The 60,948-nt window shown below is 36.9% G+C and overlaps 1 protein-coding gene, 1 long non-coding RNA gene and 1 other non-coding gene across 5 annotated transcripts; 1 reads left to right on the top strand and 2 right to left on the bottom strand.

The window, feature by feature from the left end:
• Positions 1–224: 224 nt before the first annotated feature.
• On the bottom strand, positions 225–40,866 carry GTF2A1 (general transcription factor IIA subunit 1). Of its 3 annotated transcripts, none has more exons than XM_032344782.1 (9): positions 40,373–40,866; positions 36,425–36,526; positions 27,846–28,050; positions 25,991–26,055; positions 21,069–21,144; positions 19,795–19,928; positions 17,217–17,537; positions 11,921–12,010; positions 225–1,872 (listed from the first exon to the last, which is right to left on the bottom strand). In XM_032344782.1, exons 1-9 carry the CDS (start codon positions 40,400–40,402, stop codon positions 1,765–1,767), a joined length of 1,131 nt encoding a protein of 376 aa, XP_032200673.1. In that variant the 5' UTR covers positions 40,403–40,866; the 3' UTR covers positions 225–1,764. The 3 variants fall into 3 exon arrangements, with proteins under 3 accessions (XP_032200673.1, XP_032200674.1, XP_032200675.1); XM_032344783.1 differs by lacking the exon at positions 40,373–40,866 and adding an exon at positions 39,885–40,057; XM_032344784.1 differs by lacking the exon at positions 40,373–40,866 and adding an exon at positions 37,088–37,990.
• Positions 26,648–26,791, bottom strand: LOC116592261. The gene has a single exon (XR_004286424.1). It is a non-coding gene; the product is annotated as a small nucleolar RNA SNORA79 (small nucleolar RNA).
• Positions 39,275–43,954, top strand: LOC116591670. Its single transcript, XR_004286103.1, has 2 exons — positions 39,275–39,421; positions 41,949–43,954. It is a non-coding gene; the product is annotated as an uncharacterized LOC116591670 (long non-coding RNA).
• Positions 43,955–60,948: the final 16,994 nt, after the last annotated feature.

Genomic DNA, 60,948 nt, shown 5'->3' with positions numbered 1-60,948 from the left:
ATTACACCAGTTAATGGTATCTAAATAAAACCTAACTACTAGCATGCTAGAAACCATCATTTACACCAAAGTTCAGAACATAAGTTAAAGGGACCAAGTTGCTATGTGGGGTGGGAAGTAGGCAAAAAAAAAAAAAAAAAAAAAAAAAAATAGCCTTTTTAAGAAGTTTAAAGATTTCTGTTTAAAAAAAAAAAAAACATATAACAGCTCACAGTTTTTCTTTGCAATGTAAAGTGTTTCTGTTATTTCTGGAAACACCAAAGGCAAATAAAAGGAAGACAAAAATGGAAGACTTTAAAAAAAAAAAAGCAATGTACAAGTATCTTAAACACACGTTAATTTGTCAAGATAGACCATGAAAAAGAATCAGTTATAAGAAAACACAGATGAAGTGTTCCTACAGTTCTCCCAGGCAACTAGTTCATACAGAACACAGCACTGCCATATTGTTCTTTAGAGGCTCTTACAGAATACAGAGCTGTGCATTCTTAATATACATATTACATTTCTATTATTCTTAATATACAAGTCAAATTTCTATGCTTTCTTCTCGATGTGCAAACTGGAGCCCATGCCTACATTACCAATGGCCTGGAAGGGCCACCAAATGAAAGAGAGGTAAATATGTACTTAGTGGCCCACCCCCTTTAACCCCAAAATTTCTCCCTCAAATTACCAAGTTGCAATTAAAAAAATTTGTTCAATTAGAATAGTTTTTAAATTCTTCACTAGTAAACACAAGAAACTTTTATAATTACTAAACTGTTTTTAAAAAAATCCAGGTCCTCACTACCCACTGCTTCAGTCAATGCACAGAATGTTATCTGAATGTCTGTTTAGCTTAAAGATTAAACACATATATAAGCATATACTTCAGCCCAACAGGAAAAAATCTGTATCTATTCTTATGTATGTAATTTCAGCTAGATGGTACCTCTGTGAAATAAAACTGTATTCCTGAGGAGCCATCCTGGGGTTTCTTCATAAGGAATGGGACTAAAAGAAACAAGCATTTTTGGTAAGGAAACCAAAGTTGTCATTTTAATTCTGTTTAACTCAATGAGGCCCAAGTCTTTAAAAGTTATATTTAATGAGTACAAAAACCTAATTAAAATAAATAACCATTCCTGGGTCAAATTTTGTCTCCAAACTGTGATTACTGATTACTTCCTTTAACTCTTAAAGAGATGTTTCATAAAGCAGGGAAGAAGAGGTATATATTACTGAGGGAGAATAGCTAGTAAAAATATTTAAGACCTATAATGAGAGTTCTAAAGTGTTTCCTTATACAAGTGATAAAATTCAACACCATAATTCTTACCCTTTTGTAAAAAGATCACACGCAATTTTTACCAAATATAACCACATACGATACGCAGTTTCAGTTCAATCTATCAAAAGGGAATTTTCTTCAGTTCGTTCCAAGTTTCTTCTGATTGAACCCAAGTTGAAGGAAGGAATATAGACAAAGCTTTACATGCTAATTACTGGTGGCAGGTACCTGTATTTAAAATCAACAGTTATGGTTTTCCAAAACCCCAACCTCCCCCACCCCAACAACCCCAGGTGCTACAGTTCCATGGCTTGCCAGTTAGTAGTGTCTATGTTGTCAAGGTCTCTTTGTTCCAGTAGCTTTGATTCTACTGCACTTTTCTGACATGCAGAAGTTAAGTTTTGGTTGGTGTATGTCCCAAGTTTCAAACTGTCCACTTTAAATTTTTTTAAGTTTCTTTGTTTTATTTATAAAAGAAAAGAACCAACTCTTCACCATTCTGCATCTCCAATGGCTTTGGAAAATATATAATCTCTTCCATTAAGATTCATAATGCCATCCTTGAGATGAAATTTCCACTTGTTTTTACTTCTGTGTATCTAAATAAATAAAAAAAAGAATGTAAAAGATACATTCAAAAGACAAAGCAAACAAAAAACCCATTAATACACCAAAAAAATCTTATACATTACTACATTTATATTCTTTTAATTGATAATTGACATGTAACATTAGTTATAGCAGCACGATTCAATATTTATATATATTACAAAATGATCATAAGTCCAGTTAATACCTATCACCATAACACAGTTACAAATTTTTTTCTTGTGATGAGAATTTCCAGTATATAACATGTCATTAACTACAGTCATTATGCTGTGTATCACATCCCTGTAACTTATTTTATAACTTCCAAGTTTGTACCTTTGACCCCCTTCACACATTTGCCCCAATCTACCCTCTGGCCTCTAATAACCACCAATCTGTTCTCTGTGTCTATGAGTTTGGTTTTTGCTTCGTTGTTTTTGGTTTTTTTGGCCTGGTTTGTTGTAGAATTCACATACAAAAGTAAGATCATATGATATTTGTCTTTCTTTCTCCTGTTCCACTTAGAATAATGCCTCAAGGTCCACCCATGTTGTCACAGATGACAAGCTTGCTTTCCTTTTTATGGCTGAATATTACATCATGTGTATATAAATATATATCACATTTTCCTTATCATTCATCCACTGATGGACCTGAGGTTGCCTCCATGTCTTGGCTATGGTAAATAACGCTGCAATGAACATGGGAGGGCAGAAATCTTTCAGAGTTAGTGTTCTCCTTTGAATAACCATTAAGAAAGCAGAATTACTGAATTATACGGTAGTTCTACTTTGGATTTTCAAGGAAACTCCACACAGGTTTCCACAGTGGCTATACAAATTTACATTCCTACCAAAAGTGTCTAAGGGCTTCCACTTCTCTACAACCATATGTGACACTTGTTAACTTCTTATTTTTTGGGGAACAGTCATTCTGACAGGTATGAGCTGATATTTTATTGTGGCTCTAATTTGTATTTTCCTAACAAACAGTAATGTTGAGTACCTTTTCATGTACCTGTTGGCCATTTTATGTCTTCTTTGGAAAATGTTCAGTTCTGCCCATTTTTTAAACTGAATTGCTTATTTGCTATTGTGTTGTATGAGTTCTCCATACATTTTGGCTATTTACTCCTTATCAGATATGTGATTTGCAAATATTTTCTATTCCGTAGGTTGCCTTTTCATTTTGTTGATGGTCCCCTTTGCTGCGCAGCAGCTTTATAGTTTAATGTAGTCCTGTTTATTTTTGCTTGTGTTGCCTTTGCTTTTGGTGCCAAATCTAAAAAAAATTATAACCAAGACCCATGCCAAGGAGCTTAATCCCTGTTTTCTTCTACTTTTATGGTTTCAGATTTTTTTTTAAGGTTTTATTTATTTGACAGAGAAACGAGAGAGGGAACGTAAACTGGGGGGTGGGATAGGGAGAAGGAGGTCCCCCCCGAGCAGGGAGCCCAATGCAGGACTAAATCCCAGGACCCTGGCATCACAACCTGAGCCCAAGGCAGACACCTAACAACTGAGCCACCCGGGAGCCCCATGGTTTCAGATCTTACATTAAAGTCTTTAATCCAGGCGGCACCTGGGTGGCTCAGTGGGTCCTCTGCCTTCTGCTCAGGTCATGATCCCAGGATCCTGGGATGGAGCCCTGCATCAGGCTCTCTGCTCAGCAGGAAGCCTGCTTCCCCGCCTCCCCCCCCTTTGTCTGCCTCTTTGACTACTTGTGATCTCTGTCAAATAAATAAATAAAATCTTTTAAAAAAAAGTCTTTACTCCATCTTGAGTTGACTTTTTTGTATGTCGTAAGATAGTGGTCTAGTTTCATTGCTTTGCATGTGATTGTCCAGTTTTCCCAAAACCACTTATTGAAATGATTGTTGTTTCCATTGTATGTTCTTAGCTCCTTTGTTGTAAATCAATTGAATACATATGTCTGGGAACATTTCTGGGTTCTTTTCTGTTCCATGGATCTGCATGTCTGACATTATGCCAATACATACTGTTTTGATTCTGACAACTTTGTAATGTAGTATAAAATCAGAAAGCATGATGCCTCTCTCTCTTAAGATTGCTTTGGCTATTCAGGGTCTTTTGAATTTTGGAATTATTTGTTCCAGTTCTGTGAAAAATGCCACTGACATTTTGATAGGGATTGCACTGAAACTGCTGAATCTGTTTAACACTTTAAGTAGTATGGACACTTTAACAATATTAATTCTTTCAATCAATGAACACAAAATATTTTTCCATTTGTTTCTTCTTTAATTTCCTTCATCAATACCTTAAGTTTTCATTGCACACATGTTTCATCTGCTTGGTTAAATTTATTCCAAGGCATTTTATTCTTTTTGATACAATAAATGGAATTAACTTCCCCTTCTGATTGTTTATCAGCATACAGAAATGCAACATATTTTGTATACTGATTTTGTATCCTCCAATTTTATTGTATTTGTTTATTACTTAACAGTTTTTTGGTAGTCTTCAGGATCTTCTGTATGTAATACTTGGTCTTCCATAAATAGTGACAGTTTTACTTCTTCCTTTATAATTTAATTTGGATGCTTTTTATTTCTTTTTCTTGCATAACTGTTCTGGCTAGAATTTCTAATACCATTACACAATGGAATACTATGCAGCCGTCAAAAGAAATGAAATCTTGCCATTTGCGATGACGTGGATGGAACTAGAGGGTATCATGCTTAGTGAAATAAGTTAAGCGGAGAAAGACAACTATCATATGATCTCCCTGATATGAGGAAGTGGAGATGCTACAGTGGGGTTAAGGGGGTAGAAGAATAAATGAAACAAGATGGGATTGGGAGGGAAACAAACCATAAGTGACTCTTAATCTCACAAAACAAACTGAGGGTTGCTGGGGGGAGGGGGGTTGGGGGAAGGGGGGGAGGGTTATGGACATTGGGGAGGGTATGTGCTTTGGTGAGTGCTGTGAAGTATGTAAACCTGGTGATTCACATACCTGTACCCTGGGGGATAAAAATATATTATATGTTTATAAAAAATTTAATTAAAAAAAAAAAGAATTTTTAATACCATGTTGAAAATGGCAAGAATAAGCATTCTTGTTCCTGATCTCAGAGAAAAAGCTTTCAGCTTTTCTTCTTTGACTGTGTTACTTGTAGCTTTGTCATGTATGTCCTTTATTATGTCGAGGTATATACATTCCTTCTGATACTTTTTTGAGTTTTTATCATAAACGGATGCTGAATTCTGCCATATGCTTTTTGGCATCTACTGAGATTATCATAAGATTTTTATCCTTCATTTTGTTAATGGGGTCAGTTGCCACATTGATTTGTGTATGCGGAATCATCCTTAGATCCCCTGAAACAAATTCCACTTCGTCATGGTCATGGTGTATGATCATCTTAACATATTTAAAGCTGAATTCAGTTTGCTAATATTTTGTTGAGGATTTTGGCAACTGTGTTCATCAGGAATATTGGCCTTTTAATTTTCTTTCCTTGTGGTGTCTTTCTCTGGTTTAGGTGTCAGGGTTAATACCGACCTTATAAAAGGAGTTTAGAAGTGTTCCCACCTCTTCTAGTTTTTGGAAAAGTTTGAGAAGGACTAGTATTAATTCTTCTTGAAGAAATTCTTCTTTATCCTGTTAGAGTTCACTAAAAACTATCTGGTTTCATGATGGTTTGCTGGAAGGCTTTTATTAGGAATTTATCCATTTCTTCTAGGTTGTCCAATTTCTTGGTGTATAACTGTTCACAGTTGTCTTGTGATTCTTTGTATTTTTGTGATATGTTATAACAACTCCTTTTCACCTCTGATTTTGAGTCTTAACCTTTTTTTTTCTTGGTGAGTCTAACTAGAGGTATGTCAATTTTCTTTTTCTTTTCAAAGAACCAGCTCTTAGTTTCACTGATCTTCTCTAGTATCTTTTTAGTCTCTATTTCATTTATCTCCACTCTGATCTTTATGTCCTCTCTTCTACTAACTTTGGACTTCATTTGTTCTTTTTCTAGTTCTCTGAGATATAAAATTAGGCTGATATTTCTTGTTTCTTGACATAGGCATTTATCTCTATTCCCTCCTAAGAGCGCTTTTACTACATCTTATGAGTTTTGGTATGCTATATTTCCATTTTCATTTGTCTCAAGATTTGTTTTCTCTTTTGATTTCTTCTTTCACTCAATGATTGTAGAGTAGCATGCTGTTTAATCTCCAAATATCTGTGAATGTCCCAATTTTTTTCTTGTAATAGATTTCTAGTTTCATACCATTGTGGCTGGCCAAACTGATGTGACCTTTTTTTTCTTCCCCAAGATTGACTGATTGATAGAGAGAGACAGAGAGAGAGCGCGCGCACACACAACCAAGGAGAGCAGCAGGCAGAGGGAGAGAGAGAAGAAGCAGGATCGCCATTTAACAGGGAGCCTGATTCGGGGCTCAATCCTAGGACTTTGGGATCATGACCTGAACCGAAAGGAAGAAACAACCAACTGAGCCACCAAGGTGCCCCCAAACTGGTTTCTTAATAAAGTTAAATCTGAAAAAAACAAAAAACACCAAACCAAACAAACAAAAACAACAAACAAAACAGCCTATTCACTCATTAGGTGAGTTTTTAAAGAAACAAATGTATCTACAATTAATATTATTTTACAGCTCTTAATACTTGTATTCATTAATAACAAATTTCTCTGCAAATTATCTTATCTTTGCCAGTTTTATATATACATGTGTCCCTTTTTCCACAGGAAATTTTCTACTAGCAAACTTTTAAAATAGGATAACCTTTGTTTTCTCTGATGCTTCTAGACCACGGTTTTGCCTTTTCTCTGTAACTCCTTTTATATCTACACCATTTAACCTTAGGCTTTTCTTCATTCTTATCTAGACTACTGGGACACTATCCTCAATACTGGAATCATGTTTACAACCATTCTCTTCCTCACACAGAGTAACAATGTCCATATTGCTAAGTCTTCTGAAACTATGGTCAAACAGTATTAATATCCATACTAATATTAGTATTTCTAACCTCTAATTACTTTATCTCTAATTCTACTTTAGTTGTCTACAGGACACCTGGCAACTGTTTTCTCATGGCCACCAAATTATCTTCTAGTTTACCACATCAATAGCCTCTTGTTACCTGATTTATTACAGTAACTTTCCAACTCCAGGCTTCACGTTCAACTTTCTTCCAATCTGCTTATAAATATTGTTGCCACAAGCACAGTTCTAACCAATCATCTCCACTTAACTATTTCTGTTTCTAAATGACCTGGTAATAACTCACCTTCCAATCTTATTTCCTACTTCCACATTCCTCAAAGACTGTATTTCAATCAAAAGAAGTATCCCATTTCTACAAATTCAATTCCTACTTCAGGATCCACTTCAAAAACACTGCTGTGTTCTCCTCAAAGCGTTCCTTAATCACATCAGCTAAAAGTAGTCTCCCCTAATAATTTTCAGTGTCATTCCCAAACACATTTCTAGTATCATTTCTAAGTATATACAATTATGAAGAATTTCTTCTATCAAAGTAAAACCGCTTATAGTTTCCTCAAGACCTAACATGGAACATTATACATGGCAGTATTTAACAAATACATCTGAGGGAATGCTGATCATCTGGTCACTTACAGATTTCAAAAACTATGTCCATCTGCAATTATGCCAAAGGGGTAAGGGCAGTGTTCAAATAGCACCAGATCCTGGGCACTCCCCTCCTTACCTTCATTTATAGTTTTTAGTTGTTTGCAATTCATAGACTGAAGGAGAAAAGGAGTTATAAAAGTTAATCAACTGGGGCGCCTGGGTGCCTCAGTGGGTTAAAGCCTCTGCTTTCGGCTCAGGTCATGATCCCAGGGTCCTGGGATCGAGCCCCACATCGGGCTCTCTGCTCAGCAGGGAGCCTGCTTCCTCTCTCTCTCTCTGTCTGCCTCTCTGCCTACTTGTGATCTCTGTCTGTCAAATAAATAAATAAATCTTAAAAAAAAAAAAAAAGTTAATCAACTGAAATGACCTTTCTTCCCTTTCCCGATAAATCCCTTGCATCATTCAATTTTCAGCTTAAGCTCCCTGTTTTCCAAGAAGGACCCATGGTTCTCCCTCTTCTCTGATCTAAAGGGACTTCAAAATCAAGCAGTTAAGGCTTTTATTTTCAAAAAAGATAATCATAGCTTAGAGAGGTTCAATGAACTGACCAGGAATATTTTGCTAGTAAGTAAGTGGCAAACATGATTCTCAAACACAAGACACTTTTGACTAAATCAGGCCATTTCATATAATAATCCAAAAATGCTCACTAAGATAGATATTGTCTGAACATCCTTGCATAAAATTCCATGGTCTACCCTCCCAATACAAACATCTCCATGGCATATTCTTGGCAAGCTGTCATTCAATTTCTGCTTCAGTATGACTAGACACGGGGGACAAAGAATTGCAAATTAAGTTATTCCACTCTGGGCCTATTCTAAGTCTTTCATACTTTACCCCTTATTGAAATCTGCTTCCTCCAAGCTTCCACTCACTGATCCTAGCTCTATCTTCTGGGACTTACTTTAAAAAAAAAAAAGAAGAAGAAGAAGAAGAAAGGAAGAAAATCAAACACTTAATGTATTTGAAAACTACTCCCAAACTTTTCCTCTACATCACTGAATTAAGCTATATACACATTTAATATTTATCACATTTGTCTTTTTATTACAAGAAAATAGAACAAAATAAAGTTAAAATAGCAGTTACGGCAGAAACTCTCATGTTAAGTGGTCTTGTATTTCTGGTCTAAGAATACACTATGTAGATGTTAAACCAAACATCTTAAGATGAATGATTTGAATATCCAACAGACATACCGAGACTTATCATGCTCAGAACTAATCACTCTCCTCACCCAAACATGCTCCATCTTCAGCCTTTCCCATCTGAGTTGATGGCATCTCCATTCTTCCTCCTGATTCCTCATCAAAAAATCCTGGAATCATTCTTGATTCCTCTTTTTCTTTTCTACCACTTGTCAAGAAGAGTCAGAAAATCCTGCTCACTCTTCCTTCAAAACACATCCAAGATTCAGCGCTTCTCACCACTTTGAGTACTATCCCCCTAGCCTCAGTCACCATTATCTCTCATTTGGACTACCACAGTATCTTAGTCTTCTTGTCTCAACTCTGCTTCCTCGGCACAGTCCACTCTCACCAAAGAAGGCAAGGTAATCTTTTTAGAATTAAAATGTAAGTGACACTACATCTATTTGAAACCCTCCAATTCGCTCATAAGAGGCCATGTCCTCACAAACTTCCATACACCTGCCCCACTTACCTCTGACTTAATCTACTAACTATACCCCTTCCCCTGCAACCCCAGTCCAACCACTCTCACCTCCATGCCACTGCTCACACACAACAGCTAGGCTTTGTTACCAGATAATGACAAGGCTAACTCTCCTCAAGGCTTTGTTCAAATGTCATCCATTCTAAAGATTTAACAAGACTAACCTTCTAACCTTTTAAAAACTCTAACCTGAATCCTTTCCTACCAATTATCAGCTTCTAACATACCATAATAATTTATTTAATTATTACATTTTAGCATCTATCTCCCTTAACTAAACTTCCCAATGGCAAGGATTACTTTAATTTGTTTACTAGTGTTTCTCAACCTCCTAGCACAGCATCCTGGTACACCAAAGACATTCTATTTATTGAATGAAAAGACTTCTGTCTCCTTTTTTTTCTCTGACTCCCTAGGAAGAAAGTAGTAACTATCCAAAAGTGGGCAAATTTATTTCCAGCATGAACTGAGTGACTGCAACTTGAAAGACAACAAGATTATATAAGCAAGAAAGTGATGAGAAGCCAGGAAAAAGAAATTCCCAAGACAAGTAAAGAAACTGATCACATTCTTCTGTACTGACAACTTGCTAAAAGCAACAAGCTAAAAGCTTCAGGATCAAACAGTCTGTATACTCAGCACTTCAAAAGAAAAGGCCCTTAAATTTCCTAATGACAAACATATTAAGTAAAATTGCCAATAAATAAGACTGAAGCCTCAACACTTCATGCCATCAGTACTTATCTATCATAGTAAGGGAGAACTCTGCTTCATTATTAGGTTTAACTATAATTTTTATTTGATTGGGAACATAAACTTCATTATTCTTTCTACAAGTTTCTTAAATTGACTCATTGAAATTCTAAAGTTTAGTCTTCAAAAATAAAATCCTAAAATTCAAGTTGGCTCAAACCACTTCCAACCCCATTTTAATCATTCATAGAACACTAGCATTCTTTATTATTGACTAAAACATCAGGCCAAGCCCTCAAGAACTCATTTGATTCTAAAAATTAGATCTTTGTAAACTTTAAAATTATTTATTGCTCAACACACTACTTAAAGCTATTTTCAATTTCTGTCTCAAACATTAAATTGTCTCTAGGAGCAAAACCAACCAATTTTAACATTTAAAATATTGTATGTACAATTTGTACCAGAGAATACAACCATTCTTACATTATGAAAATACTTAGAAGTATATTCTTCAGTCTAGCTAAGGTAAAGGACTCTACTGCCTGATAAATCTGACATCTTCTCATCACGAAACTGTGTTCTGACTAATTTGGTTAAATGAGGTCTCTTTGAGATTTCCTGACAATATAAGGTACTTTCCTAACTATTTTAACACCAATACTCTTCCACTACACAATAACAAAAAACTACATTTATTGGGGAGCCTGGGTGGCTCAGTGGGTTAAAGCCTCTGTCCTCAGCTCAAGTCCTGATCCCAGGGTCCTGGGATCGAGCCCCGCATTGGGCTCTCTACTCAGCAGGGAGCCTGCTTCCCCTTTTCTCTCTCTGCCTGCCTCTGCCTACTTGTGATCTCTGTCAAATAAATAAAAATCTTTAAAAAAAATTACATTTATTATAATGTCCCTGGTGTAAGGTTTTAAGAATGTTCACCCAAAAGTCACACAGTACAAAAGCAAATGCCCTGATAATTCTGTTTATGAATGACTTCACTGCTTTATTCTGTAATCTCACTGCAAGTAACTGGCTTGACTTCTCCTTTTCATTTCAAAATGATAAAACTGTTTTGACATTTCCCTCCATATATGTTTCCAGTAAGTATGGCTATTCATATGCAGTAAGGATGACTACTTATAAGATTCATTTCTATAAAAGCAACACAAATGTAAAATTTTCATTACTTATAAAGGAAACTCATGCAAGGCACAATTTTGCATGATCATGACTACAGCTCCAGTGCCTGGCGTATGCAGACACTTAGTAAGTATTTGTTTAGTGAATGAGTATGCTTATAAACAAAAGCTTCTATTAAGGTTTTCCTCATTTGGTAAAAACCACTGATGAAATTAAATTATAAATGCAATATAATTTGTGGACTTATTAGAAATTTAATGAGCATAAACCATTTTATTCAAAATTAATGTTTCAATAATTAACAAAATCTCAACAATAATGCTAATAACTGTAACAAAAAAAACGCTTGGCAAGTAGCAACCTTTTGAAGAATTAGGAAAACAAGAATTCAACAGTTAATTCTCACAGACCTAGTTTAAAAATACCTAAGGCTATAACAAATACAGCAAAGCTAAACAATTTTTAAAATATTTTTAGTAAAAACATATTTGTTAGTTAGCAGTCCTGTTTACTGCCCTAGTTTTCTCCTTAGTAATAAAAAAGTGACAGGATTCAATTAAAGCCGTTTAGTTTTGAGACAGTTGAAACTAAAGGAAAAACTGGTTATTCTACTGGGTTATTAATGTGAAAGGACAACCCTAAAGTGACTGTTAACTTTGCTAGCGAGTTAGGAGAAGGTATAAATTCAAAAAAGCCTACTTCTCCTCACGATATTTTCCAAATGTAAAGCCACATAATTTCTCATTTTATTAAAATAATCTACTAAATTTTAACAATGTCTACATTCACCCTGTTTATACTGAATCTAAGAGGCATCTGTTAACTGCCCAAATTTTTGAACAAGGTAGAGAAGATACTGAGGGAAGAAATTACAACGGAAAAAATGTCAGTAACCTGATATAATCCTTACCTTATCATATTGGCATACAACAACATTTTCTGTATCAAAGAGCTCCTGTCCTTCCTCATCACTCACATCATCTTCACTGTTGAGGGGCTCCTACAAATAAGAAATAAAGAGTATTTATTTATACTTCATGTATTATTAGAAAAAGGCCCTTCTAATATTCAAGGAAAATACAATGACCTTGATGTTCTTGGAGAATGAAGGTTCAGACAGAAGCATATACATACATATATTTATATCAAACTTACTATTAATCAGCTGTGTTAAGATTTTGCCAATTTTACTGAAATTCCAACAAGAAATCAAAAAATAAAAAGTTAAGCTACATTAACTTTAAAGTCTGAAAAGATGTTTATCTCCTTCATTCTTTCAGAATAGCACAAGACTACTCTCTGTTTAAGAGACCTAGAAGGGGACCTAAGAAAATGTGAAGGTTTAATGAGATAATGGTACTATGTACCAACAGCAGCAGCAGAGCAAAAGGGAAAACAGTGGTAAAGTTGGAGGGGGGAAGAAAGGGTTATAAAAGAGGCTAGGAATCTGGCTTTTCTCTATGTGGAGAACTAAGATTCTATTTATAATATTAGCATGTCTACCGTTATGATGGAGATTGTGGGAGGCTTATTGTCTAACTAAGGCATTTAGATTAAAAGGATACATGTCGGAGAGGTAAGATGGAAGGGGGTCTCAATCCCAAAAAGAATTAAAGGCCAAGACCTAACTAAAGCATAAAATGACCAACTATGTTAAATCTGACCTCAGTTATTTGAGAAGACAAAAGATGTAACTCAGATTTCTAGTTAACAGAAAAAGAGAAGTAAGACAAAATGAAAAAAGAGAAAATGGAAAGGAAAATAATCAAGTAGATATTAAGTCTAGGCTTATACCTCACACACATGTATATTTAATTTAAAATAGGTATCACCAATGTAAATGTAAAAACAATTTATTGAAGCAAAATTCACATAATATAAAATTCACCATTTTTTCCATTTTAGAGCATACAACCAGTACATAATGTAATTATCATCACTATCTAATTCCAGAACAATTTTATCACCTTTACCATTAAGCAGTTGCTCAACCCCCATCCCCACCTCTCCCCAGCCCCCCACTAATCTGCTTTCCATCACTATATATTTACCTCTGGCTAGTTCATATAAATGCAAACATACAATATACACATAAAACAACATGAGGTATGTATGGTTTCTTTAATTTATAATGTGTGAGGTTCATCCATGTTGTAGCATAAACTGGTACTTTGTTCCTTTTCACGGCTAAATAATACTCCATTAAAAATCACATTTTAATTTATCCATCCATCAACTGATAGACATTTGGGTTATTTACATCTTTTGGATTTTGTAAACAGTTTTGAACATTCATGTACAAGCTTTTGTTTGAATAACAGTTTTCAGTTCTCTTATACATATACTTAGGAGAATTGCTGGGTCATATGATAATTTTACACTTAACATTTTGAGAAAACACCAAACCATTTTCCACAACAGCTACACTATTTTCCATTTCCACCAGCAACGCAAAAGAGTTCCAATTTCTCCACATGCTCACCAACATCTGTTTCTTTTTTTTATCTCTTTTGATTACAGCCATCGTGGTTAAATGTGAAGTGGTATCTCTTTGTGGCTTTGATATATGCATTCCTGTAATAACTAATGATGCTGAACATCCATTCACATGCTTATTGTCTACCTGTATATTCTCCTTGGATAAATGTCTATTAAAGTCCTTTACCCACTTTGGAATAGAGTTATTATTGAATTTAAAAGTTTTCTAGTCTGGATATTGAGCCCATGTTAGATAGAGGATTTGAAATATCTTCTCCTATTTTATAGTCTGTCTTTTAACTTTCTGCATATTGTCCTTGAATATACAAAAGCTTTTAATCTACTAAGTCTTGTTATTTTTTTTAATCACCTGTGCTTTGGTGTCATATTTAAGAAACTATTCCCAAACCCAGTGTTATGAAGCTTCTACCCTATTTTCTTCTAAGAATTTTATAGTTTTAGGTCTTTAAGATCTTTGATCCATTTTGAGTTAATTCTATGTAAGGTGTAAGGCAGGGGTCTAATTTCACGGTTTTGCATGTGGATATTCAGTTGTCCAAGCTACGTTTATTTAATAAGATCATTCTTTTCCTATTGAATAGTCTTGGCCCATGTAAAAATTTTTTAAGATGATAGCATACATAGCAGTATTCCACATTAAAAAAGACAACTTCTAAAGCTTAGGGATCCAAAAATTTGAAGGTTAAAGAATGAAAAGAGCTATTCTAACAGAAATAAAGTTGGTATGATTCTATTAATATAACACAAAACAAACTATATGGGCAAAAAAAGAGAAATTACTAGATATAAATAGCATATAATCATAAATGGCTCAATTCACTGCAAAGTGTTTAAGTTTAAGCTAATATGCATCCACTTTTAGGTTCAAAATATAAAAAGCATCATGACCACAAAACAAAGAAATACACCATCATAGTAGGAGATGTGAACATATCTCCCTCACTAATCGATAATGGTGTAAGCACACAAAAAATATCAGTAAGGGTATAGATTATCCAAAGAATCTAATTCTAGTAATACATATAGAAGACAACCAACAGCTACAAAAAAGGTCTTTTCAAATATACAGGAAGCATATGCAAACACTGACCACATAAAGCAAGTTCTAATCAATTTCAAAGGATGCATACGTTACACAGATCATAACTCTACAAACAAAAGTTAAGTCAGAATAAGAATGAACTACAAAAAAATATACTAAAGCTAAAAGTTGATTCTTAAAAAACATTAATAATCAACATAACCTCTGCCTAGACTGAACAAGAAAAGAAGAGCAGGATGGCACAAGATCAGAAATGAGAATATAAAAATGAAAACGACTACAAAGGATTCTGGTACCAAAACATAATTATCATTAACTTTATGCTAACTTAAAAATTTGCAGACATAGCTCCAGAAAAATATAACTTATCCAAACTGTCTCAAAAAGAAACAATACCTGAACACAGTAAGGACATTACTAGAATCAAATAATTTTAGCAGTATGCTTTAACAAATATTCACAGAATTAAGTACATCTCTTAAAAAAAAAGAAATCCAAGTGTGACAGAACACTCACCAGAACTCATTTTATAATGCTATCACAAACCTGAAAACCTAGCAAGAAGGGTATGAGAACAGAGAATCATAAACAGTACATGAATGTCCATGAAAAAGTCCTGAACAAAGTGAATTCAGCAATTCATAAAAAGGGTAAGAATAACCAAGTTGTGCTATCCAACGAATACTAAACTGGTTATAAGTAGAAAACCAATTAGTGCAATTAGTTATTAGATAACAGATTAAGGATAAGAAATTGTATGATTAACAGTTGCAGAAAAACTATTTAACAAAATTCAACATTCACTTAGAATTTAAAAAAGCAAAGCTCTTAGTTAATGTGAATAGAAGATAAAAGATGTCCATAAAAAGCCTATAATAAACATTATACTTAATAGTGAACCACAGAAAGGGTTCCTTTTAAAATTAAGAACAAGATAAGGCTGCCTGCTATTTCTAATCAATATTGTGCTAGAGGGCTAAGCCAATGAGGCAAGAAAAACTGCCATTTTTAGTTATTTGATTGTCTACAGAGAAAACATGAAAGAATCAAAGATGCTAAATCTCATTAGTAATCAAATTAAAACCAAAAGGAAACACATTTTCTACATATTAGACTGGCAAAAATTAAGAAGCCTGACAATATCAAGTATCAGTGAAGACATATTAGTACAACAATTTGGCATTTTATTGTAAAGTTAAAAACATGCATGCCTTAGAATCCAGTAATTCAATGGTTAGGTGTAACACTTAAAAAAAAGTCATGACTTCAAAATATTTTATAACTGTAAGAGGAAACAAATAGAATCAACCCTAATGCCCATCACATCAGAAAAGAAATGGACAAATCAACTATGGTATATTCAATAGTGAAAATAATTACCAGTATATACAACAACTTAGATGAACCTCAGAAATACCACCCTGGGGGGGGGGGGGGAGCAATCAACTTGTAGAAGAATAGACAGAATTACTCCATTTACGTTATAAATGGGCATTCAAAACTAAACACTATGCTCTTTAGAAATATAAATAGATGGTAAACAAAAAAAGTTAATGATAAAAATCCATGAGCCTGGTTACTCTGATAACAGAAAGAAGAGGATGGAGGTTAGAGAGAGGTACTCAGGAGACTTTAATAATGGATATATTTTTTTTAAAGATTTATTTATTTATTTATTTATTTAGCACTGGTGAGCAGGCGGAAGGGGCAGAGGGAGATGGAGAGAGAGAGAATCTCAAGCAGACTGTGCTGAGCGTGGAGCTTGATGTGGGGCATGACCCTGAGATCATGACCTGAGCTGAAATCAAGAGTAGGACCTTAACTGACTAAGCCACTAAATGTATTTTTAACTAAAATTTATTTTTAACTAAATGTGGACATAAGGGTATTTTTATGTTAAAATATTTTTTACTCATTGGTATCTATTCAACATTTAATAATATTTTTTAAAAAAACATTAGATATAAAGAATTTTGTCCTAAAATAAAACTACATCTTAAGTTGCAGAAAGCAATGAACAATGAAAACTGTGGTTAAGACAAACATCTTGAACACAAGTAACCAAGCAGGAACACTGTGGACAACAAAGATATATTTATAAGCTTCTAGAAATATGTAACTAAAGATGTGTAAGAATGGTTTATTTAACTCACAGATAGACACTAAGAGTAGGTAAAGTGATGTACAGAACTAGTATAGAATACAGACCAAAAGGAAGTTATGAATAAGTCTGTGACATTCAGTTTTTTCTTCAAGTCTCCTCACTTCCCAGATGTGCCATACCTTTTTAATTATTGAAGCAGAAGATTAAGCTCATTTTATCTGCTCTGCCAAGGTCTTATGTTTCAATCACATCATGAATGCATAAGCCAGAAAATTAGAATTACTTACACTCTTCTCTCCACCCCCTTTATAAATACAACTCAGTATGATATATTTATATTTTATTACTGGCTATAAGAAACAGTACTTTATGATGATAAATACAACCAGAACCATCTAAAAACCTTATTAGGTTAGAACAATCTAACTTTATATTTAAAATCCTATTTATATAACACCTTAACTAGTCTCTGAAAAAATAGGATATAATTCATCAGTTTGGCACCAAGTAAAAGAAATGATTGAGTAGTTTCTCATTTCAAGTCTTTTACTATAAACTTACTTCTTCTACCTGCCCATCCTCAGCTCCATCTTTCTCTTTGTCTTCCTCCTCATCATCATCATAGTCTTCTTCTTCATCTTCATCTTCTTCAGATGATGTATCCCCAGTGCCATCAACCTGTAACACCAATGGGGCTTGTGCTTGAGCAGGCTGGGCCTGTGGTTGCTGTTGGCCAGTTGCAGTTATCTGTGCTTGTGCCGGTGTAGGTGCAGCTACCGTTGTAGGTATAACTTGAGTCTTATTTCCTGTAAATAAGATTTGTTGTGGCTGAATGATGACACCTGTCTGTGGTGAAATCCCTCCAGGAAGAGGGGCCAGTACCTAAGGCAAAAGAAAACCATAGTAAAACTAGTAAGAGGACCAAGTAGCTCAGTTTCATTTTGTGGCACACAGAACTAGGCGTAAATGCTAAAAAATCATCCAAAATGGCCTTATCTCATACAGTTAAAACCAAGCACAAAAGGGAGTTTAACGAGTATAATGATCCCACTTCCACTTTACCATTCTAAATTCTGAAAGAAAAAAGATTTTCTGAAAATAAGTATTTATTGAGCACTGGCTATGTACCTGGAAAATTCCAAGCCAATAGTTACACATATGATTAATTTATTCCTTTGATGTATGGACAAGTTTAGTAACTTGCCAAGTTCATAGTCACCGAGACACAAAATTTTAACCCAAGTTTTCTGATTCTGTGCTAATTATTATGTTACACTGCCTCCCTGTGGAGAACACTGCACTGAAAATGTGGTCCTAGGCCCCCGTGTTGTCTAGGATCCCAGGTCAAGATATAGCAAAGGCATGTCATTTAACCTCCTCTGGCTTTTGTCACTTCACTGTTAAATTAGGATCAATGGTTCTCACCCTGGCTACAAATTACAACCACCTGGTAGCTTAAAAATACTGAACTTGGGCCCCACTCCAACTATTCTGATTTAATTGCTATGAAATGAAATCTAATCATTCAAAGATCTCCAACTGATTCTAACTATACAACCACACCAGATCAGATGATTTCTAAAGTTCCTTTTTGCTTCTGCATCTAGAATTCTAAAGTAAACTATAACTCAAAAAGAACACATTAACAAATATTAACTGTATCTTTTATAATAAATATAATCATAGGTATTAACAAATTAATTAATTATTAGTGATAAATAAAAAACAGTAAATGGCAATTACTTGCCTTTAGGTTCAAGGAGTGCAAAATAAGACAGTACTTCCCTCAAGAAGGTTACAAATTAATGGTGCAATAGACAAAGCAGTAATACAACTCAAAAGGTAGAAGGTATAATAGAAAAATGATATGGTGTTATGAGAACACAGGAGACTGGACTAAATTCAGCTTGAGGGCTAAGGTATGGGCAGGAAAGCCTTCTTAACAGGTAATACTTGAGTTCTTTTGTGCTTGGAAGATTAGCCAGGCTTTTCCATTTGATTGCTTTGTTTGATGCAGAGAGTAAAGAGAGTTGCTAGAAGGAAGGTCAAAGGGCTTTCTAAGCAAAATAACATCAAGTGAAAATCTGGAAAGCTGTAAATCGACTAGATTAATGCTATCATCACACTATAATAGGGACATTATGTTTTCATGTGTCTCTTTTTTAAAGTACCTAAATTCTTTAAGAAAATAAACTATTTCTCTTTCCTCTTTGTCCTCATAGTACAAGAGTTTAACACCCAGCACAGAAGTAGATACAAAGATTTAACTTTGATCTAAACAGCAGCTGAAGAAGATAATTGGAAGCATGGCAAGAAATAAACCTGAAGAAATCAATAAAATCAGATCCATAAATAAACAAAGATCCTATGAATCATGCTGAGTTTTAGACTTGGAAAAAGCCTAAGAGAAATTTTCAAAATGAGAACTAGAAAATACAGAGTATCAAGTTAGGAAGGAAGCTTAAGAGTCAGGGAAATCAATTAAGAGGATAATATACACACAAGCACATGCACACACAAACATTACATATAGTATATATACTACTGAGGGAATAAGAAAAGTATTTTAAGTGGGAAATCATGAAAGCTTGAACTAAGAACATGATGAGAGAGACGGAGAAAAGAAAACTAGTTTCAAACATCAAGGAACTGCAAATATGTTAAAACTGCAGTGTGAAAAAAAGGAATATTAAGAATTGGTAGGACTTCATGATACTTTGCACATTAAAAACGCGTAAGTTTCATGAAACTGGATTCATGTCTGCCTTGTTCACTCCTAAATCTCCAATCCCTTGCAAAGACTCTGATACACAGCCACATAGTAAATGCTTGTTGAATGAATGCTAGATAACTTGGAGGCTTAGGAGGCTGGATGGAGGGTGGTGTCACTGATAAAAAAGCATGTCCCGGGGAATGATGAAAGATAAGCAGGGGTAACAACAATTTAGTCTTAAGTATATTGAATGTAAGTTAAGCTGTGAGGTATATAGGAGGAATTTGCAATGACAGGACATACAGCGTTGGGAGAACAGTCTAAGAATTCGTATAGATAAAGCCATGGGAAAGGGGAAGAGAACCACCAGAATTCATACAGAAGAAAAAAGAGCCCCATCGTAATCACAACTTACTATTCTATTACCTGTTGTATAACAGGAGCTTGTACTCCACCAGGCTGCATTTGTGGTATAACTTGTTGTTGGAGAACCACTGACTGCTGCGGCTGAAAGATATACTGGGCACCATTGGCTGCTCTTACTACTTGAAGAAGCTGGCCTAAAGCAGAAGGTAAGTATTACAAGTTATCATTTTAGCAGTGACCATCTGAAAACAAATGAATTCATAATGAATGTCAAACCACCAAAATGCCATAGAAATGGCTGGGCAAGAAGTCTAACAACTAAGGGCTGCCATACACAGTAAACTATAATCCTCACCTTCTCTAGGTTCCCTCAATGTTCAAGTATGCTACTTAAAATCTTTTTCCTTACTTACCATCCTTATAAAGCTCTTTTCCAATAAAGTTTTAACAGATTATGGAAGTTGATTAGAAGTTTAAATTATCTTTACTAACATGTTAAGAGTCGTGTAAAAGCAGTAAGATCAGATGTTTCAAGGGCTGTTTCTTTTTAAAGCTCTAAAGACATGAAAGTATAATAGTTCATTAACATCTTGAGCCAAAGCATCAGGATACTTAGCTTCAAAATGCTTAAAATAAGTAAGTTTGCTGAACCAATTATCATTGTCACATAATACTGAGTATATGCCTGGCTTAAACACAGAGACATGAATCCCTCTCTTTTGTTGTTTGAGATGATACAGAATCATCAATTAACTAAAAGGCAACAATTATACATTGATAAAATACATAGCAGGATAAATCTCTAGTTAGTTCTTTACAAATTTAGAATCTTATTAACAAAATACCAAGAAATTCTGTAATTCAGATTACAGAGAAAATACTTAAAATCCATGTAAATAAATTCTTCCAACATTAATACACCAAAAATCACAAGTAAATTTTGTCAGTCTATGCAGATACTATGTAAAACAGAATGCAGTAAAATATTATAGGATTTAGTTTGATCTCACAAATTCATTCAAATGAGTCAAGTTTACCTGTCAGGTTAAACGTGTTTAACAAAAATCTGTGCAAATAAACATTTCTATATAATCATACTTCAATAGGATTCTCATTCACAGATCAAAAGCTCAAGTGCAATTTTCATCTTCTCTACTGCATCCTCAGTAGTAATTATCATTTAATGTGCTATAGTACTCAATCTTTTTTAACAACCTAAGCCAAATGGTAAAAGAAATATTGATTTTGTCTTTCAATGAGGCCAAAAATGAAGACTAGATGTTACAATTTTCTCAATTATACATATAAATAATGGTACCATTACTCCTCATTACCTGAATTTGTTAGTATCTGCTGAACAGGAGTCACACCCGCAGGGAGTGCCAAGGTAGCAGCTGTAGCAGCAGCACTCTGAAAAAAAAAAAGGAAAAAAAAAAAATCAAAACCATATATGTGCATAACAGTATCTCAATTTATCTCTGGCACATTTTCATAGTGTTTGAAGTTTATCATTTAGTATACACTAAAATGAAAAGTTTTAACAAGACTAAATCCCATTTTATAGAATGATACAATGAAGACCACCCAGCTTAAAGGCCTTACTTAAATACTTCAAACAACAAAGTAGAGTAATATAATTGGGGTTTTTTTCCCCCTGAAGAATGTGTTCTAAAGAAACCTCACACATACTAACAGTTCTATTCAACATATAAAATATCCATTCCATTATTTCATTTCCTACTCTATTTCTTATTCCCAATTCCTTGTTGTCAATTACAGCTGACCCTTAAACAATGCAGGGGCTAAGGGCATCAACTCCTCACACAAGTGAAAATCCACATGTGACTTGTGACTTCCCAAAAGTTAAATAGCCTACTGTTGACCAGAAGCCTTACCAATAACATAAATGGTCAATTAAAACCTATTCTGCATGATATATATACATATTATATACTGTATTCTATAATAAAGTAAGCTAGAAGAAAATATATACCTTATTTATTGAAAATAACCATATTTATAAAAAAAAAAACCTGCATATATATGGACCATACAGTTCAAACCAAACTGTTCAAGTTCGTACTTGAAGCAAAATGTTAAGTATCTTCGTTTTAGAAATCTTAATATTTTTAATTTATACTAGAATGAACAGGCCTAAAAGAAACCTTGTATCAGAAGGATAAGCTTATATAGCTAGCAATTCTATGATGCCCTAAGATGACAATATTGGTACTCTACCTAGGTGAAACATATTAGTAATAGTTTAATTAACACTTAAAATACCTAAAAATCTTAAGAAAAGTCATCAACTTTAATTTCTACATTCTAAAATGAAGGTAGTATCTGACATTTAAGTTAAAAAAATATATATACATGGGTGTACTCTGAATCTCTTTAAATCCAGGATAAATTTTTCATTTATTGCTTCTGGAGACTTCTCCTCTCCCCTTTCCTCCAAGAGTTACACCACATTTTCTTTTACTGTTTTGTTTTGTTTTGTTTTAATTCTGTACTCAAAAGTATTTCCATGCATCTCAATATAACTACATATGGAGGTAATTTTTCTCCCTCATCCTTCAATCTTTTTACAGGTACCAAGTCTTCACATACCAATCTAACATATACATTTCTAGAAACATCTCTATTTGGCAAGCTCTGAGAAATAAATTTAACTGTGCTTTGAAGATACTAATGCCAGAGAATCTCAACAATACTTGGAAAATTATATGCAAGTAGGTTCATGACACTATCTAGTATAGACTTCACGTATGATATTCCAAGAAAATGTGCATCTTGTTGCCATTTGATAGGCCTATCTAGTTTCTACATCTAAAGCCTCCAATTCCCACTACATCCCAGAATCCAGCTATAGCCCCACCAGGTTTCTTCATGAAATCCTAGTTCTGCATTTCATTTATTTTAAATAAATCTTGTCCATATAGGCAAATGTAAGATAATCTAAGTCTAAGGACCACATTAACAACCACTTACTACTGAGAAATACTATTCAGAAATATTAATATTCAGATTTTATGAGATTAACAGAGCTCCCTCTACTGGCAAAGTGAGAAATGTAGTTTCTACAAAGCATACATGACACAATAACCACCTGCACACCTCTGCACATTCAAGACACTATCAGTAAGTATTTGTTGAGTGACACACCATACACAAAACACCTTTTATCAATGCCTACTGGGGCATCTGGGTGGCTCAGTGGGTTAAGCCTCTGCCTTCAGCTCAGGTCATGATCTCAGGGTCCTGGGATAGAGCTCCACATCGGGCGCTCTGCTCAGTGGGGAGCCTGCTTCCCTCTCTTTCTCTGCCTGCCTACTTGTGATCTCTCTATCAAATAAATAAAATCTTTAAAAACAAACAAACAAAAATGCCTACTAAAAATTTCTTCTTGTATTTTATGAAATAGCCCTAAAATGAATAATGAATTAGCAATTATTTCATTAAGAGAACCTGTAAAACTGGTTTGACGTCAGGTCCTATTTGTTTTGTAGGTTCCCTGAAATAGCTGTCTACCTAATATATCACTATCCTACATTCTTATTAAATTACGTAACTTTTCAATGTTCATTTCCAAAGCATGCATAGCTTTAAAAAAAAAAATCAAAACCAGAATAAAATCTTGCCTTCTGCAATGACATGGATGGAGCTAAAGTGTATTACATTAAGTGAAATAAGTCAGAGAAAGAAAAATACTCTGTGATCTCACTCATATGTGGAATCTAAAAAAGAGAACAGATGAACATATGGAAGAGGGAAAAGACAAAAAGGAGAGAAACAGGCCATCAGAGACTCTTAACAAAAGAGAACAGACTGAAGGCTGATAGAGGGAGGTGAGCAGGGAATGGGCTAAATGGGTGATGGGTATTAAGGAGGGCAACTGTTCTGAAGAGCACTGTGTATTGTATATAAGTGATGAATCACTGAATTCTGCTCAAGAAACCACTACTGCACTGTATGTTAACTAACTAGAATTTAAATTATTCTTAAAAAAAAGGAACTCATTCAATCAAATGGTTATCTTTGAATCAGGAATAATTCGAACAAACAAAACAAAAAAAACCCTTTTATTTGTAAAGAGCCTACAGTGATTATATTTCAGAACATATAAAATACATGGATAAACACTGATACACCAACTAAAATACACATAAATGCTACTAACACCTTTTACTGACAGATGTTTCTGATGTATGATCTATTTAAATACATGCTCTTTAGAATCAAGACATAACAAACAACTAAGAGACATGCCACTAATTTTGACTTAGTCTCTTTAAACACTATGTTAATTCAAAATTTTCTTCCAAACACTAAAAATTCTTAGAAATCAGAGGGGCCTACTCCAAGTAATTCTACAAAATTTTCTGTTTTAAAAAGGACAAAAGTCAGGGCGCCTGGGTGGCTCACTGGATTAAGTGGCCAATTCTTGATTTCAGCTCAGGTCATGATCTCAAGGTCCTGGGATCAAATTCCGCGTCTGCCTCTGCACTCAGCAGGGAGCCTGCCCCCTCTCCCTCTGCCCTGCCACCTGCTTTGCATGTGCACACGCTCTCTCTTTCCTTCTCTCTTAGATGAATAACTAAATCTTAAAAAATAAAATAAACTAAAATAAAAGGACACAAGTTATTCCTTAGGAAACAGTCTCAATAGTACCAACTGCAATACAGATCCTACAGTGAGACTTGCATTTTAAAGAGTGGAGGTTAAAAAGAAATTTGGGCCTGAGACTTGAAATAGAATTTTCTGAATGATAATAATTCTTGTGATGCCATGACAGACTGGAATTTTGTGATTTATGAAGAACTGATTCCAGCAATTTGAACTAGAAGGACAAATAGATACCCTTGATTCTTTTGTGAATTTAAAAACTGCAACTTCTATTATCATGCAGAAATTTGCAAAAACTGCAACTTCTACTATCATGCAGAAATCTGTAATTCTGTCAAGCTATAAATTTGTAAGGCTGGTATATTTAAAAAGGAGTCATCTGTCTGGTAGGTGAGCCCTGTTTCATATCTGCTTATCAATCACAGATAAGCTCTGAGGTTAACTATTCATTACTCACCAAACAGAAGTGATTTTTTAAAATACTGCTTTTTCAGGGCACCTGGGTGGTACATTTGGTTAAGCATCCAACTTTTGGTTTTGGGTCAGGTCATGATCTCAGGGTTGTGAGATCAATGGAGCCCTGCATCAGGCTCTGCATTCTCTGCATTCTTTCCCTCTCACCTCCTCCCAACCCGCCACCCCTCCACACATACGTACACACAGGCATGCTATCAAATCAATAAATTTTTGAAAAATACATATTTTTGCTTTTTTCATTTTAAAAAAAGAACTATCTGAAAAAAAAATCTCACTGCTAGCATTAGAATGAGATTTTTTTAAAAAAGTGATTCTTGCCTTTAAGTAAAAAATATGTCTGAATTTAAGAATGAAATGTCAGAGATGAGATTCCACTAACATTCTATTTATTGTAAAAAGAACAAAAAGCCATTTATGAGAATGCACTGGAATAACTATTCTAATAAGACTTCATTTTAATGTCTTATTAAAAAAAAAAACTTTAAGCATATAGGTAAAGACTCTCTAAGAATCTGAAGTAGTTTTTCTCATTTTAGTTATATGGTACTATATTCGATGGGAAATATCACATGCCCTAAATGAAATTTGAAAATTTAGTTATGTTCAGTGAATATACCAAAAAACTAATGCATAATAAACTCAACTGTTTAAAATGTATTTTAAAGTAGTGATATACACATTGTAATAAATCTTATTACGCTATACTATGGTTAAATCAGAGCAAAAATTTTCAAAGGTTTCATCTTAAAAACAGTTATCCTGAACTATCCAAACAGTTCATTTTTATTTTTAAAGTTTTAATTCTAGTAATTAATGGGTCTTCTGAAACAGAACTATAATTGGCACATTATGTTTGGTAGGTCCCCTAAACCCATTTTCCAAAAATAGCTTGGAATGAAATAGCTCTCACAAAGCATCATTCTTTTGGTATTTTCAACAGAAAACCGCATAATTTTATGAAATCTATGTCTAAATACAAATATAACCTTGAGATCTACTGCTAAATCCAGTAATTAGGAAACCAAATAAAACAGCTATTTTGTTCAAGTCTTGAATAAACTTCAAGTTGTTAATACACAACATACCTGGACATAATCACAATTTTGAGTTAGAATAAGTAGAGCCAAACAAAGTCTTATGTTCTGAGTCTTACCATGTTTGATGCATTCATATGTTGTATCAGCTTAGAATCAGGAACTATAACTTGTGGTGCAGCAGCTATTAAAAAAAAAGTACAAGTACAAACAAGGAACCGTGACATGAGGCTGTTTCATAATCCAAAGAATACTATACAATGCTGAAAACTTTTTTCCTGTTTGCTACATTCAAATGTATTCACCCATTTGATACCTCAGAATGTTAAAAATTTCTATAGCAAGTAACAGCTGTGATATACCCATCTTATACTGAAAACATCAATTAAAAAGATTTGAGTAACAACACCTAAGAATACAAGGGAATTGGGGAACATGAAGTAGTGAGATACCTAATACCTACACGTATCCAGCTCTGTGCATTCTTAAACTGGAAATTTTCAAACACAACTTAATTGTCTTACTAACTCAATACTGTTTTATTGATATAAGAATACTACTGTTAGAATGAGATAGTAGTCCATTAAGAATGAACTCAAAAAAACTATTAACTAGTTGTTTTTAATCTATATAGCCCTCTTCTCCCATCTGGTAGTTGCCAGAATTTTAAGTTACATCCACCAACTTTTTCAAAAATATAAATCAGAAATAATGACAATGTTAAAAAAAAAATAAGAAAGAAAGAATGGCAATGTTACATAAGAACAAAAGGAACTAAGTGTTTGATTCCGCAAATTTCAGAGAATAAACAGATAATCCCATTATCCTAATATTCTCTGAGTGAAGAAAATCAAATTTTAATTTATGATGACCTAAAATCCTAGTGCCAGCCCTAAAGGCAATAGGAGGAACAGTCATCAAAACGGATCAAAAGGATAAGATGATTTGATCCAGGAATAGAATAAAACCAAATATTAAAAGTCTTATTTGGTATAAACAGTAAAACAATCCAAACAAACATTTCTACCATATATTAGTTACTATATATCATTATCCATTTGAAGTCTTATATATTCTCAGATACTCTCAAATGGGGCAAATGAGTAACTAAACCATTATCTTAAAATAAAACTTTTCACTAACCTTCATTCTCCTCTCCAGTAACAAGATTTACAAAACTAAAATACGTTTGAGTTTCAGCTCAGGTCATGATCTCAGGGTTAAGTTTTATAACTGAATACATTATGTGTCATGACCGAAAATACTTACTACATATTATAGGCCAAACTTCCTAACCTTCTCAGGGCCCAAATTTTCCTTAGCATTGAAATGTTGGAAGAGCTACTTCACAAAGCCTTTTATAAGGCTTCAATGAAACAAATCTATAAATTCACTGGCACATTACAAAGCACCATGGACACACTCTATAAATACCTGATTTTTCTTACCTTCAAACCAAGTAATATAAGTTAATATATGTATATACACTCTTCACTTAAAAGAAATCTAATTTCGTCATTTTACATTTAAAGTACTAGGGAATTGAAATCTCAGACTGCCACACTTAAAAACTCCCCCAGTGTTTAAGATATATTTATAAAAACCAATTCAAATGTCTGAAATAATAAATCAATTTCATAAAGAAAGTAGGTAACGATTTTACCATATAAAATAATGAAATCCTCAGTAAATAAATCTTTGTCGATCTGATGTATTTTAGGAAATCTACCATTATGTAGCCTTCTCAAAAGAAAATATTAATACACTTACATCATCTTAGGCTCTCAATTGGTTAACTACTTGTTTATTATTACTACAATACAGAATCCATGTTTTATAAAAAAAAATTTGTATGTAAATACACATACACAGACAACCCCTCAGTCAACAGAAAGAAAAAATCCACATTTCTCTTCTCTGAAAATGACAAATTTCATTTCCAAGTTGTAAGCAGAAAAATACATCCAGTCTCACCTTGCTGTGATGCAGGAATAAGGACCTGTTGGGTCTGCGCTTGCTGAGGTACTGTCTGCTGTGGCTGAGTTTGCTGATGGTGGTGGTGGTGGTGATGTTGCTGCTGCTGGGGTTGATGTTGCTGCTGAACTTGCAATAAAAGCTGCTGCTCTTCTGAATGAAATCCATCTACTGCCCTAGACTGCATTAGTTTATTCTCCCACAACTAAGGCAAAGAAAAGTAAAGAACATTCTAAGTCAATGCTAGTAAAGGTAACTCCAGCCACATGGACAAAATATATTTTACTAGACTGTTTATAAAATTCTCCCATTTTCAATCTTTATTTTCTCCTCTCACCCTAGGACAGCTATTATAATGGGGAAAAAATCAGATACGGGCAAAAATAAGAAAGAAAATATTTATGACTATTTCATACTTTTCCCTAACACAGATCCTCTCTAACAGACTTAAGTGTTCAATCTGGAGAATCTCAACCCTTATAAGAAACTGCCCACGAAAGAAATAAACCATTTTTTAAATATACAAAATGAAATTAATTTAGTTATTTTGGGGTGCACCTGCGTGGCTCAGTCAGTTAAGCATTGGACTCTGATTTAGGCGGTAAGCTCTGCACAGTTTGACCCACCTCCCAGCCCCCAATCTTGAGGACACATATAGTCTCAAAAAAATAAATATAATATTTTTAAAAAGTAATTCAGTCATTTTGTACACACACACCTAGCCCATACACACACTTTGTTTTCTCCCCTAGGATATCCTCTTGGAATACTGCCTAACACACCTGAGACTTCTAGGAGATCCTTCAAAAAGGTCTTTTTACCATACTCACAATGATTTTTACATCTTCCAATACTTCGAACTGTTCCAGAAATTCTGTATTTGTAGCTACATGCTAATAACAATTCCAGCATATCTCTAATGGCTTGCTAAAAAAGTAAACTAAAGGTCAATCTCCCAAAGCAACAATTCCCCTTAGTAAGCTCACTGTTTAGATCTGCCTGAAGACTACAGAGATACTAACAGTATCTCCCTCCACTGGTTGTTGTGAAGATTCAGTAACATATTTATGTAAAACGTTTATCAGAATCTAGCATAAACGTTTATCAGAATCTAGCATAAACTTATTACAGTGCTGGTGCTATTAATTGTGTAATAGAGCATTACACTAGAAATCAGAAACGGTCCTCATTCGGCCACTATTCGGTTTTGTGGACAAATTGCCTAACTTTCTTGGGCATTTTCCTCATCTAAAAAGAGGACAAGCTGATTTACTTCTAAAATCACTTCCGGCTAAGAAATCTTAAGTGTCTGAAAAATCTCAAATTAAAAACAGCTAGAATTCTACCTAGGGTAACAAAGAATTACTTGCGGAGAGCTCAAGTTGTATCTGGTTCATCTCTGTAGAGTAGGCATTTAGCACAACACACAAGACAAAATGGACACCTATTACTGTCACTATCCCTTCCAAAGCATTGTTCCAATCTGTCCTTACTGGTATGGCCCTGGTTCAAGTCCTTTCCTCCCACCAGTACTACCATAAAGTGTAATGACTTAGCCCACTGAGCTCCCCATATCAAGTCATAAATTCTACAAATAATTACTGAGATCTCCTATATACTAGGCACTATTAGAGGCACTGAAACAGTGAACAAGCCTGACAAAATCCTTCCCCTCACAGAGCCCACCAATCTAGTGAAAACTTGCTCTTCCAATCTATTCTCTATAAATCAGTGGTCCTCAAAATACTGTCATCAGCATCACCTGAGAATTTGTTAGGCATACTAATTCTCAGGCCCCACGCCAGACCTACTGACTCAGCAACTCTGGGGATGGAGCCAAAAATCTGTTTTAATAACCTGTCCAGGTCACTTTAATGCATGCTATTAAAGTCTAAACCAATGCTTTTCAAAGTGCATATTGCAACCCATTAGTGGGTTGTTAAAAGTCAATTTAATTTTTTTTTCTTTTTTGGTATAAGTAATTGAATTAAAAAGAAAATGTCAAACTGTGCCTCTATCAGGTCAGACTCTGCAACAGCAGTCCAAAAATCTGCATTTTAACTAGCACCCCAGAGAATCTTTCTCACTTTGAAGATTAAGCTCCTTAATACAGAATTATGTTACCTCTGCAACTGCTACTATGACTCGCATTCTACTTTCCTAACAGTGTCAACGTACTTTAAGTTCCCTGAATATAGCATACCTATCTCATGTCTAAATCTTACTAAACCATTCCCTCTGCCTAGCAGTCTTCCCTCATGATTCCCTAAACAATGGATATGTCAAAGTCACATAGCCTCAAAAGAAATCATTCACTGCCTCCAAATTCTAGAAATATTTTTTTAAAGATTTTATTTATTTATCTGACAGAGAGACATCACAAGTAGGCAGAGAGGCAGGCAGAGAGAGAGGAGGAAGCAGGCTTTCCACTGAGCAAAGAACCCGACACAGGGCTCGATCCCAGAACTCTGGGATCAAGACCAGAGCTGAAGGCAGAGGCTTTAACCCACTGGGCCACACAGGCACCCCTCTATCATACTTTTCACACCAAGTCTACCTTCTCTACTGAAGTATGAACTCCTTCAAGGCAGAGACTGTCTTATTCAGGAGGCAACAGAATGACTAAGAGCTTATCAGACATTTAGATTTAATTTCAAAGAAGAGAAGGGCAAACAAACTGTTGTTTCTAGCTAATGTACGGATGCTACTGACATCTTGGCCAAGACAATTTTTATTGTACAGGTAGTGCCACAGGAAGTATACCCCCCACCCCCAAAAAAAGCCAAAAATCCATTCTGGGCTGTAGCCGACTAAATGCCAAAGGTGCCCACTAGACATTAAGACAAGCAAACATGGCCCCACGCATTTCCAACTGCTGCAGGTGGGTAGGGAGCAGAGGAAAAAGGGGTGTTGGGAGTAGGCCACTGAGAATTCACATTTACCAAGTACAAAATACTGTCCCAGGTAGCATGAAAAATACAAATACAATACTGTATAAATATTTAGCATTAAACTTTAATATCAAATAATATGAAGTTCAAACTAATTGTTTTGTTTTTATCCAATTTTTTATGATTTTAATTGTATTTATCAAAATACTCTACTATTCAAATATCAACTATTTATTTTTTTTAAAGATTTTATTTATTTATTTGACAGAGATCACAAGTAGGCAGAGAGAGAGGGGAGGAAGCAGGCTCCCTGCACTTTCCAAGTAACTCTACACATAGACTCATTTTTACAAAATCCTGTAACACAGACATTGTTAATATCTCCTTTTTACAGAAAAACAACAACAACAACAAAAAAACAGAAGAACAATAAGTTAGATAATTTATCCAAGACCACCAACCAAAAGCAGGCAAAGTGGTATATAATCCAGGCAGTCTGACTCCAGTGTTCCCAGTCACAAAACCTGGACCCTGAGAGTGAAGACTAAGTGTCCTTTAAATTCTACACCCTAGACCCCTTGCTTGCCACATCCTAATCCTAGCTCTGGTCCAAGTTTTAATCTCTACAATATATTGCTGCTATCACAGCAGGTCCAGTCACAACTCTGGTACCTTCCTTTTACCTGGTAAGTATTATACATGTCATCTGAAGACAAAAGGCCTTCATTAAAGTCTGTACTATTTGCTAAATAATCTTATCAAAGCATATTTCTTCTGAATCTATTTTTTGACCTATAAATTTGTGATTAAATCTATGGTTTCCTGGCAGTTTGCCAGGCTAGAAATTTGAAGGATTCTACTTCCATAAAACATCTAGTTCCTGAATAAATACAAGAAAACTGCATTTCTGGGCTCCCATGAAATGAGGTTGGGGTACGGAGATCCCCCCAAGGAAAATGAAGTAGAGAATAATAAATTATTATTCAAGTTATGGCCCAAGTATTTATATACAACTAGAGTATATTTAGAAGAGTGGTTCTCAATCAGAGGTGGTTTTGCCCCCCAGGGACATTTGGCAATGCAGAGAGAAATTTTTAGTTGTCAGAAATGAGCAGTACTACGGGCATTTAGTGGGCAGAGGCCAGGTATGCTGTTAACATTCTACAATGAACAGAACAGCTCTCTGCAACAAAGAATTAACAAATGACAGTAATGTCAAGGTTGAGAAACCTGATCTAGAGACCAATAAACTGAGTTTCAGATTTGTCTCCAACTGAGGAAATTATTCTCACTTTATTTAATTGAGAAGAGAGGCCAAGTTTTATATGTACTTGCTATTTAGATATGGGTAGGTCTGACAGTGTGGAAATGAGGATGACTTTATCATTCACTTTATAGACTGTCATTCCCACCCATAATCACTCACTAATCCAAAACACAATTTACATTCAAATACAAATTAAAGAATATCAAGACTATGTTTTAGGTGTTTTTTCTATCTCCCATAGTTTATACATTCAAGTAGGTCCAAAGTGTTTCAAGAGATAACCTCTGACAACTGCACTGACTTTTTTAATCCCCTCTCTTCCAGCATTATCTAGTTAGACTTCAAATCACATGCACAGTCCTTACTCATCTTAATTCGTCATCTAATTCACCACTGTATCCTTCAGCAGTGGTGAAGTTTTTGATAAGAGTCTGTGACACAGCCAAAAAACGGGGAGGAAGGGGTTAGAACTAGACAAAGTTCTCTGTGAATAATAAAACATAAAAGCAATGTTAGTTTTTATTAGCAAGATGTCTAAACCTGTAGAATATAATACAGTATCTAGCAGCCACACATAGTGATTGATTTATTTTTACTTTTTAATACATGGTGATTTAAATTGCAATTAATTATAATTAAAAATTTAGTTCTTCAGTTCCATTAATTACATTTCAAGTGCTTAATAGCCACATGTCGCTAGTGGCTACCATACTGGAGAGTACAGATACGGACCACTTATCACCACAGATAGGGCATATTCTGGAAATTTTGAGATCTTGAAGAAATTCAGTAAAGAGAATTAAAATAACATAAATTCCATTTAGTTTAACAGTGTATTTTCAAACACAGTTACAACCCACAATAGAAGAGTATGCCCCATCTGAAAAACAGCAAAAATATTAAAATACTTTGTTCTGTTAGGTTCTGGAACCATGTTTGTTATTAACTAACTTAATTAAATATTTACTGAATACCAACCACATATGTGAGGCACTGTGCTAGAGACTAGGGATTCAAAGTCGAATAATTCACAATTTTTGTCATTACACATCAAACAATGTATAACACATATATAATATTCATATATTATATACATTATTTATCTATTACACTAATATATTTGAAAAATCAAGTGTAATAAAAATAGAGTGAGATCTATTTAATCTCAAAGACAGCTCATTCTCTTTGGATAATGCTTTGATGCTAGTGGGACCAGTAGAAAAAAATCAACTCCCCACACTTTGTGAAAAGCAAAAATAGATAACCAACAACCTGGATTGACTACCAATTTGATTTAGAGTGGATTAAAGAATTTGGGGCTGATTTTCTACATTTAAAAATGTTATATCAGGGCACCTGGGTAGCTCAGTGGGTTAAAGCCTCTGCCTTCAGCTCAGGTCATGGTCTCAGGGTCCAGGGATCAAGCCCCGCATCCGGCTCTCTGCTCAGCAGGGAGCCTGCTTCCCCCTCTTTCTCTACCTGCCTCTCTGCCTACTTGTGATCTCTGTCAAATAAATAAATAGAAATCTTTAAAAATGTTGTATCTTGGGGTGCCTAGGTGGCTCAGTGGGTTAAAGCCTCTGCCTTCAGCTCAGGTCATGATCTCGGGGTCCTGGGATGGAGCCCCACATCAGGCTCTCTACTCAGCAGGGAGCCTGTTTCCTCCTCTCTCTCTGCCTGCCTCTGCCAGTATACTTGTGATCTCTGTCAAATTAAAAAAAAAAATCTTAAAAAAAAAAATATTGTATCTTCTAAATAAGGTCAAAGTACCTCAAGGAAAACCATTATATGAGCGTAAGATAAACTGCAAAGTAGCTCCACATAACACAAAGGGATCTTACTCTCTCATTCATATCCTGAGACACTTTATGCTACTTAAGCAGTTTATATTGCGGTTCTTCCATCTTATGCCTCAAGAGTTGGCATTCTTTTGCTTGTATTTTAGGATGCCTACTCTTCACTTTTAATCACACCATCACATTTCATGAACCATCACATTTGTCTCAAGGTAAATACAAATTTCCTCATCTCACTTAAATCTACGTGTTTCCTTCCTTGCACAGGCAGATTCTTGTTAAAAACTCCACAGAAGCTACCCCCAGATGCCTAAACACTCTAATATTTTATGACTGTAATATAGCTGAGGTTTACTTTATTTAAGGTAAGTTCCTAAGCTGCAGCCTCCACACTGCCACTGAATAGATAAATAATAAAGTTCTTAACATTGACTGTGATTACTGATTTGTACATAGTCCTCAAGAATATCAATACCCAATTTTTAAGCCAGCAGTTCTAAAACTGTTTTGTCTCAGGATCCTTCACTGCTATCAAAAATTACTAAAGACCTCAAAGAGCTTTTATGAAATTGTAACTAAGTTGGGTATTTTGTTTACAAATTCATTTAAAAACAGCAATGTATCCATCGCATGTTAACATAAATAATACATTTTTAACAAAAATAACCAAATCAAATTTACTGACAAATAGTTTAAAGGAAAAATAGCTGGGTTCTCCTATCTGCTTCTACAACCATCTTATTGTTTCGGTTGAATATATCAAGAAAATCTGTCTTCCCACACAGTTGGGATGGTGATGTTTCTTAAAAGGTAGCTACAATGTAAAATCTGAAACCACACACCAATGAACTTTTTGTACTCTTAGATTAAAATCCATTAATTTATCTTTCACTTTGAACAAGGGATTTTGCAACATCATGCATTGGTCATTTGGAAAATGTAAATTCAGTGAATTATGTGATATTTCAAATAACACATTTCATTAAAGGTATCAAATATTCTGATTTCTTTTTTTTTTTTTTTTTTTTAAAGATTTTATTTATTTACTTGAGAGAGAGACAGTGAGAGAGCATGAGCGAGGAGAAGGTCAGAGAGAGAAGCAGACTCCCCATGGAGCTGGGAGCCCGATGCGGGACTCGATCCCTGGACTCCAGGATCATGGCCTGAGCCGAAGGCAGTCGTCCAACCAACTGAGCCACCCAGGCGTCCCCCAATATTCTGATTTCTTAACATTAACAATGATCTCATCTTGATTCTTCAGTACACATCTTTTTTTTTTTTTGAGATTTTATTTATTTGACAGAGAGAAATCCCAAGTAGGCAGAGAGGCAGGCAGAGAGAGAGGGAGAAACAGGCTTCCCGCTGAGCAGAGAGCCCGATGCAAGGCTTGATCCCAGGACCCTGAGACTATGACCTGAGTGACAGAAGGCAGAGGCTTAACCCACTGAGCCACTCGGGCACCCCAGTACACATCTTTTTTAATATTCACTGCATCAAAAAGGGAAGCATACATAAAGCACTGTGCATATGAAGAGTTACCTCAAAGAAAAGTACTTGTGCAGTTGAGTAGCAAGTTTAATTGGCCACTTTTCATGGAACACAACTTTTACCGAAAACATGACAAACTCTGATTATTCAGATGGACATTTGGCCAACCTCACTGACCTCCTAAAAGAATCTGTGGGGAAACCTTAGGATTTCACAGACCTTATTTTGAAAACTACTGTTCTGAGCAATAAAGCAAAATATTCAATGATTTCATGAGTTATTACAACACCAAGGAAACACAAATGTTAAATAAAAATATCTAATTATCATTGCATAAGTCCAAAGAAATCCAAGAGATAGAAAACCAACACCCAGTGTAAAATATATCATAAACCTAGTATTTGGCCTACATTTAAAAAAAAAAAACACTTAAGAACACAAAACTATTTTATCAAAGCACTTATTTAATCTCCACAACATAAATACTTGTGATTTTATTTATTTACTTGACAGAGAGATCACAAGTAGGCAGAGACAAGCAGAGAAAGAGAGGGAAGGAGGCTCCCTACCGAGCAGAGAGAGCCCGATGTAGGGCTCAATCCCAGGACCCTGAGATCATGACCTCAGCTGTAGGCAGAGGCTTAATGATGAGCCGCCCAGGCACCCCCATAAGTACTTTTTAAAATATAGGTACATTAAAGATCATTAAAAAAGTTAAAAACAAAAAACAAAAAACAAAAACTGTACATATGTTAAATAATTAGACCATAAATACACAATGTTAATGGTCCATTAATAATAGTGAATGCTATTGCCAGGCACTGTGCTTAATAAGTACTTTATATGGTTATTGTATTTAATCCTCAAAACAAACCTATAAGGCAAGTCTGACCAATTCCTGTATCACACATAATGGAACTGAAATACAAACAGTGTGCCTAGGAGCAGAGGAAGGATGGATGGTAGAGCGATCTAAAACTAGCATCCTTCACCCATCCACACACTGCCTCCTGCAGCAAAGTTGAATGTTCACCCCATGGAAAAATTATGGATCAGTCCCTAGCTGAAGAGAGGATTTTAAGGGGGGAAAAAAAAAAAAAGGCATGACTATTAAAAATAACAAAGAGGCAAACTCACGGTTTTTAGTTCCATCAGAACTTGTTCATCAACTCCATCATCCAAAAAGATGTCTCTTACATCATTAATAACATCTTCAATCACAGATCTGTACAATTTAGGCTTCAAAGGAAAAATAAAAAACTTGAAAAAATCATTTTTCACATATTACAAACAAACAGTCATTTTTCCAACTAAACACAATTTATTTTAGAAGCTATAACTTAAGATATGGTCATCCTAACAAACATGATTTGCTTCAATTAAAATGGATTATTTTACGACTGCATATTTTAAAAGAAGTCTCAAAGACTAATACAATTCAAATACAGAAGTCCTTATGCATACAAGGTCCACACAATTTCCAGTTATAATTTCCTATGTTGTTATAATTAAAACATCTAATATGACCCAATAAATAGCCTTATGGATTGCTTATGTCTGGTTCCTATTATTCTTCCCTTTGTTTGACCCCTGTTAGATCTCACAACCTCCTCACTAAGACTTAAACTAGAGAACCTTATGTCCTGCAGTCATTTGCCTGATAGTATCTGCAACCTAATTTAAAAATCACGTAATTTCTATTTTCTGTTAACCAGTCTGTGCCTTTAAGCTATACCATTAAATTGTTCATATACCCACAATAACAGGTCTCAAAGGCCCAGATGAACAAGGCACACTGACCTCTTTCCCAGGATTTCTTTCCTTTTAACAGCTGCCCAGATGATGCTATGAAACAGAATCATGGACAGCCTCAACGTTTATTTTTCTAATTATTATTACTACTATTGTTGGTATTACTTAGGAAGGGTTGGAGGAGAAGATTGTTCTAAAGGTTGCCAGAAGAATAAAAGGAGAAAAAATGTGAAAGCACTTTCAAAAGTATAAAGTATTTTTTAAAAATCAAAAGGTAATGGACAATAATCTGCTCAACCCACATCCTATTTTTAACATGTTAGGCAAGAAGTTTGCATGTCAGTATGATAGAACTAGTGCTATCTTGTTATAAATCCTAACCATTATCTCACACAATTAAGGTTATCATCCTTTTTCCTTTAATGTTTGTTATTATTTGTGTTTTATAACCTGCTTAAAGTAAGAATTACTGGTTCCCCAATAAAACCAAGGGTTTGCTCTCATAACCAAACCTCAAACAGAAATGCTTCACTAGCATCTCTTTCAGAAACATTGTTATCACAGGAGAACCATCTAAGAAAATGCGTTTCTTGCACTGCCAAAACTACAAATAACGAGTTCCTCTGTATAACTTACCTCAACCATTAAAATCTGTTCCTTTTCATCACAACCAGAAAAACAATTCATATACCTGGGTTCTGACCTTTGCTATTCCACACACTAACCTACTTTATTTTACCAAATTAACCTCTGTAAACTATTAAGTTATTCATGTGCAAATGTGGAACTCTATAGGATCTCAATTTTAACATTCTGATTCTATATATAAGGAAATTGTCACTGACTATAGGTATCACTTTATCTATGCAGATTTAACCACTGAATTACAAAAATAACATTTAAAAAGTGGCTTTTTAAAGCCAATAATGATCCTTAAAGCACTATTAAGGTGACGGTATAATTTTAAGTTTGTTACTATAAATCTTAAGTTGATGATATAAATTTTTTTTTTCAGCAAACTGGACAGTTGGTGTTTTATGAAGTCAATCACTCCTAAAAATCTGCAGCTTGGAGATCCAGAGATTTACAGGTACAAAACTTGCTTTCTTCTGGCACTCCCTACTTAATGAATTTATATTGTTTTAGGATTTTGCTTATGCACCTTAGTTAAGTTACAACTTGACCATTTAGCGGATTCATAAAAGCACCATAAAGGGAAATGTGTATTCTTCATGACATACACATGCAAAGAACAATTTAGCAGAATTCTTCCGAAGTTGATAAGCCCCCATAATACTGATGAATGGGGGATGTAGGGACTATCTGAATAAGCAATTTCCAAGTTATTATTTAAAATACTAAACCTTACTTGAGCCAAAGTTTTTGCCTTTTACAAAATACAAAGTATTTTAGGTTTGTCCTGGTTTTCAAAACACAGACATTCCAAACTGGTAAATTAAAGAACCATGACTGTCACTACCTAATGACTATTTAGAAGGTTCCTTTCAAAAGTGTTAGTTCCCTGAGGGAACACTGGAAAATAAATCAGATTAACATCCATCTAGAATATTAATATCCAATGAAATAAACTGCCAACTTACAATTTTAATTTTTTTAAGATCCAGTTTGCACTACGCCTCCTCACTCTCATTACTCACAATTCGTCTGTACATAAGTGTACTATAGAGATAAGGTCCTATGCTGAGGCTTTAAACACTTGAATATTCTTCAAAAAGCTTTGTGTCTCCAACATTTATTACAGAAAAAAGGCGTATTAGAAGCTTTACTTCTAACATATTTTCTGAATACTTGAAGAACAGAACACTACCAAAAGTCAAGTACCCTTCAGCTAACAGTTAATGTAGGAAGCATTTTTTTTTTAATTCCCGACAATAACGCATTTTCCAATACAAAAACGATTAGACATCTGAGCTACAGTTCTGTTTAAAAGCAAAAATAAAAAGAAGGGCCAGCAATTTTATTTTCCCCTAACAAAGACAGGAAACCCTAACTACTGCTTCAAAACAACCACCACCAACTTGGGAGGCTGAAAGCGGCCCTGTCGGGTGCGAAATTACAGTGCAAGCAGAGGACCTAGAAATAAACTGAGCTCTGCACACTCCTGCCTCTCGCCTCGGGAGCACGCACCTCCCAGCCCCGCTCTCAGCAGCTCTCACTATTTAAAGCCGGATCTAGTGTTTAAATGGAGAGGCGGTGACGTAGGCCTGAAAAGCACCTTCCCATCCTGGCAGAGTCTATATTAGAGAGCGGCAATGGCTCTATATAAACAGGGCAGCCAAAGGGAGGAGGACCACAAAGCTCAGGGACTGAAAAGCAGGGTAAGCGGCCGCAGCCATGATGGATCGACCCGAGTCGCCAACGGTACGGAGTCGGGCGGCCGCGGGCTTATCCGCGGCGTTTGGGACCGGGCAAAAACGTGTTTTATTGTCAGAACAAAAATAAGAGTGGGGTGGACTAGTGATCACATTGCGTTGGTGACTGACAAGGTTATTTATGTGACTGCTTTTTGCAAACCTACGTGATCGCAAGTAACCAAAAAGGGACTAATGGGGAGAAGTAGGCAAATTTCAAGGCGAAAGCAGGGGCACTTTGACCACTGTAAGCTTTTTCTTTTTGTTGCTTTGGTGCTTTTGCTAGTGGAAGATACGATGGGGGTTTTGCTTCCCCTTCGCCATTTTACCGATTCGGAAGGAACCGAGATAAGTGCTTTTCAACCTTAGTCCTTTTTTTTTTTTTTTTAAAGAAACATAAAATGGCCCCAGTGAAGGCTCCCTAAGCACAACCGCCAGAAACACCCCAAGTGACCCCCAAAGTAGCCGTTCACCTTCCACTGCATTGAAGTGGACCACAGCGGGTCTTGGGGACTTGCCTAATTCCCCAGACGCGGTTTTTGTTTTGAGGCTGCTCGGGGTGGCCCTTCTCGAGCCGGCGCGACCCGGCCCGCTTCAGGGTGGGGGAAGAGGTGGCTTCCCGCCCACCCTCCCACCCGGCGGCCGGGGTCTGGGACCCGGGCCGCGCGCTCGCCCCGGCCCAACGGCCTCTGCGGCCCGGACCGCCCCGCGGCGGCCCCAGGCCCAGCCGGCGCCCCCGCCCTCCCGCCGCCGCCGTCGCCGCCGCCGCGAGCCCGAGGCGCCCCCCCGCGCCCGCCGCCCCGGCCCGCTCCGCCCGAGGCGGGAAGCGGCGGCGGCGGCGGCCGCGCGGGCGGCTGAGGAGAGTAGAGGCCGGGAGTCGCCGCCGTCCCCGCCCCCGCCCGTTCCGGCCGTTGCTGCCGCCTGGACGAAGCCCCCGCCGGCCACCAAACCACGTCCTTACCACGGTGTTTGTATTTGTCGAGTTCGCCATTTCCACACACAACACAAACAAGAGGGGGGCAAGCCCGAGAAAACAAGAGAAAAACAAAACCAAAAAAGAAAAAAGAAAACCAAAACACCCGGAGGGTGGCCCAAGCCACCGCAAGATTGGGGGTAAAAATTTCAAACAAAATCGAATCCTGAAAGAGTAGAGGGGAGCGGTGAGAGGAGGAGGAGGAGGGGGGCAGTCCTCCCAGAGCTAAAAACCTCGAGAATCGCCCTTAAAAAAAAGCCACGACCCTTTTGGGGTCCAGGGGGCGTTGCCCGCTCCCCACCCCGCGCCAAGGAGGGAAACCACCACCGGTCGCCGCTCCCCGCGCCGCCGCTGCCGCCACCGGCTGCAGCTCCAGCCGTCCGGTCCGCCCGCTTCTCCCCTTTATATAGTGAGCCAAGGAGCTGCCGCCGCCGCTGCCGCCGCCGCCGAGAGACAGGGCGGAGGGGGAGGGAGGGGCGGAAAGGGCGGGGGCAGAGGTGGGCGGGGTTGAGCGCGAGACACCGCGAGAGCCGCCTGCGCAGGCGCGCCGGGGCGGAGGCCGCCGTGGGCCGCGGCGTCACGCGCCGTGGAGGGTGCTGGGCGGGCGGAGCCAGGGAACTGGAGTAGTTCTGTCCGCTTGCCGACTCCCCAAGTCTCGCGTGATCACGTGGTTGCCAGCCAGGCGGAAGTGTTCCACAGCTCTTTTAGGGTGAGGGACTTGCAAAGCACTGCTGGAGAAGACGTGAGTTCTGGTGACGCTGGAGTCCAGAGTTACCTGGGACCGACTCTTGTCAGGTGTTTCTGCATCTCCCTGAGCTGGAGAAGCTAGGAAATATGGAAGGGGTGGTGGCAGCTGCCACGCTAGCAATGGCTGCAGAGGACCTGTCACGTGTTCCCGCTTCCGGCCCCGGGAGTGCTCGGACTCCGGGCAGAGTTTTAAATGCGGAGTCATCTCAGGGCTTGAGTTAGTGATTCCAAGCTCTGAGGCTTCCGTTCGTCTCCTGAAAGGTGGGCCTTTCCCCTGCAAAATTGTATGCGTCTTCCTGAAGGGGAAGAAATCTGATTTGGGCCCACTGTTAACATATTTCAGGATTAGTAACCCCCTGAACTGGCTGAGTTGTCTCCCCAGTACAGCTAAAAGTCTCTGGGCTCAAGTTTCCCAAGTTTCGGCCATCTACTAGCCTACTAGTACTTTAAGTGACTTACAACGGTGGTGGGAATGCCAAACAAAACAAAACGAAGCAAAATACGAGCTACCGGATTATGACAGCACGATAACGTTCCCCGCCACCACCACCTCTTTTTAATACTGCCAAAATTCTGTAACCATATGTCCTGCGTGTATTGACTAACATCTGAAATACTTCCCCTTGACCCACCAACTCTCGTGGCCTCTCGCTGCGAGAGAGCTGGCAAAAAAAGTCCATGTCTTGAAGTATAAATCAAAAGGCGTTTGACTTGCTCTGCTCGGGCAAATCCCGCCTTTATGGCAACATTTCACGCGGAACAGAGAATGCTCTGTTTAGAAGGTAGAACTCACAGTACCTAATTCTCTTGTCCCTAGGAATTTTGAGAAACATGGAATGTAGTCTGAACAAGTGAGGGAGTTTATCCTCATAAAGCAAAACGAAATGAAGCTGGATGCAGCTGAGAGCATATTTGAAAAATATCAAAGACAACGTACCAGAGAGAGGAAAAAGATGCAACCTGCCAGGACCTGAAGGAAGAAATTAGAGAAAGCAGAAGCCGTTAAGACTCAGAAAATGGGAAGTTGTGGGTATGCTTGTGATGGGCATAGAGAATATCAATTTTGAGATTTCTTTTAACACCACCTGCCTTAAATGAGTTGCATTTCAGTTCCCTGCACAGCTTCCTGAGTGAAGGCACTTAAAAAGCCGTCCTAGAAAATCTTAGTGCTCTTGATACATAAAAATTGGATTCTATCACCTTTTGTAATTCTTTTAATATTCAGGTGACCATTAGCCGGAAAAGTTGTACTAAACAGTACCACTACTGGTAAATTTCATCACTAATTAGGACTTCTTTTTACCTCTTTATGTATGCATACTACCAACTATTTGCACTTGGAATCACTCACCTTCCACGTCATTTTCTTCTCTCACCACTTGATAGTCTTAACTAAATGATAAAATGTTTTGCCATCAGTTACGATAAAGACCACTGCATACAAAACATGGGTTTGAATGTATGAGATTTATTCTCCACAGACTTATTCCAATGGGATTAGTCACCATTTTGCTCTGATTGAACCTGATCTATGAAGTAACAAAATACAGTTACTGGATTAAAAAGACAGAAAACCCCGTCCTGGACTCCTTAAGATCTTCCTACTTCTTAGAGGCTCTGAGATGGCCTCTGTTTGTACATACTTTAAATTGCAACAGTGCTGAAGCACTTAACTAATATTAAACCAGAGCTCTTCCCTTCTCTTTTCATTGTGCCTGGATTCCATTCCAATTTAGTTTTCCGTTCCTCATTTAGTTGTAATATGTTGTAATATGCCTTCAATCACTACATATGTGGGCCAGCCATCTTAGTTACAGAAAGAGACATTACCTGATCTTGCACCAAAATAGTGGGTCTGGATAATTTGGAGACTACAGCTGTTTAATTCACAAAACTGGAAATCTGTGAATAGAAAGCTCCTCCCATGTAAGACTAGATTTAGCATTATATTTAAATTGTTTTTATCTGAACTTTTTCTTGGGGAAGGGTAGCTTGAATAACTTTTCTAATTTTAGCTGTTCCTTGTACCATGTATGAATCATGAATCATTTTACTGCATATTCAGTTTACAAACTCATACTTGGTAACAGCCATATACTTAAACAGATAGATACTTATAGTGCTCTCTTTCTTTGTAATGCATCTTTTAGTTATTTATTTTTTTACTTCAAAGTGATTTGTACTGGACGATAGCAAGTTACTTCTTCCTTTTAATGCTAATATTCTGCCTAAACACTGAATAATTGCTAAACAAAAGAAGCAATGGAAAAATTTAGTGCTTAAATTTTAATATACCATAAACAAAATGACACCAAACCTTATATGTCCAAACAGTAAAATGTTCTGCTCTGCAAATGACTATTTTAGCAACAATCCCAAGAGAGAAAAAAAAAAAAATCTAAAAAGACTGCTCATGGAAATTAGCTTGAACTAAAATCTCATTATGTAACTTACCTTCAGTTTCCATGTTCTTAAATAATAGATAGATAGATAGATAGATAGATCAATAAAGGTAATTATCTGGTGTCTTTAGGAAGCATGCAGCCCTAGTAGTATTGGGCACTTTGGGAGAACACTGAAGTGAAGAGGGAAGATCTTGTAATTCAAGTCTACCAATCCTAGTGAAAGTCCCTATTGTATAGTGCATAGTTATAGCATTCATTCAATATATTAAAAGCACTGATGTTTTTCAGAACTAACAAAAAGAAATATATTCAGAATTCATATATTTTTAGGTCTTTATAAAAGCAAAACAAAAAACACCTGTTGATTTCCATATGCACTGATGTATAATGCAGTGTATAAAAAGAAATTACTAGCCACACCAATGACTTTATACATATGAGGAGATTTTTTTAATTATTTTTTTTCACCATTCTCTTCCTTTTCGCTTACAGTTTAAAATTGCTGCTTCATGTCTTAAAACAGCAACTTACTTGCAATTATTTTTTGTATATGGAAATATAAGGCAGTTAGTGGTGGCTTAGCAAAAATAACTTAGTGCAGAGTCTGTGCAATCATGTTTGACAGTGCCATTACTTTACTGTGAGACGTTCTGCAGTAACTAAACTTCTCTGTGCTTGATAAGATGAAATAGTAACCACCACCTATGGATTGTTGTTAAGATCAAAGGTACTAGAAAGTGCTTTGCTAAGTATTGGATGGACGTTTTTATTATTAACGGTAAGTTACGTCAACAACATCAAAAGGGGATGTTCTTTTTAACACACTTTATAGAACACTCCTATGGTTGATGATTAATTTTTCCAGAGAAGTTTGGCTAAATCTTGATAACTTAAGTGGTGAGTATACAGAATAAGTTTTTTATGTAAATATAATATATGCTGTTGTAAGATAAGATTCCATAAGCCAAGGGACACCTGGGTGTCTCAGTCAGTTAAGTCTCTGACTCTTGATCTCTGACTCTGGTCATGATCTCAGGGTAGCTAGATCAAGCCCCATGCTGAGCAACACGTTCAGCAGGGAGTCTGCTTCTCCTTTTCCCTCTACCCCCTAGCCCAACCCATGCTCACGCGTGCTCTCTCTCACTCTCAAATAAATCTGGGGGGGAAAAAAAAAAAGAATTCCTTGAGCCTTTAGCTTTAAGCTAAAGGCTTAAGGAATTCATGATCATTGGATACAATTTAGATATAAGGATATATCCCACTGGATATAAGGAATTCCAGTATCATTGGAATTCATCAGGTTGCTTGGTTACACGTGTACAATTATACCTAGCAAAATTACTTTTGAATTTGTTTATTGACCCAGCAATGCCAATTCTAGGACTCTATCCCACAGATATAGTAGCAAAAATATGAAAAGGTATATGCCCAGACCTATTCAGTATAGGGTTGCTTGTAACACCAAAAGAAAGGAAACACCCTGATATGTCCATATAAGAAGATTGGTTGAATAAACTATGGTACTTGCACACAGTGAAATACTATACAGCTGTAAGAAGGAATGAGGAATATCTCTATATACCACTATGGACAGAATACAATGTTAAGTGAGAAAAGCAAATAGAGATAAGTGTTCCTTGTATGCTACCATTTAAGAAAAGAAAGACTATAAAAATATGTGTACATACACTTGCTTAAATTTTAAAAAAAAAAGGAAAGATAAACCAAAATTTTTTAAAGGAAGGTTACCTATAAGGACAAGTAGAAAATATTATGATGAGAGCAGGTATAGAAACTAGGCTTATTTAAATATGTTCTTTATATTTTACTCTGGAAACCTATTCACTTAATTACAAAATGAAAATAAAACTTATTTATAAGATAAGATTAATTATAATTGGTCTCAAAACTAAAATAAAATGAAGGAAATAAACCTAATAATATATTTCATAACACACACAGAGGAACCTTTCCAAGTGACCTTAAAACACAGTAATTTGGAACACCTGGGTGGCTCAGCACATTAAGCATCCTGCCTTCAGCTCAGGTCATGATCCCAGGGTCCTGGGATCGGGTGCCATGGGTCCTATGAGTCCCACCAGTTCCACGTCAGGCTCCTGCTAGCCTACTTTTCCCTTTCCCTCTCCCCCTCCCCACCACTGTGCTGTCTGTCTCAAATAAATAAAATATTGTTTAAAAACAGTAATTTGATTATACATCTGTAAGGACATATTTTCTAAAAACAAGAAATATGAAAGTTTTTTTTCTACTCCTCTTTGTATTGATGTGATAATGTTTGTATATGTATTCTGGCTTTTTAAATGTGAAATGTGAGATAAATAAAATGAGTAATGTTCTAATGATATCATCTTAAATCATTCTTGAAAACCAGGATTCCCAGCATTGGAGAAAGGAAATGCAGATGTAAGGTACAAGTGGATAAGTAAAAATTCCATAGTCCTGAATTTGAATTAGAAGCGTCATGGTCCCTTTTGTTGTGTTTTTTACCCTGCCTCTGAAAAGGCCTAGAACTAACCAACCCAGTAGCACTGTGTACACCTAATGCCTAAATTATGGCATTTCAAGACTGGTACTCCTTGGAGAAATGTCTCATTCTGATTCCAGGTCAAGACCAAGAAATGTCTTTTTTCTAAAAAACAACAAAACCCAAACCCAATGTTTTAGCATGTAAAATATACATAGCTCTGAAAGAGTCTAAAGACAGTAACCGATCTAGCAACTGTGAGCATCTCTAGCTCCCAGAAATAATCTTGAAATATTTTCCACTAAAAGGTATCAAGCCTCCTTGCAGATGTTGCTGACTCCAAGATCTGAGCAAGAAAAATATCAGCTTGAATCAGATGAAATTGCCAATGATTGCCCAACCTAATACAAAATGAAATATCCTTTCATACAGATCACAAGGAAGATGTATTAGTTTCCCTGGGCAATTGTAACAAGGTCCCACAAACTGGGTGACTGAAAGATTAGAAATTTATTTTCCCACAGTCCTGGAAGCTGGAAATCTGAAATCAAGGTGTCAGCAAAACCATGCTCTATCTGACCCTCTGAGAAGAATCTTCGCAGTTTCTCGTGGTGGCCTGCAATCCTGGGTGTTCTTTGGCTTATGGTTGCATCACTCCAATCTCTGCCTCTATCTGGACATGGCATTCTCCCTGTCTTTACATTGTTTTTCCTCCAGGCATGTCTGTCTCTGTGTCCCAAATTCCCCTTTTTGTAAGGATGCCAGTCCTGTGGGATTAGGGTTTATGACCACATTCTAACTTAACTGTCTTTGAAAGACCCTATTTCCAAATAAGGCCACTTTCTGAGCTACTGGGGTTTAGATTCCAACATCTCTTTTTTGGAGGACACAATTCAGCCCATAACAGAAGACACCAAAGATTGCTCATGTCCTGTCGAGAGAATTTAGGAGCCAACATGAAGAGGCCTCTATTGGCCAAAGCTGAGACGCTTTGAGTTCCAATAGGATAGAACTTAATAGCAAGTTGAAGTACATCAAATATTTAAATCCATTAATTTATAATACTACTTAAAAATGAAACTTCTAATTGGTCACTATTGGAGGATGCTGGGGAATTAACTCTTTATTTTGAAGAGTGATAAATGAAGAAAACTAATTGAGCACTTATCTAGCCTTTCCACACGGACTGTACTACCGAGTATCAAATTGTGGGTGTCTTGGATTGAATGTGACCCCCAAAAGAAAACGTCCTAATCCTCAGAAAATGTGAATGTTACCTTACTTAGAAAAAAGTTCTTTTTTTACTTAAGGTTTTATTTATTTTTTTTTTGAGAGAGAGAGAGAGAACAAGTTGGGGCAGCAGGAGAGAGAGAAGCAGACTTCCCAGCTAAGCAGGGGAACCCAACACGGGTCTCAATCCCAGGACCTAGAGATCATGTCCTAGCTGAAGGCAGATTCTTAACCAACTGAGCCACCCAGCTGCCCCAGAGAAAGGGTCTTTACAGATATAATTATGTTAAGGAGTTTGTGATGAGATCATCCTGGATTACCCTGGTAGGTCCTAAATCTAATGACAGGTGTCCTCATAAGAGATACAGAGAGGTGAGCAAAAAGAGGAGGAAAGGGAATGTAACCGCGGTGGTAGAAATTGGAGTGGTGCAGCCACAAGTAATGCCAACAGCCACCAGAAGCTGGAAGAGGCAAGGAACAGATTCTCCCCTAGTGCCTCCGGGAGGAATGTGGCCCTGCCAATACCTTTATTTTAGACTTCTGGCCTCCGGAACTGCATGAGAATAAATTTTTGTTATGTTTAAGCCACCAAGTTCATGGTTATTTATTACAATGGCCTCAGGAAACTAATACAGTAGATGAGAGGAAGTTTCTCAGTAAAGAAGTATTCCGACTAATAAGTGAATAAAGAACGATAAAATATCACCATTTCACAGCCTCTAATGAATTGACATGGAGGCATTAAACACTGGCATCTGCTAACATCACAAAAAGAGAAATAACCAGATGTATATGGTTCCTGATGAAGAACATACTACCACCAATAAGGTAGTCTTACCTTCACGGCCACCACCCAAAAATAGAAACCCTGCATCTGACTAGGCTTATAGATCCAACTAACAATTTTCAAAAAATACAGAGGAGGCAAGGACATCACAAACTACAAAACTGGAATTCAATCAGCAAAACTCAGATGCTGGGAAGCTATAAGACAATTGGTCCAATTTCTCAACAAATAAATTCAGGGAGAGAGAGAGGAACCTGCAGATTAAAAGAAACTTAAGAGGCATATCAATCTATCACAATGTGTGGAACTTACTGGAATCCTAATTCAAGTAAACCATAAAAGAAATGACAGTTATGACACAATTGGAAATCTGTAATTTACTGGATATTTGATGAAATTAGAGTTACTGAATTAAATGAAATCATTCATGTAAAGTGTCAAAAATAAGTCCTGTGAAGCTTTATTTTACAATCAGTGATGGTTCTTTCTCCAGATGGCTTGTCTTCCAGTCGAAAAACAGTTCATATCCCCAAGAAGGCCTGGTATTGTGTTATAAAAGTAATTGATCTTAAACACTGTTTAATTACATGGATTATCTCTTTCTCTGATTCTTAGACCTCAGCCATATATACCTTATCTTGATTCACAAGTTAAACAGCTGTGATTTGAGACAGTTAAAAATGGTGAAAATTAAGGTGCTCACTGATGTATTTATAAAAGCATTCTTCTAGAAGACAAAATCTTTTTTTTTTTTAGAGGCTTTATTTATTTGAGAGAGAGGGAGTGCATGAACGCAGGAGGGGCACATGGAGAGGGAGAAGTAGACTTGCTGTGGAGCAGGAAACCCACCTCCCTCAATCCTAAAACCCTGAGATCGTGACCATGACCAGAGCCGCAGGCAGATGCTTAACCGATTTAGTCACCCAGGTGCCCCCAAATTATCTTTGATTTACATGCCAACTTTATTTTCTTATTCATACATCTTCAGCTTGATAGAGGCCTCTGATATGACACATAATTCTACATAGATAATTTTCTAATAAAACACAATAAAATCTGTAGTTTATCTACAAACCCTGTCTTAGAGAATTATTATGTAAACTGGAACTAGATGGACCATTTTCAATTCTTCAGAATCTACCTTCCTCTGATAGTAGAGGTTGTACAGCTTGTAAAAAGGGAGGGGGTGGAAAGACTCTCGTAGATTCCAGGCCAGAATGGGAGTACTGGTCTTCCATTTAATAGTTTCCTGTGAGAAAATCGAGGGGTGCATTTCAAATACCTTGTTGTGAACAAGGTTCTGGATTAATGTTGTAGGATGTTTCTTCAAGGTAATGAGATACCCAGCAGGCAAAACATAATAGATGATTAAACAGGAAAAATGGAGATTAAAAAAAAATGAGGAATTTGCCATTTTGTGTTCCTGCCAAGATGAGAAGCAATAATAATAATAATGGATTTACTTTAAAAGCTTTAATCACAGGGTACCTCCTTTAAAGCTTGTAGCAGTCCAATGAGATAAGTAATATAATCCCTTCGCTGTGGATGGGAAACTGAGACTCACCTTCAGCAGTGACTTGTCCAAGGTCATATTGCTGTTTACTTGTGAAATTTTAGAGGTACAAGTTCAAGGCTCTTTCCACCTGTCTTAGGAATAAGAAATTATCAGTCCAGGTAAATGCTAAGGTTTTGAGTCAACTCACCTTGCTCCTTAAGTTTGTCAAATATATGTTAATTATATAATGCATTAAACTTCATTTGGGAGTAGAGAAGCTATAGCTTATGCAAAACTGAGACCTGAAACTGAGACTTTGCCCTGATTAAGAAAATTGCCTTCATAAAAGTGTCATCAAGAAGCATGTATTAAATCATTTAAATAATTAATTTTTCTGTTTTTACATCAATTGAAAATCATGCATTTCCCATTTTAAGTAGCATCTACTCAATTACTGAATTTGTCAAGAACAGTTATTTTCTAGCAAGATTCTTTATAATCAAAACATTTATGTATAGATTTATCATTTATCATTATCATGCTTTCATTAAACAAGAAAATAAAGAGTGACCATTAGAAAGGGGAATCCTTTCTATTTTACCTAATAAGCCAGTGGCATACCTCTGATTCTGTAGATAAAAAAAATACTAAATTGAGCATGTGCTAATGTCTTTGCACAAAAATAAATCAGAAGAGACAACAGTATATATTGAAAGGTATAGTGGTTTAGCAAGTAGCCAAGCGTGTGGACTTTGCAGTCATGTACACTAAGATGCTTTTTCTTGCAATGACCACGGGCAAGTTACCTCATCTGTGAAGTGGAAGTTTAGTAATATTACCTACTTTAGAGAGTTGTGCAATGATAATCCATGTAAAGCCCCTTAGCATGGTGATTGCCACAAAGTAGGTCCTCAGTTAGTATTAAAGACCGTAACAACAACAACAAGAAGAATGCTGTTGGTACAGAAAATGAAATAGGTTCCATTTTGTCCTTGTCTTGATCATGTTGAGCAGTGGAGCAAATGTGAGTTAGAATGTCCTTCTGAACTGAGTTTACCAATTAAGCAAAGCCATCCTCTCTTTTGGATGTGTAAGAGTTTCTTTATTTTTTCCATCTGTAAAATTAGAATCAAAGAAGCAATTCCAAGTATGAGATGGAACACATACTATACTCTGAATTAGTAAATTTTTCACCAGTTTCTTTGAGGTTAAGTCATTTGAATAACTGATTTCTGTTTCTAAATCTGTTGAAAATCATCTATTTCCTGAAATGACTCAGACTGTTTAAAACTAGAGGCCTTATATAAATCTCTAGTCAAGAGATATAATTGCTCATTTGCCAAGTGTAGAATGCATTACCATTCCTCAATAAATGTTAAATGAAATGATAGATTTTCCAGCCTTCAGATATATTGTAGCATGTGATAAAGACAATCGATACTGTCATTTGGGCACAGGAGGACAAAATACACCTGAGCCCAGATAGAACACAGAACTAGGAACCCACAGTATGTAGAGTGGTGTTTCATTTCTTCTTCATATATTTTGCACACCCTTAGGGATACTTATCACTAACTATTGTTTTATTTTCCAAGGATAGAATTCATTACATAATCACTTCTTAATTTTCTCAAATTTTAGTGAACAATACAATCAATTCCATATCCTTCTTCCTGTCTCCCCTTTGATCAATTCCATATCCTTCTTCCTGTCTCCCCTTTGATCAATTCCATATCCTTCTTCCTGTCTCCCCTTTTCCCTGAACTTACCTTCCTTTCTCCTTCCCTCCCTCTTGCCTCTCATTGTCTCCATTACTGTTCCTTTGCTTTTCTTTTTCCTTTTTAATAGACTAATTACAGAATACCAAACATAGCCTCTTTTCAGTGCCCTTAATGTGTTTCCATCTTTCCAATATTGGCTTAAAAAATGAAATCAGAATTTCTGTCTGACTTTCAAAGAATGTGATTGGATAGTGATTATCAAATACAGACCATTTTCAAAATCTCTATGTTCTTAGTTTCCATATTTAGCCACTGACTTTTTTTTCCCGAACCAATCATCACATTCAAAAAATATTTTATTGGAGAGGGAAAACAACAATAAAACAAGAAAAGTTAAATTACCAAAAGCCATCAAATAAAAATTATATAAAAGAATATATGAAGCCCATGTATTTCTGTCTTTCCAGTCATACCTTTTGATCACACATGTGTTTTTTCTTATGTCCACAAAGCATCTCTGGCTATAGATAGATGATAGATAGATAGATAGTTCTACCGCTAGATAGATAAATATAAGTATACTTTGTTTTTTACCAAAAAAAGGATTCATGCCTTAAATTTTATATACAACTTGCTTTTTTTCTTTTTAGAAAAAACGATTTATTTATTTATTTGAGGGAAAGAGAGAGAACAAGCAGGAGAGACGGGGAGAGGGAGAAAGGATCTCAAGCAAATTCTATGCTGAGCATGGAGCCCGACATGGGGCTCAATATCACAACCTTGAGATTATAACCTGACCCAAAACCAAGAGTCAGATGCATAACCAGCTGCACTATCCAGGCGCTCGGTTTATGTCTTCATAGACCCAGTATATCACAGACCTCTTTCTAGACCAGTAAATTTCATGTTCTCGGGTGACTTTAACGGCCCCCTCTGTGGGTACCCAAAGAGTAGGGCTGTTTCCTTTTGTGCTATTTTAAACATTGCTGCAATAATGTCCTTGTGAATGTTCCTTTATATACTTTTGCTATTGTATTTGTAGAATAGATAAGTAGAAATGGAGTTGATGGGTCTCAGGATTTTTACATTTTAAATACTAGTCAGTAGTCACAAGCTACCCGTAATAGGTTGTCCCCACTCTATCTCTGACTTTATACAAGTCCCACATAGCTGTCCTGTAAAGTTGAGACCATTTCCATTCTCATTACTCCGGAAAAAGGAATTTTAAAAAAATTGTTTCTGTATCTTTCTTCACATTACACTCTTAACAATGTCTTCCTCCACTTATGTTTTTTCCTTTCTAGAGAAATCCAGCTCCTGGAAGCTTTAATTCCTTCCATTATTTGCCCCATCATTGTTTCTCCATATTTATTTTTGTAAACTATTTGGAAAGTGGTAATATTTTATGTAATTACTTGTGTATTGTGCTTTAACAGGCATTTTAATGGGAATATTAAGACATATTTTCACAATGTTCTTTGTTCTTGGCTTATTTTCCTTTCATCCAAAAAGAAAGACTAAAGCTGTTTCTAATTCCCAAGATCTGGAACTCTCCTTTCTCAATTTTGTACATACTCCCATTTAAAAGAATGTATTATAGGGGGACCTGGGTGGCTTAGTCATTAAGCGTCTGCCTTTGGCCCAGGTCATGATCCCAGGATCCTGTGATGAAGCACTGCATCACATCACATTGGGCTCCCTGCACAGCAAGGAGTCTGCTTCTCCCTCTCCCACTCCCCCTGCTTGTGTTCCCTCTCTCACTGTGTCTCTCTCTGTCAAATAAATAAATACAAATTTTTTTTAAAAAATTTTAATTAAAAAAATTTTTTTAAAGAATGTATAATTCAATTTTTGCATGTCTGATTCCCACTAGACTTTTCTTCCAATTATTCAGTGAATACTTATTAAGCAACTGGCCCTATTCTAAGCTATGAGTGTATAGCACAAGATAAAACAAGCCAAATTCCCTTCACTCATAAATCTCATGAGGCTGGTGAAACAGACAACTGAAAAGATAAGTAAGTAGAATATTATATGTTAGGCGTTTGTAGAAATCCAGGTGAGAAGAGTAGAGATAGATTCATTGTGTGTTTTGCAGAGGGCTCCAGTAAGGCCTGCTTTGGGTAGAACATGGGATATTAGAAAAATGAGTAATCAGAAATGATGCACAGGTTTCTGTTAGGTAACTGGGAAGATGTCACGGCCATTCAGGTTGGGGGAAATTGAGGGAAAGACATGTTTAGGTGATAAAAATTGTTCTGGTTAGGTTTAGATGTCTGTTGCGCATTCAAGGGAAGACATCAAATAACTGTTGAATACAAGTTTAGAGCTCAGCAGTTTGACCTGGAAATAAATATTGGGGAATCATTTAGCATGTATAGGTACTTACAGCCATGGAGATGCGTGAGATGCTGTGAAGAGTGTAAGAAGAGAGTATAGAGGCATTCTGACATTTAGAGGCTGGACCAAGGAGAAAGAGCCAAAAAACAAAACCTAAACAAACAAACAAACAAACCAAACCTAAACTGAGAAGGAGTTCGCAACGATGTAGCATACAAACCAGGAGAATGAGAGCCAGGGTGGAAGGTGGGTGTGGATACCAAGGTTAGAGAATGTTGCAAGAAGAGAGTAAAGCTGCCAAATGCTGCCAAGAAGCACAGAAGAGAAGGTAGGAAAGATCTTAATCTGTCAAGTCAGAGGACATTATCAAAAGCCATTAGAGTGTAGTAATGGAGACGGAAGACAAATTGGAGTGAATTGAGAAGAAAAGATGAAGTGAGAAAATGGTGATCTCCATGGTCAGAAGTAGCAATCAGCAGTCGGAAGACAGACTTCTCATGTTGGGAGGACAGGGTCCTTTGTGTCTGCTCTTGCTCCTGCAAGAGCCTGCGTTGGGAGATGGGGGTTGGGTAGCTGCTTCTGTGCTAAGAGCAGACATTGACTGAACCTAACTGCACTTTACTGTCCAAGCCTTTGCCTGGAAATTGCAAGCCTTCAATAGACTCCAGCGTTCCAACAGGTTGTATCAGATTCTGTCAATGCAATGGATTGTCTAGATGGGGAGACAAGATTCCTGGTGCTTCCTACTCCACCAGCTTCCCAGAATCCCTGCCTCAAATGATTTTTTGAAGATGGGATTTACTAGAGACTATTTCTGGGAATAGTCAATGGGGGAAAAAAATTCATAATGATACAAGAGAAATTGCATATTGTTGCAGTCATCACTCTTTGAGAAAGGCCAGCTAGGATAGGCTTCAGAGCAAAAAGGGAGGCGTTCATCTTTGCTGGGAGCAGGAAGCATCCATATACTGTAAAAGGAGAGAGGATGAGAACAAAGAAAGTTAGAATTGGTGGTGGAAGTGTGTAGGTAAGTTGATAGATTTGGTGGTAGGAAGGAAAGGAATTTCCTGTGATTGTTTAAAAATTTTTGGTAAAATACAAGGGCAAGTTATCAGCTGAGAATGCAGTGTAAAAAGTGGGAAGGAATTGTTGAAGTTTTGAGAAAAGAGGCGAAAATATGAATTAGTCATTTTTTGCAGGTACAACATCAAGGGTATCTTTAAAAGTAAATAGGATTGTTATGGAGAATCAATTGCTTTCTTGAGATTTAGGATAAGAATCATCATGGCTGTGATACTTTTCTCTGGTGTCAGTCAGCTGCTTGTGGGAAGGCATAGAGTAGGTAGGTAAGAGGCTTAATTAATGTGATAGAGATTACTTACTGTTCCCAAATATCCATTTTTGCCTTTCCCTTAGTAGTAGAATTCCCTGAGTGTTAGCTGGTCTTGCCCAGCAAGAGATTACATTTTGATCTTCCTTTGTGGCTAAATGTCATCCTGTGCTTACATTTGATCCAATGCATATAAGAGGTGATGTGAGCAACTTCTGGAACATCTTCCTAAAGAGTAAGCCATGTGCCTTGGGCCTCGGCAAGTCACTATTGTCAAAAGTACATATATGACAGAAAAACAGCAAACAACCAAGTAGTAATTCATAAAAATTTATTGTGCACACACCAAAATACAGTTTGCAAACTGGGAGCACTCAGACCAAAACATGGAATGAGCCCCAGGGTATATGGTTAGAGGACAAGGTCCCTTCTGTAAGGGGTAGTTTATATAGTGGGAAGGCAGTGGTTATTTATACTTCCCAGTGATTGGTTATAATAGAATTTTCTTAAATAATAGAGAATTGGTCTGTAATGACCTCACATTAACCTTGGGAACCAGTTCAACTTTTGCTTGTGATTTCCAGACACAATCGAGAAATAACCCAGGTCAAGTTAGTCTTCCAGAATAAGCTAAATTAAGCTTTGTATGAAGGTCAAGGAGATAGCAATATTTGGGGTTGTAGTGTCTGATAGCATGAACAAGATCCAAGTTTTGAAGAGGAAGGAGAATGAGTTACGAAGCAAAGAGGATACCTCTCTCCTCTCCCATCTTCAAGCCCACAGGTATCTGGTATAAGAGAGAAAAACCACATCCTGTTGCAAGGACTGCAGGGCAGGGGGAGCTTGTGGCTGGAAGGGGATACCAGTGTTTCAGTCAGGTGGGAAATGAAGGTGGATGGGAGTGAAGGGACTGTTCAGAGAAGATATTATAGATAAAGAGTACTGATGACAGGTCTTGAGTCTTAGAGGCACAGGAAATTTTGAGGGAGCTAGAGAGCAGTGTAAGAGGGGTTGTATTCATGGATGAATTGGGGTGATGGGTGAAAACAGTTGGGATTTCTAGTGGTTCCTGAGGCTCATGGAAACATACATTGGCAAAGTGATCCTAAGGTCCAACTAGAGGAAGGTCAGGAATTGGTTTAAGGTGGGAAGCACAGACGACCCAGCACTCTTGCAGCCAGCTGAGATCTAACACCTAAAAAGCAAAGACATCATCTGAGACTTTAGTCTCTTAAACAGTTGCAGTGATGAGCCAGCCATAGGAGCAGCCGAGTCACTGGAAGCACCAGGAACTCTGTTAATTCACGGTATTTAAGTTCTCTGTGCTGCAGTTTCTCAATGACATGGATGGGATGGGGATGATAATGGTACTTATTGGATAATTATGCAATAGATTGAATTAACAGCTCTAATTCTTCACCCCTCCCTATGTGTACACCCTCTGCCTGTGACTTTGCAGTAATACTAAACAGATGGATCTGAGTTCTCTCCCTGTTAATCTCGGTCTGGTCATGGAAGTCCCTTTGGCCAACAGAATTTGGTAGAAGCAATGGTGTGCCATTTCTAACTGTAGGCCCTAAGAAGCCTAAGTATTTCCACTCTTGTTCTTGTGCTCTTGCTTCTCCATGAAAACGACATACCCAGACACACCTGTCAGTTCCAAAGGAGGCTAAGAGATACATACAATGGATCTGCCCTAAACTAAGATGCCCCAGCCAAGCCCAGGCTAAGGCAGAGCTCGAGGCAAACATTAAGCACCGAAGTAAGCCCAGCTTAGGTTGGCCTCAGTAGAACACAGATATGTGAGCTTTAATAAGCAAGAACTATTGTTTTAAGCAACTGAGGATTGGAATGGTTTGTTATACAGAAATGGCTAACCAATATAAAATATAAGGCATCAAACATGGTACATGGCATTTGGTAATTACTCAATGTTATTGTTCTAGTTACTACGGCTCTTAACAAGTTACCCCAGAATTATTGGTCGGAAACATTTATTATGCTCATAGATTATGAGGATCAGGAATTTGGACAGAGTACAGCAGGAATGGCTTGTCCCTTCTCTGTGACATCGGGTGCCTCAGCTGGAAGGCTTGAAGTCTTTGGGCTGGAAATCAACAGAATCTCCACGCACTTACGTGTCTTAATTGATTTTAGCAGTCAGTTGAGACCTTCGCTGAGACTGTTGAGTGGGACACCTACATATGGTCACTGGACGTGGCCTGGGCTCCCTCAAAACATGGTAGCCAGGGTGGAAAGGTGAGTAAACTGAGAGAAAAGGAGACAGAAACTGCATCGTGTTATGACCTCACCCTGAAAGTCCCATAGCATCACATGCACTGTGCTCTACTAATTGGAGCATTCATAAGACCACCATTGAAGACCCAGATTCAAGGGGTAAGGAAATAGGCTCCACAGTCTGATGGGTGCTGGAAGGTTCTGGAAAAGCATCTGGGACTGGAAATATTGGTATTTATTGCATTTATTTGAGGAAAATATAGTCTGTCATAGTTAGCCACTTTTGTTTCTGTTATTCTCATCAAATAGGTATACTGACCCTATCTAAATCCACCATTTATGCTTAATTCTGCCTACTTACTTACCTAACGGTGTTCCCCCTATTTGTTATGCACCTGCCCCCCTCACCATGCCGTACTTTGCCTTTGGAAGTGACACCCTTTCCTTCAAGAGCTGGCCCAAAACCCATCCCTTCACAAAATCTTTTCCCTGATTGAAATAATTCATTTGAATTCATCCACAAATTTCTAAAATCCATCATTTTAGCCCCACTTTTTCAGCACTCTTTGTATATACCTTGCATTATACATTACTTTGCTATATATAATTCTTCCTGAGGGCAAGAATGATAATATTTAAAATTTTTAATGTACTTAGTGAAAACCAATTATTTTTGATGATCTTAAGAATGCCCCAAACATTTATTGTTTTTGTTGTTGATGAAGATGATGGTAACACCAGATAAATAGTCTGTAGTCACATGACAAACGCAGCTTTCTAAGCACATGTGAAATACTGCTTGCAAATATATTGCTGCCTAGCACGAACCAACGTGGGGCTGCCTCCCAGAGCCATTTTTAGGAACATTTCTGCGTGTGCTTGTGTAAAACATACGTATCACCTTTTCCTAAAGTTTCAAGATGAAGGGTGTGCTCATTCTAGTGTAGGTCTTTCAGCCATCCCCTCTTCATTGGTTTTGGTTTTTCCATTTGTGGCTCCTCTTTTTTCCCTTCAAACCCTTTAGACATCATCTTTCTTGTTTCTTGTAGGCTCGTCTCCTCGTCTACATCCACTGATACAGGGATTAAAACGAAATATTAAAACATTGTTACTACATCTATATTTCCTTATGTATGGATTTATGTTTTTGTAAATTCTAGGCTCCAGATATTTTCATGTCTATTTTTACTTTTTTTTTTTTTAAGTAAGCGCCACACCCAGTGGGGAACCTTACAAGGGGCTTGAACTCACACAAGACCTGAGCTGAAATCAATAGTTGGATGCTTAACCAACTGAGCTACCCAGGCTCCCCTTTCATGACTACTTTTTTTTTTTTTTAATTTTTTAAAAAGATTTTATTCATTTATTTGACAGACAGAGATCACAAGTAGGCAGAGAGGCAGTCAGAGAGAGAGAGGAGGAAGCAGGCTCCCAGTGGATCAGAGAGCCCGATGTGGGGCTTGATCCCGGGACCCTGGGATCATGACCTGAGCCAAAGGCAGAGGCTTTAACCCAATGAGCCACCCAGGTGCCCCTCATGCCTACTTTTAAAAAACAGATCTCCATAAGCTCATGATTTAAGTACCAGCTACAGAACAAAGGAGGCCACATACTGTTGTGTAGTTTTTATATTGCACAGAAGGACTCTTATGAGAAGGCAGAGGTGAAACCCCGTGCTTGATCTACTTGCAGTGTTCTCTATGTTCTGATGTGGGGCTTTATCAGCCCAGAAAGCGGGATGCCCTTTTGTAATTCAAATGAAGTTGTCAAATGTGCTACCCTTGGTCTTGATGATGCATTTCCTATCCGAACCATCTTCTGAAGGAGTTATTTCACGGGGGTGGGGGGGGGCGGGGGGGGGGTGGGGGGGGTGAATGTCTCATTCACCTCCGCATCCTTCAAACCTAACAGAACACAGAATGGGTGTTTCAAAACATTCTTGAATGACTACTATATTGATTAGCAGTTATTCCAAAGAAGAGTACTTTGCAGATATGTTAGTCATTGCTGTCACCTGAAAGTGAGATGACCCACTCACAACCTTCCTGTAGGTGGCAGAGTAGCATAGATAAGAGGATGCTGATTTAGATCTGCTGATTACTGTGGCTTTCGGTGCATTTTTGCTGCATGCCCAGAAGACTAATTCTTTTAGTCGTGATTACTTTTTAACAAGGAGGATAAACCTAATAAATTAAAAAAAAAAACATTAAAAGGCAGCACACAACTGTTAAAAGGTGGCAGACGAGATGTGTGCTTTATTCAAAAAGAGTTCAATCTGGTAAGAAATAATTGGAGACCATTTCAGTCTCTGGGATATCTTCCTTTTCCCGCCAGTGCCCACCACACTACTCCAGGCTCCTGGGACTTTATAGTGTTTAGTGAGGAGAAGAGAGAGGAAGAGAAGAAGAGGTGAGGGAGGTGAAACAAGATTAAAAAAAAAGGAACCCCTGGGGTTTGCTTTCTACAGGTATAGAAGAGATTTACCTCTTCCCCTCTGTTGACCTAGACTGTGTGGGGGAAGGAAAGTACATGTATTTCAGCTCTGAGTTCTTCTAAAAATAGTATCTGTAATGTTTTTAAAAATTAAATTTTTTAAAAAGTGAATTTATATAAGTTCTTTTTGGAGATCTAGGATAGCGTTCTCTTTGGTTTGGAAAGATACTTCAGTGGGTCCATGACATGATGCAATGGAGTAGAACCAAAAATTGCTTTGCATAAGAAAGTGAACTATAAAGGATTCTCATTATACTTCTGTTCAGGTTATTTGGTCTGCCATTCCACTCAGTGGGTCTGTGAGGCGGAGAAAAGATGCCATCAAGCCTGAAACATCAATTCATACTGGTAAAACTCAGGAAACAATTGTGACTCATGTTCATGTCTTCCCCACATTGGCCATGAACTGGAACACATTGTTCAGGTGGCCGGGATTTGGGGCGGTGATGACTCTGTCAGTATTCTCAATGAAGAAATTGAAAAATTAATTGAGGGTCAGAGGGCAACTTTCATTAAAGAAGACTTGTGCCTTGGACTATTTTCTGGGCACTTTGATTTTCAAGAGTGATGACTTTAGAACTTAATCCCCACTTACCATGAGATTTTAAGAATTTTTCAGTTTTCTCTTGGCAGTCAGGGAGACCACAGTTTGGGGACTTGAGGTCTTGGCTCCATTTACTCAGGCTAGAGGTGGGGAGAAAGATGTTGAGCAAGGATTCCCTCAGTGGGTGGCGAGCAGTGAGCTTTCAGAGCAGGGATGTCTGATATTGAGTCTTAAGTTCTTTCCTGCTTTGTGCTGTACTCACTATTAATTGCTAACCTTCAGTAAATGTCCATTGTACCATCAGACTTGGATTATTAGTACCTAGCAGCATGGAGAGAGGGGCTGCCTGCATTAAATATGAATGCATCTACAACCCTTAGGACACATGGTTGCACCGGAGTATAAAGCTAACTTATATTATGTTTTAGGAATAGAGAAAGTTGCCCAGCCTGGAGGAAAAGAGGAAATAGAGGTGATCAAGAAAGAGGTGGGGGGAATTTGGAAAAGAGCTAACAGATGATACAGAGGACATTTAAATTCTCATCTTCACTTCCTCTCATTCCCAGCTTTGCTTCCCACAAATCCTGAAGAACACTAGGGAGCACCCTTGGCTTCAGACAGCCACTTGCATAGTTATTCCACTTGAATATTGAAGTACAGGGGGACCTTCGCAGACTGAAACCTTGTGCCTGCGTGGGACCTAGACAGGTCTCAAAACCTGCGCAAGAGGACTCTGGGCAGATAGGGAT

This window comes from Mustela erminea, chromosome 5 (genome assembly GCF_009829155.1).
Source record: "Mustela erminea isolate mMusErm1 chromosome 5, mMusErm1.Pri, whole genome shotgun sequence".
Lineage (NCBI taxonomy): Eukaryota > Metazoa > Chordata > Mammalia > Carnivora > Mustelidae > Mustela > Mustela erminea.
The sequence above is the reverse complement of the archived record's forward strand: the minus strand, read 5'-3'. Positions and strand labels throughout refer to the sequence as shown.

Coding starts and splice junctions, on each gene's coding strand:
- GTF2A1 (XM_032344782.1), bottom strand. CDS start 40,402: ATGGCGAACTCGACAAATACAAACACCGTG. Junction 26,056..27,845: donor TATTCCTGCATCACAGCAAG/GTGAGACTGGAT, acceptor TTTTTTTAATAG/CTGCTGCACCACAAGTTATA. Junction 19,929..21,068: donor GCAGATACTAACAAATTCAG/GTAATGAGGAGT, acceptor CTTCTGCTTTAG/GCCAGCTTCTTCAAGTAGTA.